This window comes from Brachyhypopomus gauderio, chromosome 4, assembly GCF_052324685.1.
Source record: "Brachyhypopomus gauderio isolate BG-103 chromosome 4, BGAUD_0.2, whole genome shotgun sequence".
In the NCBI taxonomy this organism is placed as follows: Eukaryota; Metazoa; Chordata; class Actinopteri; order Gymnotiformes; family Hypopomidae; genus Brachyhypopomus; species Brachyhypopomus gauderio.
Window position 1 is genome coordinate 24,103,600 of NC_135214.1, and position 72,089 is coordinate 24,175,688.

The 72,089-nt window shown below is 42.1% G+C and overlaps 2 protein-coding genes and 1 long non-coding RNA gene across 5 annotated transcripts; 1 reads left to right on the forward strand and 2 right to left on the reverse strand.

Annotated features, from left to right (window-relative positions):
• Positions 1-10,962: 10,962 nt before the first annotated feature.
• On the reverse strand, positions 10,963-21,205 carry LOC143512637 (uncharacterized). 2 transcript variants are annotated; one of them, XR_013130501.1, is made up of 3 exons: positions 20,714-21,205; positions 19,963-20,623; positions 10,963-11,078 (listed from the first exon to the last, which is right to left on the reverse strand). It is a non-coding gene; the product is annotated as an uncharacterized LOC143512637 (long non-coding RNA). The 2 variants fall into 2 exon arrangements; XR_013130502.1 differs by having other exon boundaries at positions 19,963-20,040; positions 20,259-21,205.
• A 429-nt stretch (positions 21,206-21,634) lies between these two features.
• On the forward strand, positions 21,635-41,493 carry LOC143512635 (rhamnose-binding lectin-like). Of its 2 annotated transcripts, none has more exons than XM_077003205.1 (15): positions 21,635-21,756; positions 27,471-27,506; positions 30,080-30,124; positions 30,421-30,556; positions 31,206-31,315; positions 32,817-32,861; positions 33,151-33,286; positions 33,943-34,052; positions 36,708-36,752; positions 37,041-37,176; positions 37,827-37,936; positions 39,442-39,486; positions 39,775-39,910; positions 40,385-40,494; positions 41,089-41,493. In XM_077003205.1, coding segments are annotated over exons 1-15 (1,233 nt in total). In that variant the 5' UTR covers positions 21,635-21,725; the 3' UTR covers positions 41,091-41,493. The 2 variants fall into 2 exon arrangements, with proteins under 2 accessions (XP_076859320.1, XP_076859319.1); XM_077003204.1 differs by lacking the exon at positions 21,635-21,756 and adding an exon at positions 26,990-27,088.
• Positions 41,494-46,405: 4,912 nt separating this feature from the next.
• Positions 46,406-60,033, reverse strand: LOC143512638 (rhamnose-binding lectin-like). The gene is made up of 15 exons (XM_077003208.1): positions 59,963-60,033; positions 59,833-59,868; positions 59,475-59,519; positions 58,110-58,239; positions 57,353-57,462; positions 57,077-57,121; positions 52,903-53,038; positions 52,675-52,796; positions 52,398-52,442; positions 51,970-52,105; positions 51,628-51,737; positions 48,532-48,576; positions 48,104-48,239; positions 47,635-47,744; positions 46,406-46,692 (listed from the first exon to the last, which is right to left on the reverse strand). Coding segments are annotated over exons 1-15 (1,239 nt in total). The 5' UTR covers positions 59,994-60,033; the 3' UTR covers positions 46,406-46,690.
• Positions 60,034-72,089: the final 12,056 nt, after the last annotated feature.

Below are 72,089 nucleotides of genomic sequence, written 5' to 3' on the forward strand. Positions count from 1 at the left end.
AAAGTGCACTTGAAAGAGGTGGGTCTTCAGTCGGCGTCTGAAGACAGCAAGTGACTCCGATGTTCGGACACACAAGGGAAGTTCATTCCACCACCTTGGAGCCAGGACAGAGAAAAGTCTGGATGCTTGTCTCCCATGTGTCCTGGATGATGGAGGGTCAAGACGAGACATACTTGAGGCGCGGAGGGCTCTAGGTATGCATCTGGGTTTTACCATGGCCATCAAGTAAGGAGGAGCTGGACCATTCTTTGCTTTGTAGGCCAGCACCAGGGTTTTATATTTGATGCGGGCAGCTACCGGAAGCCAGTGGAGGGAGGACAGCAAGGGAGTGACATGGCTGAACTTGGGAAGGTTGAAGACCAACCGAGCTGCAGCGTTCTGGATCAGTTGCAGGGGTTTGATGGCATGCATAGGAAGACCAGCCAGTAGGGAGTTGCAGTAGTCCAGTCTTGAGATAACAAGGGACTGGACAAGGACCTGAGTGGCCTCCCTAGAGAGAAATGGCCGAATCCTCCGAATGTTGTGAAGGGCGAATCTGCATGATCGTGTTGTGTTAGCAACGTGGGCCGTGAAGGAGAGCTGATTGTCGACAACTACACCAAGGCTACGCGCTTCCATGGATGGAGTGATCACGGTGTTCTCGAATGAGATAGAAAGATCACGATGAGGACTGGCTCTTGCAGGGATGTACAGCATCTCTGTCTTGCTTGGGTTAAGCTTTAGGTGGTGAGCTGCCATCCAAGAGGCAATGTCTTTCAGACATGCAGAGATTCGAGCTGAAACCTGTGTGTCAGAGGGTGGGAAGGAAAAGAAGAGCTGGGTGTCATCCGCATAACAGTGATAAGAGAAGCCATGTGCAGATATTGACTCACCCAGAGAGCGGGTATAAAGGGAAAAAAGAAGTGGACCCAGCACTGAGCCTTGTGGAACACCGGTGGAGAGTTTGCATGGCGTGGATGTTGATCCTCCCCATGTTACTTGGTAGGAACGACCCTCCAGGTAGGATGCAAACCATGTCCATGCATTGCCAGTGATACCAAGGCCTGAGAGGATGGACAGGAGGATCTCATGATTGACTGTGTCAAAGGCAGCCGAAAGACTAGCAGAATCAAGCTGAAAGTAATGTAATCCAAGGCCTACCTTAAAACCAGAAGACAATCCCAAGAAAAACACAGCACAACTAATTCCAATCAGAAATGCCACTTATTTAAGCAGCAGTCAATATGTGGTCCCGCCTCCTCAGTTATTCACACTTCCTAACCCGAAACTAAGACAGCTGATTTCACTAATGACAACAATAGATACCAAGTAGACTACAGACTAGCAGAATCAAGCTGAAAGTAATGTAATCCAAGGCCTACCTTAAAACCAGAAGACAATCCCAAGAAAAACACAGCACAACTAATTCCAATCAGAAATGCCACTTATTTAAGCAGCAGTCAATATGTGGTCCCGCCTCCTCAGTTATTCACACTTCCTAACCCGAAACTAAGACAGCTGATTTCACTAATGACAACAATAGATACCAAGTAGACTACAGACTAGCAGAATCAAGCTGAAAGTAATGTAATCCAAGGCCTACCTTAAAACCAGAAGACAATCCCAAGAAAAACACAGCACAACTAATTCCAATCAGAAATGCCACTTATTTAAGCAGCAGTCAATATGTGGTCCCGCCTCCTCAGTTATTCACACTTCCTAACCCGAAACTAAGACAGCTGATTTCACTAATGACAACAATAGATACCAAGTAGACTACAGACTAGCAGAATCAAGCTGAAAGTAATGTAATCCAAGGCCTACCTTAAAACCAGAAGACAATCCCAAGAAAAACACAGCACAACTAATTCCAATCAGAAATGCCACTTATTTAAGCAGCAGTCAATATGTGGTCCCGCCTCCTCAGTTATTCACACTTCCTAACCCGAAACTAAGACAGCTGATTTCACTAATGACAACAATAGATACCAAGTAGACTACAGACTAGCAGAATCAAGCTGAAAGTAATGTAATCCAAGGCCTACCTTAAAACCAGAAGACAATCCCAAGAAAAACACAGCACAACTAATTCCAATCAGAAATGCCACTTATTTAAGCAGCAGTCAATATGTGGTCCCGCCTCTTCAGTTATTCACACTTCCTAACCCGAAACTAAGACAGCTGATTTCACTAATGACAACAATAGATACCAAGTAGACTACAGACTAGCAGAATCAAGCTGAAAGTAATGTAATCCAAGGCCTACCTTAAAACCAGAAGACAATCCCAAGAAAAACACAGCACAACTAATTCCAATCAGAAATGCCACTTATTTAAGCAGCAGTCAATATGTGGTCCCGCCTCCTCAGTTATTCACACTTCCTAACCCGAAACTAAGACAGCTGATTTCACTAATGACAACAATAGATACCAAGTAGACTACAGACTAGCAGAATCAAGCTGAAAGTAATGTAATCCAAGGCCTACCTTAAAACCAGAAGACAATCCCAAGAAAAACACAGCACAACTAATTCCAATCAGAAATGCCACTTATTTAAGCAGCAGTCAATATGTGGTCCCGCCTCCTCAGTTATTCACACTTCCTAACCCGAAACTAAGACAGCTGATTTCACTAATGACAACAATAGATACCAAGTAGACTACAGACTAGCAGAATCAAGCTGAAAGTAATGTAATCCAAGGCCTACCTTAAAACCAGAAGACAATCCCAAGAAAAACACAGCACAACTAATTCCAATCAGAAATGCCACTTATTTAAGCAGCAGTCAATATGTGGTCCCGCCTCCTCAGTTATTCACACTTCCTAACCCGAAACTAAGACAGCTGATTTCACTAATGACAACAATAGATACCAAGTAGACTACAGACTAGCAGAATCAAGCTGAAAGTAATGTAATCCAAGGCCTACCTTAAAACCAGAAGACAATCCCAAGAAAAACACAGCACAACTAATTCCAATCAGAAATGCCACTTATTTAAGCAGCAGTCAATATGTGGTCCCGCCTCCTCAGTTATTCACACTTCCTAACCCGAAACTAAGACAGCTGATTTCACTAATGACAACAATAGATACCAAGTAGACTACAGACTAGCAGAATCAAGCTGAAAGTAATGTAATCCAAGGCCTACCTTAAAACCAGAAGACAATCCCAAGAAAAACACAGCACAACATTATGTCAGGACTGGAAACAGGAACGTAGGCCAGTTTTTAATAGGATTATGGTGTGGGGTTGATTTTCAGGAGCTGGGCTTGGCCCCTTAGTTCCAGTGAAAGGAATTCTGAATGTTTCAGCACACCAAGACATTTTGGAGAATTCTGTGCTCCCAGCTTTGTGGGAAAAGTTTAGATCTGGCCCCTTCCTCTTCCAACATGACTGTGCACCATTACACAAAGCAAGCACCATTACAATAATATGATCTAATAATAGCACCATTACACAAAGCAAGGTACATAAAGACATGGATGGCAGAGTCTGGTGTGGATGAAGTTGACTGACCTGCACAGAGTCCTGACCTCAACCTGATAAACACCTTCAGGATGAATTAGAGCAGAGACTGAGACACAGGCCTTCTCGTCCAACATTAGTATATGACCTATGCTTCTGAAAGAATGGTCAAAAATCCCTGTAAACACACTCCTAAACCTTGTGGACAGCCTTCCCAGAAGAGTTGAAGCTGTTCTAGCTGCAAAGGGTGGACCAACGTCGTATTGAACTCTATGTAAGTAACATAATACAGGAAGATGATAAAATCCTGCACCTAACATCCGGAGTCATGCAATAGGCTTGGCTAGGATGTATTAACCAACCAACGACTATGATCTAATAATACCTACTACTATGCCCATGACCCATCGTCTCAACTACCCAATACTACTAAGAAGACAAGATAGATTTCACACACCCTATGCACACACTAGTTACTTGAACAGAACACAGCAGCAGCTACAATCTGATACTGGCTCGACAAGGATCCAGAAGCACAGCGCACTATGTTCATGGTCCATTGCCTCAACTGCCAAGTACTCAGACCACCACACAAACCTGGACTGACCTTCAGAACAAGTGACATGGACACACACAATATCTTGCAAGCTTTTCCTTGGGGTCATCAGGAAGGCACCTTCCTTCGTTGGTGTTTTGATGAATTGAGCCCCCAACACCTCCAGAAGGCTCATCAGTGGAGTCTGGCGTCCCAGACCCACCCCCCTCCAAGCTCACAATGTAGCCCATCACAAAATTTACTAACAACCCTGCTACCCGACGGCTATGGATTAAGAATGGGATGTCACTTAAGCTCATATATGAGTCAAGGAAGGTGAGTGAATACTTTTGGCAATATAGTGTATTTGTTCCATATGTAACGGGCAGGGCTTTGAGGATGGAGACTACATCAGCTTTCCTGTTTGGAAGTCACCTGGAAGGAATTTGGTTGTTAAAAGGAGTGCCTAGATACATGTAACTGAATTTAATTATAACCTATGATTAGGTTAGGTTAGGTGCAATGTCTATTTACAGTGGTGACTCAAGTTGTGTGGACATTTAATGTGACAGGACTATTAAACTGATCTAAATTATTTCAAAAAAATTCATAACGAATAGATTCAATGGCTTTGGTAATTAAATGACTATAGTTATTATGAACTTCAGCACAGTGAATAATGATCACTCACTCCTTTCTTTGGGCTAATGTATTTATTTTTTGTGTTTTTTTCTCTGTGTATTCAGGGAGGGTGCTTCATGAATTTGAATTTGGGTGTTTGAATTCATTTGAAAATGAATTCACGAATTTTTTTCTTTTCTTGTCCATCCATCCATCCATCCATCCATCCATTTTCATCTGCTTATTCGGGTCACGGAGCCAGTAGCCTAAGCATAGAGGCCCAGGTTTCCGTCTCCCCAGCCACCTCTTCTAGCTCTTCTGGGGGGGTGATACCATGGTATCAGTTTTAAAGGTGCTAATTCTCATCCCAGCCATCTCGCATACTACAAAACTGATCCAAAACTGATCCAGAGAGAGCTGTAAATCTCGGGCCTGATGATGCCAACAGTATCACATCATCCGCAAAAATGAGATGCGGAATTCTGAGGCAACCAAACTGATCCCCGTCCGCCACTTGGCTACGCAGAGAAATTATGTCCATAAAAGTTATGAACAGAATCAGTGCCAAAGGGCAGCTCTGGCGGAGTCCAACTCCCACTGGTAACCAGTCTGACTTACTGCCAGCCATGCGAACCAATTTCCTGCTCTGTTTGTACAGGGACTGGATAGCCCATAGCAGCAGGCCCCATACCCTATACTCCTGGAGCACCCCCCAGAGGAATTGGTCAAAAGCCTTCTCCAAATCCACAAAGCACATGTGTACTGGTTGAGCGAACTCCCATACACCCTCTAAGACCCTCGCAAGGGTGTAAAGCTGGTCCAGTGTTCCACGACCAGGACAAAACCCATTGTTCCTCTAGTAACTGAGATTCGACTATCGACGGGACTCTCTTCTCCAGAACCCCTGCATAGACCTTACCCTCCAGTCCCCTTTCTTAAAAAGGGGAACCACCACCCATGTTTGCCAGTCAGTCCAGAGGCATTGCCCCCGATGTACAGACGATGTTGCAAAGATGTGTCAGCCAACAGTTCCACAACATCCAGAGCCTTAAGTTACTCAGGACGGATCTCATTCACCCCAAGAGACTTGCCGCCAAGGAGTTTCACAACTACCCTGGTCACCTCAGCATGAGTGATGGGCAAACCCCTGTCCGATTCCTCCAGTTCTACTTCCTCTGTGGAAGGCATGATGATGGGATGGAGAAGATCCTCAAAGTATTCCTTCCACCGCCTAATGACATCCCCACTTGAGGTCAGCAGATCCCCAGCCCCACTGTATAATGTAGTGTTGGTCGGGAACTGCTTTCCCCTCTTGAGTTGCCTGAGGGTTTTCCAGAATTTTCTCGGCGCCAATTGTAAGTCACTTTCTATGGTCTCACCAAACTCTTCCCACACAGAGTTTTTGCTTCTGTGACAATCAGGGCCGCAATCCGCTTGGCCCTTCTGTACCTGTCTGCTGCCTCCAGAGTCCCACAAGCCCACCAGGCCCGATAGGACTCTTTCTTCAGCATGACGGCTTCCCTTACCCAAAGTGTCCACTACCGAGTTTGGGGATTGCCACCACGACAGGCACAAACAACCTTGCGGCCACAACTCTAGTTTGGCGCAATGACAATGGAGGCACGGAACAAAGCACACTCAGACTCAATGTCTCTGGCCTCCCTCGAGATGCAGTCAAAGCTCTGCCGGATGTGGGAGTTAAAGACCTTTCTTCCTCTGCCAGATGTTCCCAGCAAACCCTCATGATACGTTTGGGTCTGCTAGGTCTGTCTGGCATCCTCGGCTTCCATCTGATGGGTGGTGATTGGTTGACAGCTCCTCTCTTTACCCAAGTGTCCAAATTGCAAAGTCACAAGTCCCACGACACAATTACAAAATTGATCATCGAACTGCGACCAAGGGTGCCTGGTGCCATGTACTTATGGACACCTCTGTGCTCAAACATGGTGCTCGTTATGGACAGACTGTGACAACCTTCCCAACCAGAGAGTTTACGTTCCATGTCCCAAGAGCTTCAGTAACCAAGGATTGGTATGCCAAGGCCCCCGCCTTCAACCACCGCCTAATCCACAATGGACCGAACCCCTAGTACTACCTCTAGCACAGGTGGTGGGCCCATGGAACAGTATACTCATGTGTCTCCTTCAAGCTGTGCCGTCCACCGGGCGCTCGCCAAGGAGCCCCTCTCCCAGCCCTGGCTCCAGGGTGAGGCCCCGGTAACCCTGATCTGGGCAAGGGTATCTGGGTCCTGTTATTTTTAAATTCCATAGGGGTTTTTGGATCACTCTTTGGCCAATCACCTAGGACCAATTTGCCTTGGGAGACCCTACCAGGGGCATTACGCCCAACAACCTAGCTCTGAGGATCATGTAGGCATGCAAACCCCTCCACCACGATAAGGTGGTGATCCATTATTTTCTTGTGTTTCCCCTTTTCACTTTATTTACTTAGCTGGACTGCTTCTATTGGGTGAGCTGTGTGATGTCATAGTCTCACTGGCTGGGAAAGAAAATTGAGAAACAAGGTTCCGTCACAGTTCTATCCAATAAATTGCTGTGGATGTAGCATATCGTATCATATCTTTATACATTTAACTGAATACTGTAATTAAGTATTGGTTTGGAATGATTGCAGATTACTATTAATAAAATTTAATAATTGTATTTCCAAAAAATATTTCGAACATACAGTGTTCATTGTTAATCTGTGAGTTTTTTTCAATTTATTTAATCTTAACAAATTCAGATCAGTAATGAATATTCAGTAATCAAGATCCAGTGGTCAACGGTGTAGTGACTGTGACGTTGGATGCGTGGGCAGAGACAAGGCACGGAGTCCTATTTCCTCAGCACGAACATAACTTAATGAACACAAAAAAGTGCAGACAGCACATTTGGAACACATACAACATTCGAACGACTGACAAAGACGAGCATGGGACACTGCGCGAACGCACATTAAATAGACAAACCACATAAAACCCAAGTGATCACGAGACGAGCCACCGGTGAGACAGATGAACATGCTCAGACACAACCACACCCACGAAGATTCACAGATGCAGACGACTAGACGTAGACAACATAAACATACGCCCAAAGGGGAGAGGTCAGGGGCTGTAACGTGACAGAGCCCCCCACCAAGGGCACTACCCATCCCAGGGTGCCAGCAGAGATGAATGCCCCGAACACACACATATGGGTGGGTCCTGTGTCTGGGAGATGACTGCCCTCGGTGGAGAATCCGCCACGAACAGCCTAGAACACTCTCCCTGGGAAGACGTTAGACAGAGGCACAAAAAGGAAAAGGGGATTCGGGAGAAACAAAGGGATGGACACAAACACTGGCACAAACAGAGCCAGGCTTTGCGCCTGTAGGAGGGCTGTCAGAGGGGAAAACCCTCCCGGAGCTGCAGGTGCTGCAGTGTGCGGTCCTCCTCCATTCCTTGCTGCAAACCCTATGCTTGCAGCCCTCTCAGTGTGCACGCTACCAGTCGGGGGGCACACCACAGGGTATGCCTGCCAATGCTCACTATCCTCCGTCTGAGGACCCCACCAAGGAACTCCACCTCATCGTGGCGAGCGCTCCCCTGGTCCGGCAGTGTCTTCTATCTCCATCTCCTCCTCACCGCCTGAGCTCCATCTCATGGGCTCTACCGGGGTCTTGCACCGGGAGTAGTCCATTGTGCTCCCCTCGGAGGGATAGGGAAAAACGCCCTCCCTCGGGCCTCTCTTCCCCCTCACAGGTTCACCAGAGTACTCAGAGGGAGGTGGGCTAACGTCCTCACCCTCTGTGCATGGCTCACCATCCTCCTCTTCGGTGCATGGCTAACCGTCCGAGTACTCAGACGGAGGCTGGCTGCCTTCCACACCCTCACGCTCTGTGAAGTCTGAGTACTCGGATGGAGGGGGACTCACCTCCTCCCTGTAGCACTCAGTGGGAGCAGAGTACAGGGACAGAGGAGGGCTGGCATCTTCCTCACCCTCGCTATAATACTTGGTGGGGGCCGAGTATACGGACAGAGGGAAGCTTTCCTCCTCTTCCTCACCCTCGCTGTAATACTTGGTGGGGGCCGAGTATACTGACGGAGGGGAACTCTCTACTCTTCTGACCCCTCCTCCTCAAATTCACTCTCTGGGGTCTTTGCGTCCTCTCCGCTGTAAAGCTCAACGGAGCCAACTCTCAGAGGCAAGGAGTCTGTGGTGGAAGGGAGGTGTCTCTCGCCAAATCCTTCGCGCATCTTGGCGTAACTGCACTGTCAGTGACTCCTCCTGGGTTGCCTGAGCCTGACGCAGCAGGAACACAACCACAGGATCCTGCTGCATCTCGTCGTTTATTTATTATTGTAAATAAATAAAATTACAAATGAAAGATTCTGTTAACTCATATCCCTCTATTAAAAACAATAGAAGATGATCTCACACGTTGGAATGCTTTACCTATATCACTCATGGGGAGAATCGCTACCATTAAAATGGTGGTTTTACCAAAAATCAACTATTTATTCTCACTAATTCCAAATAAACCTTCTGTTGCTTGGTTTAAGTCCTTAGATTCAAACATCTCAAAATGTCTATGGAAGAACAAGCCATCAAGAATAAGTCTGAAAACTTTACAAAAGCCAAAACTCAATGGTGGCTTAGAACTACCAAATTTTTATCATTATTTCTTAGCCAATAGATTACAGTACATTTTAAAATGGATCAAATATGACTTAATAGACAGTACGTGGTTGGACCTAGAATAAGCATTCTGTAGGAAAATGTAGAAAACTCAGACCTACTTTACATTCGCTCTAATATTAAGCGTCATGACTGTTAAAAGCCTGAGGGGGGAAGAGGGTTCTGAAGCTGAAGGAGAGGAGGCAGAGCAGGAAGGTGGAGGTTAGTTGGTACGTTGAATGTGGGCTCTATGACAGGTAAAGGGAGAGAGCTAGCTGATGCGATGGAGAGGAGGAAGATAGATATACTATGTGTACAGGAGACCATGTAACGTGGTGAGTACAGAGACGTACACACCGCGTAAGAAACAGAGAAGGGAGGACCCAAGTGCCGGTTAGTAAAAAAATGCAGAGCGTAAAAAACGAGCGATAACGCGCGCACACACACACCTGAGCAATAAACAATACTAGAGAAAATTAAACACGACGCGCAAAACCGAAAAGGAAACTAAACCGTGCGAGCACGGTAGAAATACAAACAGAAAACAACACAGAATTATCAACGTGTAAGCAGACAAGATAATGTCGTGGAATAATACGGTAAAAACTATAAACAGAAAACACGTGGAATCCTCAACACCTGAAAACCGAAACTAAGGACATCAGGGAAAGACTGACAGCAGGCAAACGCCGCAACATAAAGACAACCTTCCCAAAACAATAAACAATGGATAGGAAGAGAAAACAGATTGGGGAAAACTTGAGAGGGGCCAGATAGCGGCGCAGGAGGTAGATACTCGAATAAGTAACAGCGGAACGAGAGAGAGAGAGAGCGGTGGCGAGACACCTTGAAACGTAACAATATCACAGAGAGAGAGACGGGCTGAAAGCGCAACGGCAAGAGACCAAAACGATTCAGCAGTGATTCGTCTCCACAAGCTTCCTTAAGAAGCCTATAAAACAGCTGAGACGAATCACTGCTGATTATGCCGATTTAGTCTGGGACTGACTCGGGTGCCCCGTGCGGAGGTAGAGGGCGTGGCATCCGAGCCAGCCCTGACAGACCAAGTGGAAGGGGAGCAAGGCCAGGAGCATTGGTGGTGGCTTCAAACTATTCTATCATGGTGTAGACAGGAAGAGAAATGGAGTAGGGGTAATCCTGAAGGATGAGTTTAGTAAGAGTGTAGTGGAGGTAAAGTGAGTAAGTGACAGGGTGATCTGTGTAAAGTTAGAGATTGATGGGGTGATGATGAATGTCATCAGTGCTTATGCTCCTCAAGTAGGTTGTTATGTGAAGGAGAAAGAAGAATTCTGAAGAGAGTTAGATGAAGTTGTTTTGCAGGTTCCTAAAGAAGAGAGAGTGGTTATTGGAGCAGATTTAAATGGACATGTTGGTAGAGGGAACAGTGGTGATGAGGAGGTGTTGGGTAGATATGGTGTTAAAAAAAGGAATACGGAAGGACAAATGGTGGTAGATTTTGCTAAAACGATAAAGATGGCTGTAGTTAACACTAAGAAAAAGGAAGAGCACAGGGTAACATATAAGAGTGGGGGAAGATGCACACAGGTCGACTATATTCTCTGTAGGAGATGAAACCTGAAAGAGGTTGTTACGTATGAAGGACACGGAGAGGGATCCTTGCACAAAAGCTCAAGACTTTTATTATGAAAACTCTGTACAACAGTAGCGTATGAAGAAGCTAGGCTGTTATGAGGGATAGCTCTTGACGTTACGTAGAAGTGGTCAATCCGGTCCAAGGTCGTAATGGGTAGGTAGAGTCCATTAGGTATCCGAGGGTTAGGCAGGAGACGTGGTCTAGGGAACAAGCAGAGGTCGGCACACAATAAACTCAACACCAGGGTATAACGCTCAGTTCGCAACATTGGTGGCAATACTTCGAAAGCAGTGAGGGATGTGGCTAGGAAGGTACTTGTTGTGACCTCAGGACAGAGGAAGATAGACAAGGAGTCGTGGTGGTGGAATGAGGAAGTTCAGGAAAGTTTGAGAGGAAAGCTGTTGGCTAAAAAGAATTGGGATTTTCAGCGAGATAAAGAAAGTAGACAGAGGTACAAGGAGAGGTGTCGTAAGGCAAAGAGAGCAGTGGCAGAAGCTAAAGAGAAGGCATATAGTAAGCTTTATGAGAAGTTGGACACTAAAGAAGAGGAAAAGGATCTGATTGGCCAGACAGAGAAACCGTGATGGACAGGATGTGCAGCAGGTTAGGATGATAAAGGATAAAGATGGAGGTGAGGAGTGTCTTGGGAAGGTGGAAGGAGTATTTTGAGGAACTGATGAATCAAGAGAATGAAAGGGAAAGAAGGTTAGAAGAGGTAGAGGTTGTGAATCAGGAAGTGCCCCAGGTGAGCAAGGAGGAAGTAAGGGCTGCAATTCGGAGAATGAAGTGTGGTAAGGCAGTTGGACCGGATGATATTCCAGTGGAGGCATGGAAATATTTGGGAGAGACAGCAGTTGAGTTTTTGACTGGGTTATTTAACAGAATCTTGGAAGGTCAGAAGATGCCTGAGGAGTGGAGATGAAGCATAATGGTGCCAATTTTCAAGAATAAGGGCGACGTTCAGAGCTGTAGTATATACAGGGGAATAGAGTTGATCAGTCACAGCCTGAAAATCTGGGAAAGAGTAGTGGAAGCTAGGCTTAGAGGAGAGGTAAAGATCTGTGAGCAGCAGTATGGTTTCATGCCAGCTAAGTGCACCACAGATGCTATGTTTGCTTTGAGATTGTTAATGGAGAAGTATAGGGAAGGACAGAAGGAGTTACATTGTGTGTTTTTTGACTTAGAGAAAGCTTATGATAGAGTACCGAGACAGGAGCTGTGGAAGTCAGGAGTAGCAGAAAGGTATGTGAGGGTGGTGCAGGATATGTATGAGTGACTCCTCTGCTACGCTCTCTCCACTGGCTTCCAGTAGTGGCACGCATCAGATATAAAACCTTGATGCTTGCTTACAAAGCCAAAAATGGACTGGCCACTCCCTACATGATGTCCATGGTAAAAAGCCGATCTGTACAGCGAACACTCAGAACCTCAAGCTTGGCTCGACTTGAAACTCCATGCTTAAAGTCTCATGGAAGACAAAGCTCCAGACTATTCTCCGTCCTGGCTCCAAGATGGTGGAACGATCTTCCATTAGCTGCTAGGACTGCAGAGTCTATTGCTATCTTCAAGTGTAAACTGAAGACTCACCTGTTTGTTGAGTTCTTACCAGAACACTAACTCAGCTGATACCACTTGCCGTTGTTCTTAAATTGTATGTCTGTCTATGGTTATTTGTGCTTCTTGGCAAACGTCTAACTTGCAAAACACTAGGTAATGACATTGACTCCTGTAGTTTAGTAGTAGTCTGACTCAATGGTATCTTGAATTCTGGCTTATCTGTACTATTACCTAGGATGTATTCTGTGATCAGAAGCAAAGCACTTTGTAAGTCGCTCTGGATAAAAGCGTCTGCTAAATGCTGTAAATGTAAATGTAAATGTATGAGAAAAGTGTGACAGCAGTGAGATGTGCGGTAGGAATGACAGACAGGTTTAAAGTGGGGGTAGGACTATATCAGGAATCAGTCCTGAGTCCCTTCCTGTTTGCAATTATCATGGACAGACTGACGGATGAGGTTAGGCAGGAGTCCCCTTGGAATATGATGTTTGCTGATGACATTGTGATCTGTAGTGAGAGTAGGGAGCAGGTGGAGGTGAGCTTGGAAAGATGGAGATATGCTTTAGAGAGCAGTGGAATGAAAGTGAGCAGGAGTAAAACAGAGTACATGTGTGTGAATGAGAGGGCAGATGGTGGACAGAAGAGAGTACAGGGAGGGTGGTGTGGATGGCGTAAAGTGTCTGGGATGATCTGTGATAGAAGGGTGTCAGCCAGAATGAAAGGAAATATCTATAGGACAGTAGTGAGACCTGCTATGCTGTATGGACTGGAGAGAGTGGCACTGAAAAAGAGACAGGTGAGGGAGATGGAGGTGTCTGAGATGAAGATGTTGAGATTCTCATTTGGAGTGACGAGGAAGGATAGGATCAGAAATGAGTTTATTAGAGGATCAGCACATGTATCATGTTTTGGAGATAAAGTCAGAGAGGTTTGGACATGTACAGAGGAGGGAGGAGAGGTATATTGGTAGGAGGGTTTAGAGCAGGGATGGGCAACTGGCAGTCCTCACTCAGTGCGGCCCATAAATAGATCAATATTAATTTAATAATTGAAAGAAAAAAAATGATAGAGCAGGACTTTTTTGTTCTTGTCACGTAGGGCTATGCCCCCCTCTCCCGTGTCGGTGTTGTTCCTTGCCCGGTTATCCTGCCCTGCGTGTCTGTTGCCCTGGTTTCCCTCTGTCTGCCACGCCCGTGTCGTCATTGTGTTCAGTTTAGTCCTGTGTACTTGTATCTCTGTGTTTCGCCTGTTGTCGGTTATTTGTGGTTTGTTCGGTTTTGTGGATTATCTGTCATCACTGTTCTGGTATTTTCCGTCTCCGTTGTGTTTCTCCATTGTGAATGGCTCTCCTGTTACGACTCCTGCCTGTCCTGTTGACCACTTGGACGGCTCTCCCGTTTTGACCGTGCCTGTACAAACGATGTCACATCCAGCCCCTCCCTCCTCCCTGGTCCCGCCTAGCTCCCGCTCCCATTCGTCCCTCCTTCTGTCTGTCACGCCCTCGTCGTTAGTCTCGCACACCTGAGTCTTGTTTCACCGTCTTGTCTCTGTGTATAAAAACCCCCTAGTGTTGTTCTCCCTTGTCGGTCATTCCCTGCACGGTAATCCCTTGCTTCTCTCCTGTCTCGTCTCTCCTTAAAGACCTGTTCCTCCCGCTACTCGTGTTCTCCCTTTGATTTCGCTCCCCGCCTCTGTTTGTTACTGAACTATTACTATCTGAGCCTCACCCCAAGCATTTCAATGTATGTTATGTCCCAACATGATGTGCAAATGACAAATAAACTTGAAACTTGAACTTGAAACTTGTTAGTTTTTTCCTGGTGTCTAGCGCTCGTGTTCTGTGTGTATGTTCCCCATCGTTAGTGTTTCACTTATGGTTCTATCTCACTGTCTGTTTGGTTAGTTATACTGTTGTGCTTTAGGTTTTCTTGTGTCTCGTTGCCCCGATACTCATTACTGCTTGTGTGTTTATGGTTTGTTAGTTTGTGTGTTCTCATGTATGCATGTTCCTAGTTGTTTAGCGTACCCATTTAGTTAATGTTCCTCTCCCCGGTAGTTTGCATAGCTCCCTCTGTCTTCTGTGTCTTTATCGTGTCTGTTAACCCCTCTTATTAAAATATCCAAATCCTCTGCACTTGCGTCATGCCTGCCCGTCGCAAACGTAACAAACAACTTCGCCTATGGAATTCCTCTTATTAAATCTCACTCTTCTCAGCGTTTGTGTCCACCTCCTCCTAGATGTATGTTGGTGCAATAAACATACAGATCTGAATTCATTTAAAATGTGTTCTTATTGAGAATAATTTGTAGTGTCTTTCATATCCGAATATTTTAAGTGCGTGGTCATGTGGCCCTCCAATAATAGTGCTGAAAACATTTTGGCCCTCTTTATCATGGAAGTTGCCCATCTCTGGTTTACACTAGAAGCGCCGCGCCTCATTTACATACTTATACCTAGAAGCGCGGAGGGCCGGTCATCTGACCGATTTCACCACCTCCTACTAGCGCCGTGTTGTTTTCACCTACTTAAAGCGCGCCTCGGGCGGTCAAAAGACCGCTGAGTCTTTACACAGGGGAGCTGGTACTGACACATAATTAACGCTAGATGGCGTTTTGCACAAAAGGAAGAATGAGCCGCCCAAACAAAATATTCGTAATGGTGACATTTGCACGTAACGTCAATATGTTAACAAATTAATGTGACTAAACCTTTTAGAATCAGTGCCTTGTGACCTTGTTCTCAGTAGCTTTCCCATTGTCAGTTTTGTTTAGTTTCATATTGCATTTCCTGGTTTGTGCGAAAACGTAAATGCAAAATATAGTTTCAGTTTTGTTTCTTGGTTAGTGTAATAGTTTGCTTGGTTAGTGTAATAGTTTGCTTATTTGTCTGTGTGTTATTCTGTTGGCATATATGTCACTATATTATCATGTACGTTCGCCACACCACTAACCCACTGGCCCGCACCCCCACTGTGAAGCGTTCACGTCTTTTGTCTTGCTAATGCTACAGACTGCGCTGCAGCCTTCCACCCCCACATCCACAAAAAGCTTGTTCGATACTCAGAGTAGCAAAGTGAAGCCCGTAGACCGAGCTAAAGCAAGTTTGTTTGTATACTCAATGTTACGCCATTTCAAGTTTTAATGTCTAAAAGTTGTGTATGTTAGTGAATTGTAGGCTATGGTGAACATAACAAATCTACAAATAAATGTCTATAATGTTTTGTGTTAGACAAAGAACAAAAAGCATAAATAGGCAAAATAATTACAAAAATATCATTATAAAAGGTAGGCTATGTACCTTTGCGTAACAAAACGCAAAATTATTAAAATGATACGGATGGCTTCACGAATATAGTTGCCTCTGTCCTCTCTAATGTTCACTTTTTTATCTTGCCGTATTGTGTTGCCGTTTCAAATGAGGTGTTTGATCGGTGAATAGCCGATGTGTGATCCCACGTCCTAACGACCGTGTTATCACCGAGCGTTATCACCATTCGGTGATTTACATGTATCGTATATTCCATAAGTTTCGTTCCCCACCTCAAATTAAGTTCCATTTATGTAGTGAATTGTGAACTTGAGAATAAACCTCCGCCGCTGTGGTTAATGTTCATGCACTGTTTGAACAATATTTATTAATTACAGCCAGGTTTTGGAGGTTGTAGAACACAGCTACAGGCCAACAACGGGTGCATCCCGTCTCTCTTTAGCGTATATTGCATAAGTTTCGTTCACCACCTCAAATTAAGTTCCATTTATGTAGTGAATTGTGAACTTGAGAATAAACCTCCACCGCTGTGGTTAATGTTCATGCACTGTTTGAACAATATTTATTAATTACAGCCAGGTTTTGGAGGTTGTAGAACACAGCTACAGGCCAACAACGGGTGCATCCCGTCTCTCTTTAGCGTATATTGCATAAGTTTCGTTCACCACCTCAAATTAAGTTCCATTTATGTAGTGAATTGTGAACTTGAGAATAAACCTCCACCGCTGTGGTTAATGTTCATGCACTGTTTGAACAATATTTATTAATTACAGCCAGGTTTTGGAGGTTGTAGAACACAGCTACAGGCCAACAACGGGTGCATCCCGTCTCTCTTTAGCGTAGAGATCATAGCAAATTTATCAGTCGCAAGGCGGGCAGCCCTTGTGCTCTTGTCATCAAAGCGCAGATAGCGCATGATATCTCTGAATGTCTGTCTAGACATTGTCTCTTTGAAAATGGGATTTCCTAAGTCAGCAGACCAGTATTCATCAAGTTTCATGCTTTTACCGGCTGTTATACCTCTCAAATAAACGAGACCCACAAATGCTTTCAGTTCGTCAGCTGTTAGTTTGAACTGAGCATTATTTCGTTCAGCCTCTGCCTCTGTGTATTTCAGAATTGCGCCCCACATTTCTGTGTCAATCAAACACAGTAAGCTGGTCAGTGGACTTTTAATTTTGTCCTTGGCATAACACGTAGGCCCTGGGGTTTCTCTCACAATATTGCACTCTTGTGCTCTACCCCGAGGTTTGCCAGCAGTTTCAAACCACACCGTACCGTCTTTGGCCTGAAATGAGTCATCACCACACTCAGTTTCAGAGTCCGATTCTGAATCAGATTCAAGATTCAGATCCATTTCACTTTCGCCCTCTCCATCCGACACCTCACATTGTTCGCCCTCCGATTCCATCTCATCAATATTGCACAGCATGTCCAGCACTTGCTTTGGGGTGTACATGATTCTCTGTGCCATTTTTATAATGCACTATGCAACCTTTCAAACGCCCAAACCGAGGAGTCACGCAAACTGTGTTGCTGTTCGATCACCCAAACCGAGCTTTCAAGCAAACTGTGTTGCTGTTCAATCACCCAAACCGAGCTTTCAAGCAAACTGTGTTGCTGTTCAAACGCCCAAACCGAGGAGTCACGCAAACTATGTTGCTGTTCAAACGCCAAAACCGAGCTTTCAAGCAAACTGTGTTGCTGTTCGATCGCCCAAACCGAGCTTTCAAGCAAACTGTGTTGCTGTTCAAACGCCCAAACCGAGGAGTCACGCAAACTATGTTGCTGTTCAAACGCCAAAACCGAGCTTTCAAGCAAACTGTGTTGCTGTTCGATCGCCCAAGCAGAGTTTTCACTCAAACTGTGTAGCCGCGTCCCGACGAATTTATAGCTCACGTTGCCTCATGAATGCTATTGTGAATAAAGTGTTCATAACAGCACCGCCCATGCCATCATCTCAGTTTCGCTCGCAAAGGTATGCATTTACATACGTAACTTGCATTCTGCTTAATACTTTTGTAATGCCAGTGTGTCAAAAGCAGCCATACATAATGTATGTATCTAACAGCTAGCCCTGGCGAAGAGGGATTATACCCGAGAGATCATTTCTTTGAGATATTGACTTGATAAGTAGGCTAATTACCATTCGCAGAATTCCTGCAAACTACTAAAGCATTTATTAGGCAAAGCAAGACGCTCTCACGGTTTGAAAACCATTGATGTAAACTTATATATAGTATATATTAAATAATATTAATAAATAAAGTATATATTTTAAGACTTTGGAAAGTGAAACACTTTCACTTTCGTTCAACGGACGAATTCCGTTTTGTCTTTACACAATAATCAGTTTGAACTTTGAATAATTTAGTTTTGAAAACTATTGATCTTTATTTAGTTATACTAAATATTAAATGACATACGAATCTTTGCGACACCCGCTGGCAGAAAAGAGAATCACAGTCTTGAAGTGTAGGCGACGACGACAATATTACAGAGATACGAGCGAAATCGATTGAAACTAGCATGTGCAGGGTTTCTTTTAACAATGTAAAAATACTAGTTTATTAAAAGGACAATTCTGGGAAAAGTCATGAAAGGAGGGTTCTGAAATTGGATCCAGTGCAAAGATATTATTATTTTTTGTGCTACTGCGGTCAAGTGACCGGTGCTCGGCGCTTCTAGGTATAATTAGGTCGACCAGAGGCGGCGCTTCTAGTAGACGTCACAGCGGTCAAATGACCGGAGCTTTGGCGCTTCTAGTGTTTAGAGGATGAAACTTCCAGGCAAGAGGAGGAGAGGTAGACCTAAGAGGAGGTTTATGGATGCAGTGGTAGAGGATATGAGAGTGGCTGGTGTGTCAGTGGAGGTCACTCAGGACAGGGCCAGATGGAGGAGTTTGATCCGCTGTGGTGACCCCTAAATGGGAATTGCCGAAAGAAGAAGAAGAAGAAGAAGAAGAAGCAAGATTCTAGTAGCAGACTGAATTAACAAAATACTAGTGGTTAAGAAATCCAAATGGTCATACAATGAACAGCTACTCACACATCACCATAGCTGAAGTCAGTATCGGGCCGTTTTTGAAAAAGATAATTAAAAATATATACATGGGCACCTAAAGTGGAGCATTATGATCAATGTAATTTAAATGATTATCACTGTGTGCTCTACAAAAGCGTTTTCCATATACACAGTTACAAGAATTAAGGAAGAAAAGCAGGGCAAGCAAAGTATGTGTTTACATGTTTTAAATATGTGGAAGTTCAAAAACAAAGGTTTAGGAAGATAAAATGTTTATAATCAGAATCAGAATCAGAATCACTTTATTTCGCCAAGTATGCTGCACATACAAGGAATTTGTCTTGGTGTTGGCCCACAAGAAAGACTTGACACATACTAGACGACAGGACAACACACAGACTATACAAGAGATATATACAGAATAGATATGTAATAAATATGCTATAAACAGTTGTACAGTTGTATTAACAGTAATAAAGAGTAAAATGCCAAGGTGTGGTATAATGTATTGCACAAATGCTGCTTGACAGAAAATGTTATCATGTCCATTGAGGTAGGTGGAGAAGAAAGTGAGTGTGGTAAGTGGCATAAAGGGTTTAAGGTTTAAGGGTTTAAATAAATGTTTTATTATCGCTTTATTAAATAGTCAATCAAACAAAAATAGTCTGAGTAAATAGATGTTTACCTAAAAAGTTTTTGCTGGAGGAAGTGTAATGTTAAGATTTCAAAGATACAATTACATTAAAAAACTGGTAGAGTTTTGTTTTACTGAAGTTGTTTGTTTGTTCAACTTCAAAATACATTTATAAATACACACACACACACACACACACACACACACACACACACACACACACACACACACACACACACACACACACACACACAGCTTCAAAAGACAATGGAGGGGTAAATGTTTTAGGAGCTCCTCATAAATATCTAAACTAATTAAAATTAGGGCCGCTCTCTCAGGATGTACCTGTGGCAATAAAGTGGCGGATGAGGGGGTGGGGCAATAAAGTTTTATTGGGGGTCATAGATCTAGTTTTGGACAAGCAAACCCCATCTTATATTATATATCACATGGATAGATAGATATATCACATGGTAGAGCTGTGAGGGATATGTATGTTAACACTTACTTTGGTTAATGCAATATTTTGTATGCATTTATTCATTAACACACTATATTCTTAACACAAAACACTTTTTTGAAAGAAATGTTTATTTCTTACAGTTGGCCTTTCTGAACAGGCAGACACTGTGTCCTCATCCTCCTGTACCATCCTGGATGGTCCGGCAATCTCCCCCTGCTAACAACAAATTAGACATGTAAATGTTAACGGTCCTCAGGGTTCAGCTATAAGAAATAGGCTGGTTTATGTTACTCACATCATTGTCAAATGCAGGAGGCTCCAAAAGATTTCGCACATTCCCCACCACTGTAATATTTTAATCATCAAGTATACAATAATACTATGATGTAGCCTGTAAGAACAAAATGTAAAGTTTGAGAAACAACTGAACCTACCTTTAACATAAGGCTGTGTATCACGGGGACAGACAGGATCAGATGATGTTTCTCCTTCAATTCTCACAATGATGATATGTTTACATTCACTTATACGCCCTTAGATCAAATTTATAGAACAGAACACAATGGCAGAATGATCTCCATTAATCTCCAGAGGATTTTCCCTTTTGGAGAAATGCTTCCAGATTACAGAATATAAATACTGAGTGGATTCAACACTTGGAGATTCACCTGCATCTCTGACACCACCAGCCCAGAATTCCCACAATGATGGGGCGTCCGCTGTTTTGCTCTAAAGCAAGGTCTTCTGCAGGAGTGAGGCCCACCAGCAGTAGCAGCAGTAGCAATTTTCTTTCTGGTTGCTAAAATATTTTATACAGTTATTTAATTTATTTAATATGGTGTTTTACATTTTTCTGAACATTAGACTAATCAACTGGAACTGCACTTACCATTCTGGAGTATATTTTTATATTTCACCTTGACCTGCTGCCACGTTCTCTTCAATCCACTCATGACTGCCGATTACAAAAGCCTGGCTTGAATTAGCGGGAAGAGGTTGCATCTGGATTTTGTTTGTGGGACGGAACTAGACGGAAGTGAACTGTTTGGTTAACTCAAGCGAGGCTCACTCAAATAATTGTCACTTTCGAAAGCTTGTTTCATGACATATGTTGCACTCTAGTCTTCTCCTGCGCAGTGTGGTCGTTGATACAAAAGAAAATAATAACCAGTACCAGTCTTATGTCTTTTAACCTTTTATAAAAAGATTCTGCTCTGCGATGGAATCGCCCTCTGTCTGAAAAACTGTCTGCCTATTTCTCTAAAAATACTGCCTGTCTGTCATTCTGCACCGAGGAAACTCGCCCTGACCTTTTCAGAGTTTCCTCTTCCTCTCTGATACAGGGTATCCTCCAGCTCACAGATGCTACTTTTTGAGTTCCTGTTTTTCTATAACCCCACCTCTGCATGTCCCATAATATGCTCAGTAACTTTGTTATCTCTGAGGAATTTTAATGCAAAGCAATTGATTAGTAATGCAATTGATTAGTAATGTAATACTAGTAAAATAATGCTAGTAAAATGTAATGCCGTTAAAATATAATTTTCCACAAAGCAAGTAACTTGGATGGAAGAACAAAACTTCATAAAGAGGTGAAAAAGAAAATTGATAACATGAAAACACAAAAGTTAGTCAACGTTCTAGATTCTTTTATCTATTTATTTATTATTTCATTTTTTTTTTTTTGGTATGTGTACATTCACTTATACTCCCTTAGATCAAATTCACAGAAAAGAACACAATGGCAGAACTATATTCATATATCTCCAGGGGATTTTCCCATTTGGAGAAATGCTTCCTGATTATGATTACAGCATATAAATACTGAGCAGCTCCAGTGGATTCAACAATTGGAGATTCACTTGCATCTCTGACACCACCGACACCACCAGCCCAGAACAATGTTCGTCCTGAAGCTCACTCTACTCACTTGTAAGTTCTATCCATGTTTTTGAAGCTCAGCCTTATCTCTTTCATCTCAACAAGGGAAACGGTAATCAAAAACAAGCTGTAGAAAATTTATTTGAACATTTTAGTGAAGATCATCTTTCAGCAAACAACGCTGGACTCCTTATGTATGAAATGTTTATATTAGTCCAAGCAAAACACTGACTTGCAATAAATGCTACCAAAGGAAAATTTCTTTCCTAAACTGATTTACATTCAGTTTAGGCTATTGCAGAGGTTTACAGACTGATTTGTAGAGGTTTCAGGACTGCCTGTTCATGTCTATTTCTCTTTTGTCAGTGCTGATGATGGCTCCTGACTTTCAATTTCAATTTCAATGTTTATTTCAAATATGGAAAACTAAAAACAAAACAAATGATAAAACAGATAACAAAACAATTTTACATATTTGAAAAGGAATGGGAAGAAGTATAAAACTTAAGCTTGCTCGTTTATGCAGGTAAAAATATTATTCACCAATGTACCATCAACTCCAGACAACATTTTCAGGGCAATTATTTATTACTTTCATCTCCGTTTGTTTCTTCAATTACTGTTTTTCATTGTATACTTTATTTGCATCAATGAATTTTTCAGAGTAGAGTGCACGTATGTGCATATTGTATATTACTACTGCTTAAAAAACTAAACAAAAACTGTCATGGAAGGGTTCAGATTATCTTAAAAGTAAAACTATTAATGTAACTGTGAGGCGAGAGGTGGACAGTACGCCCTGATGAGCCGTCACTTTTAATAAAGCCCCCTGCACACAGCGAGCAACTAGCTGAGCAAACTAGCTGAGTCACACCGATCCATCTACCAGTAAATGTAAAAATGATGTTTTATATACCCAAAGTGAATTTTTTAAAAGATGTTTTCTTTAATTTTTCTAGGCCTGCCAAAATTGCTTTACTTCTATTTACAATAGTCATGGGCAATCATGGTCTTGTGGTAGGGAACTGGTCTTGTGACCGGAGGGTCGTGGGTTTGATTCCCAGGCCTGAGGCCATGACTGAGGTGCTTTTGAGCAAGGCAACTAACCCCAACTGCTCCCCGGGCGCCGGGCTAGGGCTGCCCACCGCTCTGGGCATGTGTGCCCCACAGCCCCCTAGTAATCACTAGTGTGTGTGTGTGTGTGTGTGTTCTGACTGCACAGATGGGTAAATGCAGAGGACAAATTTCAATTGGGGTGTAAATGCACAATTGACAAATATGATTCATTTCATTTCAAAGTCTAAACAGAGTAGAAAACCACCAGTTAGACTGCCACAGTAAGTCTGTATTCACACTACAGTGCCTTCTTTTCAGTTAGTACCACACATTGCAGTAATCACAGCCAGGAACACTTCATCTGATGTTCATGCACTTTCATGTGTTTTCATGCACTTCCCGATTGGTTCTGTTTAGAAACAATGTGAAGTTGAACATTCAAAGTGCCAGTATTGGGGGGGGGGTTGATGTTGGGGGTGTGGCATGTAATACATTTAGTTACGCCAGTAAAAAGAACTAAATAAAAATCTTAGCAAAGTCCTTTATGTGTAACAAATTCATACATATGTATACTGTATATAGGCCTATTGTGCAAAAAAACCTAGCCAGGCCCGTAGCCAGCATTGTGATGGGGGGGATCTTTTCCCCCAAAAGTGGACTTCATTTGGCTCTCTACTCCATTGCCCCCTAAATACACGAGCACGCTTTAAACCTTTTAATTTAAACGTATTTTATATTATTATAGGCAGGGTTGGCAACTTTTCAAAATCACTAGGAGTGAGATTTGATTTGGGGGCGGAGGGCGGGCGTGTGTCAAACGTTTCCTCTATGCTGCGCCTAAAGCGACCGATCGCCAGTGGTTGGCGCCAGAGCGAACTAGTAACTCATTTAATCATAGATGTAGATCGGAGATAAATAAACTAGATTTTTTTTTCAGCATGAGAAATTGGATGTATGGTGTGAGAGCATGTGAAGACAGCCAAATGCGTGTTTCTCAGGCTCAATGCGTGAGAGTTGGCAACACTGTTATAAGTTTGTTGTGAGTCTGTTGTTGCTGTCCTTATTTGTTCGTCTGTATATTCACCGGAGATTAACAATTCACTCATTCACACACACACACACACACACACACACACACACACACACACACACACACACACACACACACACACACACACACACACACACACACACACACAGCTTCAAAAGACAATGGAGGGGTAAATGTTTTAGGAGCTCCTCATAAATATCTAAACTAATTAAAATTAGGGCCGCTCTCTCAGGATGTACCTGTGGCAATAAAGTGGCGGATGAGGGGGTGGGGCAATAAAGTTTTATTGGGGGTCATAGATCTAGTTTTGGACAAGCAAACCCCATCTTATATTATATATCACATGGATAGATAGATATATCACATGGTAGAGCTGTGAGGGATATGTATGTTAACACTTACTTTGGTTAATGCAATATTTTGTATGCATTTATTCATTAACACACTATATTCTTAACACAAAACACTTTTTTGAAAGAAATGTTTATTGATTGTCTTGATGAGCCTGTGGACAGAAGAAACTTCTGTTCAAGCATATTAAAATGGGACGACTCATATCTTTCTCCATTTTCATTACTTCAAGCTCCAACTTCTGTTTTTGAGCTTTTGTATTGCATATCTGCTTTTTTACATTCTATTTCTTGGAGCAAGTACCTCTTATAGATCTCCTGAATCTCAGATTCCTTCAAGACAGAAGTATTGTCAAGATTGAGAAGTATTTATTCATGTTGAACTGCATAACTACTACTCACTTGTTCTCTTGCAGAGGTGTGAACTCTGGACGTGGAGGCCTGAAGGTCTTCTCTCTGTTCTTCCATTTCCTTTATACACAAATTATGAGATCACACAACACATTAAAGACAGATACTCAGACACACACTCCTTACAGCTGGCCTTTCTGAACAGGCAGACACTGTGTCCTCATCCTCCTGTACCATCCTGGATGGTCCGGCAATCTCCCCCTGCTAACAACAAATTAGACACGTAAATGTTAACGGTCCTCAGGGTTCAGCTATAAGAACTAGGCTGGTTTATGGTAATTACATCATTGTCAAATGCAGGAGGCAAAAGAGTCAGCACACCCCCCACCACTGTAATATTTTAATCATCAAGTATACAATAATACTACAATGTAGCCTGTAAGAACAAACATGTAAATTTTGAGAAACAACTGAACCTACCTTTAACACAAGGTTGTGTATCATGTGGACAGACAGGATCAGATGATCCACCTTTAATTCTCACAATGATGTTTACATTCACTTATACACCCTTAGATCATCAAAGCAGCGCCTACTGCCCCCCCCTAACAAAACTCAAAACCAAAGGTGACAGAGCCTTTGCAGCAGCTGCCCCTAGACTCTGGAATAAACTGCCCGGGCACATTCGATCTGCAGGTTCTCTTGAGATTTTTTAATCTTTAAAAACACATTTATTCTCCGTGGCTTTTAATTATAGTTAAGTGGACTCTTTGCTGATAACTCTGATTTGTTTTATATTTTATTTTTTCTAATATGCTTTATTTATTTGTATTTTTATTTATTATATTTTCTATGTCATTGCACTGGTTTTGTTTATTGATTATAATTGTTTGGAACTGTGACATTATCGGATTTACTTTTATTCCTAATGCAGCTTTTCATCCTATACAGCACTTTGGTCAACCTCGGTTGTTTTGAAATGTGCTCTATAAATAAAGCTTGAGTTGAGTTGAGTTGAGATCAAATTCATAGAACAGAACACAATGATGATCTCCATTAACACAGAATGATCTCCATTAATCTCCAGGGGATTTTCCCTTTTGGAGAAATGCTTCCTGATTACAGAATATAAATACTGAGTGGATTCAACACTTGGAGATTCACCTGCATCTCTGACACCACCAGCCCAGAATTCCCACAATGATGGCGCGTCTGCTGTTTTGCTCTAAAGCAAGGTCTTCTGCAGGAGTGAGGCCCACCAGCAGTAGCAGCAGTAGCAATTTTCTTTCTGGTTGCTAAAATATTTTATACAGTTATTTAATTTATTTAATATGGTGTTTTACATTTTTCTGCACATTAGACTAATCAACTGGAGCTGCACTTACCATTCTGGAGTATATTTTTATATTTCACCTTGACCTGCTGCCACGTTCTCTTCAATCCACTCATGACTGCCGATTACAAAAGCCTGGCTTGAATTAGCGGGAAGAGGTTGCATCTGGATTTTGTTTGTGGGACGGAACTAGACGGAAGTGAACTGTTTGGTTAACTCAAGCGAGGCTCACTCAAATAATTGTCACTTTCGAAAGCTTGTTTCATGACATATGTTGCACTCTAGTCTTCTCCTGCGCAGTGTGGTCGTTGATACAAAAGAAAATAATAACCAGTACCTGTCTTATGTCTTTTAACCTTTTATAAAAAACCAAGTTAAAATACAGAGATCTCTGGAGAGTACGCAACAAAAGCATAAACTACTCTACTCTGTGGTATTCGTGTGGATTTGTGTGTAGGTATGAAGAACAAGCTACTTTCACCTCTTCTTTATAGTTGATCTGAGAATGGCCCCCCACCCTTTCTGCTCTGCGAAGGAATCGCCCTCTGTCTGAAAAACTGTCTGCCTATTTCTCTAAAAATACTGCCTGTCTGTCATTCTGCACCGAGGAAACTCGCCCTGACCTTTTCAGAGTTTCCTCTTCCTCTCTGATACAGGGTATCCTCCAGCTCACAGATGCTACTTTTTGAGTTCCTGTTTTTCTATAACCCCATCTCTGCATGTCCCATAATATGCTCAGTAACTTTGTTATCTCTGAGGAATTTTAATGCAAAGCAATTGATTAGTAATGCAATTGATTAGTAATTTAATACTACTAAAATGTAATGCCATTAAAATATAATTTTCCACAAATAGCACCCTGGTCTCTATTCTTGTTCCCAGCACTTTTCAAAGCAAGTAACGGAAGAACAAAACTTCATAAAGAAAATGAAAATTGATAACATGAAAACACAAAAGTTAGTCAACGCTCTAGATTCTTTAATTAATTAATTAATTTACTGGGGGGGGGGTTACATTTGGTATGTGTACATTCACTTATATTCCCTTAGATCAAATTCATAGAACAGAACACAATGGCAGAACAATCTTCATATATCTCCTGGGGATTTTCCCTTTTGGAGAAATGCTTCCTGATTACAGCATATAAATACTGAGCAGCTCCAGTGGATTCAACACTTCACCTGCTTCTCTGACACCACCAGACCAGAACAATGTTCGTCCTGAAGCTCACTCTACTCACTTGTAAGTTCTATCCATGTTTTTGAAGCTCAGCCTTATCTCTTTCATCTCAACAAGGGAAACGGTAATCAAAACCAAGGTGTAGAAAATTTATTTGAACATTTTAGTGAAGATCATCTTTCAGCAAACAACATTGGACTCTTTTAAGTATGAAATAATCATATTAGTCTAAGCAGAACACTGACTTGCAATAAATGCTACCAAAGGACAATTTCTTTCCTAAACTGATTTACATTCAGTTTAGGCTATTGCAGAGGTTTACAGAATGATTTGTAGAGGTTTACAGACTGATTTGTAGAGGTTTAAGGACTGATTTGTAGAGGTTTAAGGACTGATTTGTAAAGGTTTAAGGACTGCCTGTTTATGTCTCTTTCTCTTTTGTCAGTGCTGATGATAGCTCCTGGCTTGCTCGTTTATGCAGGTAAAATATTATTCACCAATGTACCATCAACTCCAGACAACATTTTCAGGGAACTTATTTATTACTTTAATCTCCGTTTGTTTCATCAATTACTGTTTTTCATTGTATACTTTATTTGCATCAATGCATTTCTCAGAGTAGACTGTGCATGTTGTATATTACTACTGCTTAAAAAACTAAACAGAAACTGTCATGGAAGGGTTCAGATCATCTTAAAAGTTCTAACTATTAATGTAACTGTGAGGCGAGAGGTGGGCAGTACGCCGCCCTGACGAGCCGTCACTTTTAATACTAAAGCCCCCCGCACACAGCGAGCAACTAGCTGTGCAAACGGTCCGTGAACTTGGTGAACAGGTGAGGCGAAAACAACAATGAACTACTATATAACATCTGCCTAATATGCATCTTAGACAACCTGTGTAACGCTTTATAACTTTGAGATAGATGCAAATACTGGAGAGAGCTTAATTTATTATCAGAAACACTCAGATCCTCCTGGAGGTTAACCGCGCTGACCCGTATGACTCGGGCACGACGAGGCATATTCACGAAGGACAACTCCTATATAACATATATATATAACTATATATGAGTAATTTCATGACTTGGAGCGTCCTAGAGGCTAACCGTGCCGACCCATGACTTAACGTAAAACAAAACAAATGAGAAAAAACCATGCACGAATACTACAGAAACCAGGATATTAGAAAATCTGAGCAGGCAACGAAATTTACACAAAAGAAAGGCAACGATAACTAATTGACCCTAACGAAACAAACAAGCGTCAAGACAGAAATAAACCAAAATTATGCACCAATTGAAATGAAAGGCTACGGATACAAAACGCACTGAATACATTAACCCAATTCAACTAGCAAGCAGAGGGTTGCGAGGGGCAGATGATTACAGGCAAACGCAAACCAACAACTAAGAAAAAGTAGCAAACACAATACCAACAACCAGACAGTTATTTAACTAACCTAATTTAACTATAGGAAAAAGCGGAACAAGGACATGGTAAACAGACAGGTAGACTTACGTCGAAGGATTCAACACAAAGGTAATATAACCCAACTAAATAAAACCAGCAACAGCAAGTGACTTCAGTGGGTGAGTTACGGCAGAGGGCGTGACCAAGAGAAAACTACAATGAGGGTGAAACTAGAGCAGGGATGGGCAACTTCCATGACAAAGAGGGCCAAAATTTTTTCAGCACTATTATTGGAGGGCCACATGACCACGCACTTCAAATTATTCTCAATAAGAACACACTGAAAAAAATAAAGCATTGGCTCAATGTAATAAAATTGAATTAATCAATCACACGATTTTTTTTTCATTGACTCAATCAAAAAAACTAAATTCATGACTAAATGTAAATTTTTGTGATTGATTAATTCAATTTTATTACATTGAGCCAATGCTTTATTTTTTTCAGTGCACATTTTAAATGAATTCAGATCTGTATGTTTATTGCACCAACATATATCTATTTTCTGCATATAAATGCATTAACATGTCCTTAATAAGCAACAAAGACAAAACATTTGCTTAATAAAAAAGTGCAAAAAGGAATTTGAACTCCTTCATATCAAAGAACTGTAACGCGTAGCGCGCTGCGGAGTGAGGAGGCGGACACAAACGCTGAGAAGAACGTTTGTACAGGCAAGGGTCAAAACGGGAGAGCCGTCCAAGTGGTCACCAGGACAGGCAGGAGTCGTAACAGGAGAGCCATTCACAACGGAGAAACACAACGGAGACGGAAAAAATACCAGAACAGCGATGACAGATAATCCACAAAACCGAACAAACCACAAATAACCGACAACGGGCGAAACACAGAGATACAAGTACACCGGACTAAACTAGACACAACTGAACACAATGACGACACGTGCGTGTCAGACAGAGGGAAACCAGGACAACAGACACGCAGGGCGGGATAACCGGGCAAGGAACAACACCGACACGGGAGAGGGGGGCGTAGCCCTACGTGACAAGAACAAAAAAGTCCTGCTCTATCGTTTTTTTCTTTTAATTAATAAATTATTATTAATATATTTGCGGGCCGCACTGAGTGAGGTCGAGGGCCGTGTTGCCCATCCCTGGTTTAAACCAATTCATAAATCTTAAATGCATTATGTATGCGCACTGTACTTGAGCTATATGGGTTGACATATGTAGTCAAGTCAATTATTCATAAATCACTTTTTACAACCTGCTAAATGAGAGTGATGGAGTGCTGTGCTGGATGATTTAGCATCAATCATCTGACCTAAACCCAATTGAGACAGTTTGGGATGAGTTGGACCACAGATCATCCAGTTAAACTGACCATCTGTCAAATATCTATGGAGCTTTTTCATTGTTACCAGAACCTGATCATGAAACCATTGTTTCTTAAACCATAAAGTCTGTGAAATTCAGTCAGGTTTCCAAAATGTCAAGTTAAAATTTAGGTTCGGGTCGAAATTCAGGTTCAGGTTTGAATTCAGGTGTATTGTTTTGCTCCAGGTTGTTGTTGTTTCCCCTTCTGCTGTGCTGACTTCAGCTGTGATTTCTGTGTCCCGCAGACACCAGTGTTACCTGTGAGGGTAATGATGCTGAGCTGATATGTGGTTTGTACAGCTTCCTTTTAACATGTTGTATTCCTAATCATTTTTAACAGATATATTCTAGAGATTATAGAATGTAAAAAGCTTTATTATTCCTGCTTGCATTCAACTTTCAACTTTCTGTAGATCACTTTGTGTTAAAATGTTATTTTCATATTATTATTATTATTTCCTCTTGAAACTTGAGTGATGATAGTTTCCAATCATATCCAGGATTCTTTCAATGTAGTCTTGATCTTTGCTAGTTGGTTTGTAGACATAGTAACCTGTTTTGTTATGCTAAATTCCTTCAATTGTAGAGGCGGGTGTTTTAAATATCCTCAGCGCTAACTATGGCCGAACGGATAACACCACCTGTTCTGCTGGACGACCCAGCAACCAAACCACTAAAACCGACTGTTATGGAACCAACCCATTGTTTGAAGTTACAAACAGGTGAGTACAATTAGTCAAATGTCAAAACAATGTTTATACTAATTTTATATTAATTTATAAAGGGCCAATGAAGTAAAAAAGTCATAAAATAAAATGTCAAAACAGTCTACAAATTCTGGAAAATACAGATCTTATTTAATAGAAAATCTGCACAAAATTGGCACACATTTCTAAACATTTTAGTCCAGTTTTTAATCGATGATTATCAGTGCGGTCCTGTCACGATAACCCTCTCTCAGATGTGTCTGTGTTTGTGTTTATGTTTGTCTTTGTCCACATGCCCCTGTGTTTATGTGACGTGTGTTTGTTTATCATCATCATCATTCCGAACACCTGTTCCTTGTCCTGTAATGTGAATTGTTGCACTTGTGTCTTGTTTATGTTCTTGTTACTGTGCGTCTTGTCTAGTGTCTCTGTCACTTCTTGTTATGAGTCACATTCCGTTACGTTGTTTAAGTGTGATAACCGTATTGTGCCTAATTAACGTCCACCATAAACCTGCTCTCGTCCCGCCATCTCACCTTCACTCACTATCCTCACAAATACACCTGAGAGAAGAACAAAGATCACGGAGAATATCAACCATCCAACATGCAGATCCTCATTCAGGTTTTTCTCATTATATTTACACACTTTTCTCCTTCCACAGGTGTGAAGGCAAGAGCAGCTGTGTGGTACCTGTCACAAACTCTGTCTTCTCAGACCCCTGTTTCGGGACCTACAAGTACCTGAGCATTAAGTATTCCTGCGTGGTTCACTGTGAGTTTCCCTGTTGTCATCACCCATTCATACAATTCACTGTTCTCAACTTATCAGCACAGTGACTTAGATCTCATTTACACTAAAATTTAAACCACATGCATTTACAATTTGCAGTTAAATGCCTCTCTGATTAGCTAGACTGAAATTTGATTGGCATATATCATGAAAATACAAAGCTACCCATACCTTGCAGAAGTGCTTTGCAGTTTCATATGCACATGGAAGAATATGACAATGATCAGGCCCTGTCTAGAGGGGAAAGGAATAACTCAGTATTTTTTGTGTATATTAAAATTCTAAGTGACTTAGTGAACAGATGAGGCAAAGACAGCCAGTGTTCATGAACTACTGTATAACATCTGCCTAAAATGCATCTCAGACAACCTGCTAAAGTGGATTACCAATACCTGATTGTTTAAACCAATACATGCAAATTTGAAATGCATAATGTATGTGCACTGTACTTGAGCTATATGGGTTGCCATAGACAGTCAAGTCAATTTTTCATATATCACTTCTTACAACTTGTTGTCATATGTGATATATAGACATCAAAACAGTGAATTAATACATATGGTATTATATAGTAAACAATACAGTGTTAAATGAGAGTGATGGAGTGCTTTGCTGGATGATTTAGCATCTACAATCATCTGACCTAAACCCAATTGAGACATTTTGGGATGAGTTGGACCACAGAGTGAAGGTAAAACAACCAAGTGCTCAGCATCTCTAGGCCAAGAGTGTGCAGAGATGTCTTCAAAGCAAAATGTGAGTATTTTGAAGAAAGAGAAATCTAAAGTATTAAACCATTCTGGCTTGTTTGTCATGTCCTCAGCTTGTAGTACATTTTCCAACATCCATCACTCAATCAAGCTCCTCCAATAGTTGCACCCTTTCCAGATTTTCCTCTCCTGATTATTGACTCATTTTGCTTGTCCCTCATTTCTCTCCTCTAATTCTGTTTGTTCTCATTCCTGCTTTGTGATGTACTGCCATAAGCACTACATTCATACTGAGCATTATTCCTGTTTGTTTCTGTGGTTATCAACCCATTTTGCTACCTGGTTCTTGTTGGTTCATTCAGAGCTGAATCATCTGGCTTGTCTGTTTTGTTGGACTGATATTTGGCTCTGTAGTTCTTGGACTCATCATTGTTGACCCCTTCACCTGCCCCTTGGGTTCTGGTTCACTCCTCTCTGGTTGTGGTCATCTGTGTGGCTGACGACTCTCAATCTGGATCATCCAGTTAATCTGACCATCTGTCAAATATCTATGGAGCTTTTTCATTGTCACCAGAACCTGAACCTGAAATAATTATTTCTTAAAATATAAAGCCTGTGAAATTCAGTCAGGTTTCCAAAATGTCAAGTTAAAATTCAGGTTCGGGTCAAAATTCAGGTTCAGGTTTAAATTCAGGTGTATTTTTTGCCCCTGGTACTTTTGCTGTTTCCCCTTCTGCTGTGCTGACTTCTGCTGTGATTTCTGTGTCCTGCAGACACCAGTGTTACCTGTGAGGGTAATGATGCTGAGCTGACATGTGGTTTGTACAGCTTCCTTTTAAAATGTTGTATTCTTAAATCATTTTTGACAGATATATTCTTGAGATCATAGAATGTAATAAGTTTATTATTCCTCTATGCATTCAACTTTCTGTAGATCACTTTGTGATAAAATGTTATTTTCATATTATTATTATTACCTCTTTAAGAAACTTGAGTGATGATAGTTTCCAAACATACACAGGATTCTTTCAATGTAGTCTTGATCTTTGCTAGTTGGTTTGTAGACATAGTAAGCTGTTTTGTTATGCTAAATTCCTTCAATTGTAGAGGCGGGTGTTTTAAATATCCTCAGCGCTAACTATGGCCGAACGGATAACACCACCTGTTCTGCTGGACGACCCATCAGCCAAACCACTAAAACCGACTGTTATGGTACCAACATATTGTTTGAAGTTACAAACAGGTGAGTACAATTAGTCAAATGTCAAAACAATGTTTATGCAAATTTTATATTAATCCATACAGGGCCAATGAAGTAAAAAATAGTCATACACTAGAATGTCAAAACAGTCTGCAAATTCTGGAATATACAAATCTTATTTCATAGAAAATTTGCATAAAAGAGAGGCACACATTTCAAAACATTTTAGTCCAGTTTTTAATCGATGATTATCAGTGCGGTCCTGTCACGGTAACCCTCTCTCAGATGTGTCTGTGTTTGTGTTTACGTTTGTCTTTGTCCACATGCCCCTGTGTTTATGTGACGTGTGTTTGTTTGTCATCATCATTCCAAACACCTGTTCCTTGTCCCGTAATGTGAATTGTTACACTTGTGTCTTGTTTATGTTCTTGTTACTGTGCGTCTTGCCTAGTGTCTGTCACTTCTTGTTATGAGTCACATTCCGTTACGTTGTTTAAGTGTGATAACCGTATTGTGCCTAATTAACGTCTGCCATAAACCTGCTCTTGTCCCGTCATCCCGCCATCCCGCCTTCATTCACTATCCTCACAAATACACCTGAGAGAAGAACAAAGATCAAGGAGAATATCAACCATCCAACATGCAGATCCACATTCAGGTTTTTCTCATTATATTTACACACTTTTCTCCTTCTACAGGTGTGAAGGCAAGAGCAGTTGTGTGGTACCTGCCACAAACACTGTCTTCTCAGACCCCTGTTTCGGGACCTACAAGTACCTGAGCATTAAGTATTCCTGCGTGGTTCAACGTGAGTTTTTCTGTTGTCATCACCCATTCATACAATTCACTGTTCTCAACTTTTCAGCACCGTGACTTAGATCTCATTTACACTAAATTTTAAACCACATGCGTTTGCAATTTGCAATTAAATGCATCTCTGATTAGACAGACTGAAATCTGCTTGGCATATATCATGAAAATACAAAGCTATCCATACCTTGCTGAGGTGCGTTGCAGTTTCATATGCACATGGGAGAATATGACAATGATCAGGCCCTGTCTAGAGTGGAAAGGAATAACTCAGTATTTTTTGTGTATATTAAAATTCTAAGTGACTTAGTGAACAGATGAGGCAAAGACAGCCAGTGTCCATGAACTACTGTATAACATCTGCCTAAAATGCATCTCAGACAACCTGCTAAAGTGGATTACCAATACCTGATTATTTAAACCAATCCAAACAAATTTTAAATGCATAATGTATGTGCACTGTACTTGAGCTATATGGGTTGCCATAGACAGTCAAGTCAATTATTCATATATCACTTTTTACAACCTGTTGTTATATGTGATATATAGACATCAAAACAATGAAGTAATAGGGGTGACCGGGTATGGTTGTAACATGAGGAGAGTTGTAACACCATCAGTTCCACCAATCACGGATAAGATAGGAGTCATATGATCATTCCAGTATTTTCCCAATTCCTCCCTGATCACACATGGTGAATATCGAGGCTGTAAACAGGCACATGCAGATTCCATAGAGAAAAAACTGATTTTGAGGTGAGAAAGTAAAATTCTGAATCAAGACTATATTTTTTTAGTACTTATATTATTGCAGATAAAACCATATGAATTATATTACATTAAACTTTAGTTTCACGGGTAAATTGTGATGCATTTTTCCCCTGTTAATTTCAAATCACCTTGCTAATACAGCTAGATAAACAATGGCTGACAGGGGTGGGGTGGATTGTAACACAGCTTTAAAAAGTGTTACAACCATCGCCTTACATACAAGTAAGAAAACTTTCATGATTTTTAATAATTTTAAAGAAAGACTGACAGAGGTAGAGGTGTGCCTGCAAATGCTTTTAAAAGAAGCATCTGATGAGGTCTCAAAGAAGGGCAAGTCAGTCAGATCAGTTGCAAAGGCACATGGTATCTGCCATGTAACACACACACATATACACACACACACACACACACACACACACACACACACACACACACACACACACACAGACGTTGTTTATTATTTGACCTACATGTTCTTTACACAGGTACATTGTATTAGTGTTCATTAAGCATACATATTGTTAAATAAGTTTGTTCTAGTACACTAATTTACACACCCACACACTTCTGAGTGAATCAGAAAGTGGATATGAGTTACGGTCAGTCACATAGAGAGACACATTAATCTGGATTGTTATTTTATTTTAAATATATATTTTTGAAGCATTTTGCATGGTGTGGCCTCTGTTTTTGCTTCTTTTGTCTAATTGTTACAACTTACCCCAGCATGTGTTACAACCTACCCTGCTAGTGGGGTAGGTTGTAACAAGGGAACACCTTGTATTTGACATCAACTCACGAGGGCTGTGATATTTCAATTTAAGTTTGAATTGGTGTCATTTGTAGTAAACAAATGTTTGTACTTTGTATAAAAGTTTGAGAAGTCTAGCTAAAAAATTCAGTGAGTTACAGGTGCTGAAGCAAAAAGTGTTACAACCATACCGGGTCTCCCCTACATATGGTATTACGTAGTAAACAATACAGTGTTAAATGAGAGTGATGGAGTGCTTTGCTGGATGATTTAGCATATACAATCATCTGACCTAAACCCAATTGAGACATTTTGGGATGAGTTGGACCACAGAGTGAAGGTAAAACAACCAAGTGCTCAGCACCTCTAGGCCAAGAGTGTGCAGAGATGTCATCAAAGCAAAATGTGACTACTTTGAAGAAAGAGAAATCTAAAGTATTAAACCATTCTGGCTTGTTTGTCATGTCCTCAGCTTGTAGTACATTTTCCAGCATCCATCACTCAATCAAGCTCCTCCAATAGTTGCACCCTTTCCAGATTTTCCTCTCCTGATTATTGACTCATTTTGCTTGTCCCTCATTTCTCTCCTCTAATTCAGTTTGTTCTGATTCCTGCTTTGTGATGTACTGCCATAAGCACTACATGCATACTGAGCATTATTCCTGTTTGTTTCTGTGGTTATCAACCCATTTTGCTATCTGGTTCTTGTTGGTTCATTCAGAGCTGAATCATCTGGCTTGTCTGTTTTGTTGGACTGATATTTGGCTCTGTAGTTCTTGGACTCATCATTGTTGACCCCTTCACCTGCCCCTTGGGTTCTGGTTCCCTCCTCTCTGGTTGTGGTCATCTGTGTGGCTGACGACTCTCAATCTGGATCATCCAGTTAAACTGACCATCTGTCAAATATATTTAGAGCTTTTTCATTGTCACCAGAACCTGAACCTGAAATAATTATTTCTTAAAATATAAATCCTGTGAAATTCAGTCAGGTTTCCAAAATGTCAAGTTAAAATTCAGGTACGGATCGAAATTCAGGTTCAGGTTTGAATTCAGGTGTATTGTTTTGCTCCAGGTTGTTGTTGTTTCCCCTTCTGCTGTGCTGACTTCTGCTGTGATTTCTGTGTCCCGCAGACACCAGTGTTACCTGTGAGGGTAATGATGCTGAGCTGACATGTGGTTTGTACAGCTTCCTTTTAAAATGTTGTATTCTTAAATCATTTTTGACAGATATATTCTTGAGATCGTAGAATGTAATAAGCTTTATTATTCCTCTATGCATTCAACTTTCTGTAGATAGCTGTGTTTAAATGTTGTTTTCGTATTATTATTATTACCTCTTTAAGAAACTTGAGTGATGATAGTTTCCAAACATACACAGGATTCTTTCAATGTAGTCTTGATCTTTGCTAGTTGGTTTGTCAACATAGTAACCTGTTTTGTTATGCTAAATTCCTTCAATTGTAGAGGCGGGTGTTTTAAATATCCTCAGCACTAACTATGGCCGAACGGATAACACCACCTGTTCTGCTGGACGACCCAGCAACCAAACCACTAAAACCGACTGTTATGGAACCAACATAGGGTTTGAAGTTACAAACAGGTGAGTACAATTAGTCAAATGTCAAAACAATGTTTATGCAAATTTTATATTAATTCATACAAGGCCAATGAAGTAAAAAATAGTCATACACTAGAATGTCAAAATAGTCTACAAATTCTGGAAAATACAAATCTTATTTCATAGAAAATCTGCATAAAAGAGGCACACATTTCGAAACATTTTAGTCCAGTTTTTAATCGATGATTATCAGTGCGGTCCTGTCACGGTAACCCTCTCTCAGATGTGTCTGTGTTTGTGTTTACGTTTGTCTTTGTCCACATGCGCCTGTGTTTATGTGATGTGTGTTTTTGTATGTCATCACCATTCCAAACACCTGTTCCTTGTCCCGTAATGTGAATTGTTACACTTGTGTCTTGTTTATGTTCTTGTTACTGTGCGTCTTGTCTAGTGTCTCTGTCACTTCTTGTTATGAGTCACATTCCGTTACGTTGTTTAAGTGTGATAACCGTATTGTGCCTAATTAACGTCCGCCATAAACCTGCTCTCGTCCCGTCATCTCACCTTCACTCACTATCCTCACAAATACACCTGAGAGAAGAACAAAGATCAAGGAGAATATCAACCATCCAACATGCAGATCCACATTCAGGTTTTTCTCATTATATTTACACACTTTTCTCCTTCTACAGGTGTGAAGGCAAGAGCAGCTGTGTGGTACCTGTCACAAACTCTGTCTTCTCAGACCCCTGTTTCGGGACCTACAAGTACCTGAGCATTACGTATTCCTGCGTGGTTCACTGTGAGTTTCCCTGTTGTCATCACCCATTCATACAATTCACTGTTCTCAACTTATCAGCACAGTGACTTAGATCTCATTTACACTAAAATTTAAACCATATGCATTTACAATTTGCAGTTAAATGCCTCTTTGATTAGCTAGACTGAAATTTGATTGGCATATATCATGAAAATACAAAGCTACCCATACCTTGCAGAAGTGCTTTGCAGTTTCATATGCACATGGGAGAATATGACAATGATCAGGCCCTGTCTAGAGTGGAAAGGAATAACTCAGTAATTTTTGTGTATATTTAAATTCTTAGTGACTTAGTGAACAGATGAGGCAAAGACAGCCAGTGTTCATGAACTACTGTATAACATCTCCCTAAAATGCATCTCAGACAACCTGCTAAAGTTGATTACCAATACCTGATTGTTTAAACCAATACATGCAAATTTGAAATGCATAATGTATGTGCACTGTACTTGAGCTATATGGGTTGCCATAGACAGTCAAGTCAATTATTCATATATCACTTTTTACAACTTGTTGTCATATGTGATATATAGACATTAAAAAACAATAAAGTAATACACATGGTATTACGTAGTAAACAATACAGTGTTAAATGAGAGTGATGGAGTGCTTTGCTGGATGATTTAGCATCTACAATCATCTGACCTAAACCCAATTGAGACATTTTGGGATGTATTGGACCACAGAGTGAAGGTAAAACAACCAAGTGCTCAGCACCTCTAGGCCAAGAGTGTGCAGAGATGTCTTCAAAGCAAAATGTGACTACTTTGAAGAAAGAGAAATCTAAAGTATTAAACCATTCTGGCTTGTTTGTCATGTCCTCAGCTTGTAGTACATTTTCCAGCATCCATCACTCAATCAAGATCCTCCAATAGTTGCACCCTTTCCAGATTTTCCTCTCCTGATTATTGACTCATTTTGCTTGTCCCTCATTTCTCTCCTCTAATTCAGTTTGTTCTGATTCCTGCTTTGTGATGTACTGCCATAAGCACTACATGCATACTGAGCATTATTCCTGTTTGTTTCTGTGGTTATCAACCCATTTTGCTATCTGGTTCTTGTTGGTTCATTCAGAGCTGAATCATCTGGCTTGTCTGTTTTGTTGGACTGATATTTGGCTCTGTAGTTCTTGGACTCATCATTGTTGACCCCTTCACCTGCCCCTTGGGTTCTGGTTCCCTCCTCTCTGGTTGTGGTCTTCTGTGTGGCTGACGACTCTCAATCTGGATCATCCAGTTAAACTGACCATCTGTCAAATATCTATGGAGCTTTTTCATTGTCACCAGAACCTGAACCTGAAATCATTATTTCTTAAAATATAAAGCCTGTGAAATTCGGTCAGGTATCCAAAATGTCAAGTTAAAATTCAGGTTCGGGTCAAAATTCAGGTTCAGGTTTAAATTCAGGTGTATTTTTTGGCCCTGGTACTTTTGCTGTGTTTCCCCTTCTGCTGTGCTGACTTCTGCTGTGATTTCTGTGCCCTGCAGACACCAGTGTGACCTGTGAGGGTAATAATGCCGTGCTGACGTGTGGTTTGTACAGCTTCCTTTTAACATGTTGTATTCTTAAATAATTTTTGACAGATATATTCTTGAGATCATAGAATGTAATATGTTTTATTATTCCTCTATGCATTCAACTTTCTGTAGATAACTGTGTTTAAATGTTGTTTTCGTATTATTATTATTACCTCTTTAAGAAACTTGAGTGATGATAGTTTCCAAACATACACAGGATTCTTTCAATGTAGTCTTGATCTTTGCTAGTTAGTTTGTAGACATAGTAACCTGTTTTGTTATGCTAAATTCCTTCAATTGTAGAGGCGGGTGTTTTAAATATCCTCCGTGCTAACTATGGCAGAACTGATTCCACCACCTGTTCTGCTGGACGACCCAGCAACCAAACCACTAATACCAACTGTTATGGATCCAAGACAATGTTTGAAGTTACAAACAGGTGAGTACAATTAGTCAAATGTCAAAACAATGTTTATACTAATTTTATATTAATCCATACATGGCCAATGAAGTAAAAAATTGTCATACACTAGAATGTCAAAACAGTCTACACATTCTGGAAAATACAAATCTTATTTAATAGAAAATCTGCATAAAAGCAACACACATTTCAAAACAATTTAGTCCAATTTCTAATCGATGATTATCAGTGCAGTCCTGTCACGGTAACCCTCTCTCAGATGTGTCTGTGTTTGTGTTAACATTTGTCTTTGTCCACATGCGCCTGTGTTTATGTGATGTGTTTTTGTTTGTCATCATCATTCCGAACACCTGTTCCTTGTCCCATAATTTACTCACTATCCTCACAAGTACACCTGAGAGAAGAACAAAGATCAAGGAGAATATCAACCATCCAACATGCAGATCCTCATTCAGGTTTTTCTCATATTTACACACATTTCTACATCCACAGGTGTGGAGGCAAGAGCAGGTGTGTGGTACCTGCCACTATCTCTGTCTTCTCTGACCCCTGCTATGGCACCTACAAGTACCTGAGCATTAAGTATTCCTGCGTGGTTCACTGTGAGTTTCTCTGTTGCCATCACCCATTCATACAATTCACTGCTCTCAACTTATCAGCACGGTGGGGGTTGTCTCTGTGGTTATCGACCCATTTTGCTGCCTGGTTATTGTCAGTTCATTCAGAGCTGAGTCATCTGGCTTGTCTGTTTTGTTGGACTGATATTTGGCTCTGTAGTTCTTGGACTCATCATTGTTGACCCCTTCACCTGCCCCTTGGGTTCTGGTTGCCTCCTCTGGTTTTGGTCATCTGTCTGACTGACAAAACTTTTAAACTTTTTTGTTTACTACATAATTCCATAAGTGTTCCTTCAGTTTTGATGTATTCAATATTGAAATACTGTTTTCTGTTTTTTAACAGAAAATACTAAATATAAAGAAAAGCAACTGAATGAGAAAGTGTTTCCAAACTTTTGACTCTTACTGTATATATTTTATCTTTCATCAATATGCTTTCTTCCTAGTTGTTACTGCTTACTTAGGCACAGTTTACACAGTATTAATGACATTTTAGGCACTTAGTGCAGTAAGGATATTGTTTAAGAACTTAATATAGTCTTACTCTATTGCTATTGACTGCTCTTCTTTTTCTTACAGAATAACCCAATGAATTCCATCTTCTTCCTTGGTGTCCTCTTTTATCTGCAAAGGATTCAGATCAAGTTAAAATATGTAACCCTGCATCATCCAATCCTACAGAGGCACGCTGCACACTAAATGAAATCATTGCATTGATTGTACTTTTAGACTTCAGGGCTGTATTATACCTACATGTTCCCAAGTGCTAATGAATATATTAGAGGTTCACCTGGCACTACATGACTAGAACCCTCTTTAACATTTATTTGCTAGGATAATTTACCGAGAGCAAGTTTGTTGTTTTTTTATTTTTTGGGGGGGGGGGTGCAACATTGGGGTGTTTTTCTGCTTATAATTCTGTTCTCTGGGATTTCCTGGGCCTTTGGAAAGTGAAGATGCATATTATTAAAGAGCACAGCATTACTCCATTGTGTCTGCCTCTTGCTTTGTCCAATGAAAAAAAAAAAATTTTTATCTAACACTCTTTACAACAGTTGTCACAAAGCAGCATTTCAAGTGTCTGTATCCAAGACCTCAGTGAACAAACCAAGGGTGACGGTGGCAAGGAAAAACTCCCTAAGAGCAAAACTCAGTGGGGAAGCCATCCTCTTCTGGCCAACACTGGTTACTATGACAACAAGTAATTAAAGCGATGCATAAACAAAGAAGTGATGGGAATGATAAATGTTTCTTATTTTGTGTGTGAGCGAGTGTGTGAGCAGTGGTGGACTTAGCAATTTGGGGGCTCAAGGCGAATTTAGCTAGGGGGCCCATCAACATTAATATGCGAGAAATAAGTTCAGGTTCACACTACACAATTTTAGGCTGGTTTTTCAGTCGCCGACTGTTTTTGTAGATCGCCGATAGAAACTGTGGTCGGAGGCAAATCGGGGATCACTCGGCGCTCGCTCAGTCGTGTAGTGTGAACTGCTAAAAGACGCTCGCCGAGCCGTCGCCGAGTGGTCGCCAACTCATCGCAGACGACCGGCAGATATCTAGCATGTTTAATATCTAGCAGTCGGCGACTGTGAGTCAACAGCAGCGTCTAGCTTCATACAACTTTACTACAACACTGTGTTTAAGTTATTGTGACAGCACTGGAGAAATAGTGCGATTGACTATATCTATGTTCACTGCAACGGAGAGATGAAATAATTCTGGAAATTTGGGACTATGGAGTGGTTAAACGGTAAAAAAAATAATAATAACGAAAATGTGGAGTACATATACATTGTTTTTTTTTCTTCTACGTGGTGTTGCTGGTTCTCGCGAGTGTTTCGTTTTCGTGGTCTCGTGTTTTTGGACGGCAGCCAGATGAGTCGGCGATTCCCCAGTCGTGTAATTCGTGAGCCTGCGTCACCGATCAGTTATGTAGTGTGAAAGCCACAACAACTGAAAGACTCGCGATTACAGCACAACCAGTCGTGTAGTGCGAACGGCGCAAAAACCTGACGACTGAAAAGTCATGTAGTGTGAACCTGGCTTTAGCTAGACAAGGGGGCCCTACAGTGGGAGGGGCCCAAGGCAATTGCCTAGCAACGCCTCTATGCAAAGACCGCCTCTGTGTGTGAGTGTGCCGTGGTGTGTGTGTTTCGCTGGTGGTGTTTGTGTGTGTGTATGTAGACGGGTCCACCGATGCGTGCTGCGCGCTAGAACGCGTGAGACGCAAATCTCTCTGCTCCTTTCGCCTCGCTCACCCGATATCCCGCGGTGACGGGGGTGAGCGACTGCGAGTCAGAGAGACGCGTCGCTGTGGGCGTGGCGCGCCAGCCGCTCGCGCATAGCTCTCTCTCTCCAAAGATCTACGGATCCCGTGGTGAAAACGGTGAGAGAGAGAGCTGGAGTGGGCGCGTCGGTGGGTCCTGTCCGTTTGTTTGTGTTCTGTCTTTGCGTGTTCGTTTTGTCCTAGAGTGTAGCGTGCTTTGTTTTATGTAATTCCTCTCTTGCACCCCTCTTCACTGTGTGTGGGGAGGGGCCCATTTGAGGTCCCGTGCCACCTCCTGTGACGAGGAGCTTTTATGTGTTTTGTGTTTCAGCTCAGGACGGCAGGGAACGGGTCCCTGTCTTGTCCCCGCCCTCCCACCCCTTTGTTGTGTTTTGTGTGCTGCCGCTGTAAGCCGCACATCCGGAGGGGAGTGCGGCGCTTGGTGGGGGGGTCTGTCACGTTGTGGGGGGGCCCCTGCCGGTCGCCCCGTTTACAGCGGCAAATGTCCTGTTTTTGGTCACGTGATGTTCGTCCTTCAGGTGGGCGGGACCCGTGATCCGTCTCACCTGAGGGTCGTTTGTTCGTCTATATACGTCTTGTCTTTGTACCAGTTGACTGCTGGGTATTATTTCCTTAATCTGGATCTATGTCACAGGTATTTGGTTTGCGCACTTTCTATTAAACCATCCTCTTTCCCTGAGACTTGGCGTGATTGCTTCCTTTTTTTTGTTGCTCACACTGCCCGTCACACTACTACACAGACCAATAGATGAGTGCAGAAAACTTTTCAGAACACTGGAAATTCTGACCAAAAATGTTGTTTAATTTTGGGAGTTTTGCTCAGATTATTAGAAGAATAAAAAAAATTGAAGTTAATCAGAAGATGTTTTTTAATACCATTTTAGATGGTAGACTTTTTCTTTAATTTCCCAGGCCTCTGCCACAGGCATCTCCATAGTGCCTAGAAGTGGTCTTCTGCATGCTCAAATGACTGGATCTTCCATTCATCATCTATAATATGAGCTGTCACACCAAGATAATTCTTGTTGCTAACAGAGGTCCAGTGATCCCCAGTCAGAGCCACATTTGTGGCGCTCTTCACAATAACCTGTTTTACTTCCCTTTCCTCATCATACAGCTGCTGGATTTTCTTTGACATTGTCTTTCTGCATGGCAGTTCGTAACTTGAATCAGCTGACGCAATTTGCAGCGCTTTGTCTGACGTGGACTTTGACATTTTGTTTCTTAATTTGAACCCCGACATGTGGTCGAGTGTTGACTGGCGACACTGCTCGTACTAGGAATACATTTAGCAGCTAAGTTATCATTACTGACCTGCGCGCTAGCACCAACCTGTTTTGCGTTGAGGTGGTAACGAAGGGTGGAAGTGCTCCTGTGATAAACGAACTCCTTCCTACATAAAGTGCAAATAACACTATTTTTGTTTGTACTTCCATCTGGAAGTTTCTTATTTTATAAATTCCCCATCCACCAGCGTAGCCTCTTCAGTCATCTCCATCATGATCTTATTGTGCGTCCATATAATCTGTATGTCTGGAACTCGCGCACTGAGAAACATTCCACGGTGCAAAAGTGTCTTAATGCGTTAATTTTTTTTGTTCATTATTTTCCCTGTAATTAATTAATCGAAATTAATGTGTTAAAGTCCCACCCCTAATATATGGACTTGTGCTAACGGGCTGCCCAATGGAGGATGGGTTCCCTTTTGAGTCTTGGTCCTCCCGAGGTTTCTTCCTAATCCCCACCATCATAGGAAGTTTTTCCTTGCCACTGTCACCTTTGGCTTGCTCATTAGGGATCTGGACCCATACGATTGTAAAGTTGCTTTGTGACAACATGTGTTGTGAAAAGCGCAATATAAATACATTTGACTTTGGACTTTGACTTTTGCTCCCTCAGGAGCCTGGTGCACATTCACCTACATCCTTAGAATGTAGGTAAGAGATTGAGGAAATGCCTTTGCGCCCTATGGGACTCAGAACAAATATGGGTTGTGGTGAGGCCACAAAGATTGGATTTATAAAGAAATCAATGAGAAATAAGAGCAAAACATTAATAATAACATATATATGGTATTACTGCTGAAACAGGGGAATGTGTTCTATCACATCTTTTGTTACTAGATTGAAGAAAGCAAGTGTTTTTATTTGAAAGGGGACATGTGGAATAATCTGTTATTATTTGTAGTATTGTTTAGTAAATCTGCATAGAGGCAGCAGGGGGTGGCCTTGTGTAACTGCAAGGGAGAATGTGTGACGGGGGGGTGAGCAACGAAAAGGAAGCGATCATGCCAAGTCTCAGGGAAAAAGGATGGTTTAATAGAAAGTGTGCAAACCTAAAACCCGTGCATCTCCAAATTAAGGATATAATGACCAGCGGTCAACTGGTACAAAGACAAGACATATATAGGCAATCAAACGACCCTCAGGTGAGACGGATCACGGGCTCCGCCCACCTGAGGGACGCACATGACGTCACCAAACAACAACAACAACAGCCGCTGTGGACAGAGGCGGCCGGTAGGGGGCCGCCTCACCGTGACAGAATGGAGTTAGAGAAGAAGTGTATGCACGTAATGTGTTGAACTGAACAAATAAAGATCTGGAGTTCTATGACTCACTCATTTATAGAAAATATGACCAGGGACTGCAGGGAGGTTGCAACCAGAAGCAGGCACTGAATCATTAGGAATATACAGAACCAGTTTATATTTCACAAGAGGAAAGGGTAGCTGAAAGGTTAAATACTGGAGGTAGCAGGTGTACTCAATATTCCAGTGATGATGAGCGTGGGAGTAGTGATTTATTTGTGGACAGAAAATTCTGGGGAATGTAGTCCCTCGTAGAATTTAACGATGTGACACCCCTAGGATTATTGCTACTCTCGGTCTACCCTGTCGCACTCCAGATTTGTTGACAAATTTATTGTCACAAAGAGTTTGTAGTATATGGTTGATCACACCCAGTTCCCAGTGTAGTCTTACTTGGGAGGACAACAAAAGTTGTTTAAGGAGGGGTAAGTGGGAGATGAAGGTGTTGAGGAAGAGGAGTTTAAGGAGGGGTCAATGTGGGATGAAGGTGAGAGCATTTGGAGAATCAACATTAGGTGGAATGGTTGATAGTCATTGCCTTAGGGTTAAGATTTTAAAAGATTATACAAACAAAGGAGGGAGGTATTGGCCATACAAAGTTAGGTAACCATCAATCCTTCTCAGGGACAACAGACATTACATTACATTACAGACAACAGATGAAGAGTAAACTCCATAGTGACAAAGAGGTGAGATGTGAAAAAAGCACATTTTCTCTCAGTGGAGTTAATTATCATACAATAGTTTAAAGGTTAATTTTGTCCACTTGATGGACTTGCCTGTTTCATCACTGAATTATGGCAGAATCATTTCATTCTGACACCCATGTGGTATCTGGTGGACAAAGCAAGAGGCATACGCAATGGAGTAATGCTGTGCTCTTTAATGACATGCATCTCCACTTTCAAAAGGCTACTGAGCTAAGAAATCCCACAGAACAGAAGGATAAGCAGAGAAACTTGTCATCGTCCCCGCCCCCCACCCCAAATAAATAAATAAAGCAAATAAATGATTTTGATGTTTGTTATTTAGCATGTTTTTGTATCTACGTAATTCATGTATAAATATTTCATTGTACTAGTCATGTAGTGCCAGGTAGACCTCTAATATATTCATTAGCACTTGGTCACATGTAGGTATAATACAGCCCCGAAGTCTAAAAGTACAACCATTGGAATTATTTCATTTAGTGTGCAGCATGCCTCTGTAGGATAGGATAATGCAGAGTTACATATTTTAACTTGATCTGGATCTTTTGCAGATAAAAGAGGACACCAAGGAAGAAGATGGAATTCATTGGGTTGTTCTGTAAGAAAATGAAGAGCAGTCAATAGCAATAAAATGTCGTGTCAGTAGCCTATAAGTAGCCTTTTGAGTTTGGAAATTTTTTATAAAGTTTGTTTATACATAGTAGATCAATATTGAATATGTAGTGGAGAAAGAATTTTTTTATAGGATGAAGTGCCTACTCTGCCTCCCTAAATATTGGTCTTCAAAAATTCACCTTGAAACTTGAAGAAACATCAAGGTAAGTTACAAATATAACACACAGAAGACACGCCAGCTTGAGCTATCAGAAAGCACCAACTATGTTAGCTATTTTAGCTAGCTAGCTAATTAACCTAATTAAAGGAAAATAATGAGGGAGAAATGAGTCAATAATCAGGAGAGGTAAATCTGGAAAGTGTGCAACTATTGGAGGAGCTACGGGGAAAGGAGATCAGACGGGTGTGACTCTTTGTGCCTGGCAACCTGGACAGTTGGTGCCAGTTCCTATCACCGTCCCTGTTTGTGCCTAATGTGTTTCCCTTCATGAATATGCTCCATTGTGTTACAGTGTTCATGCCTATGATTATTGTTGTCCCAGTGTTTCTGCTTATTCTACTTCCCTTTGTGCCCCCAGGTAGGGTGGTCTAGGCTGTGGCATTAGCGGTGTCGTGCCAGCACTAAACACTGTCAGTGAGTGTGCTATGTGTCTTGGCATCCGTCTCTCACTGCTGACGTCACATGATGTTTCTTCAAGACAATTGAAATGTATGAGCAGTATTGCATTTTCATGCTATATACCAATCAGATTTCAGTCTGGTTAATCAGAGAGGCATTTGACTGCATAGTGTAAATGTAGGTTAAAATTTAGTGTGAAAAACTACACACGATCTGTATACGATATATATGATATCTGTATCAGCCACTGTGCTGTGGTGAGCAGTGAATTGTATAAATAGGTGATGATGATGGAGAAACTCACAGTGATCCACGCAGGAATACTTAATGCTCAGGTATTTGTAGGTGAGATAACAGGGATCTGAAAAAACTTCGTTTGTGGCAGGGACCACACAGCTACTGTGGCCTCCACACCTGTGGAAGGAGAAAAGTGTGTAAATATAATGAGAAAAAAACTTAATGAGGAACTGCATGGTGGATGGTTGCATTTGTTAAAATGGTTGATTTGCCCCTCTATTTCCATGGTTACACACCACCACATAAACACAGGCACATGTGAACACAGACGAACATAAACATGCACACAGACATGCCTGAGGGAGCAGTCAGGGGCTGTACTGTGACAGTACTCCACTGATGATCATGGACTAAAATGTTTATAAGATCTGTATTGTCCAGAATTTTGGGGGTTTTTTTTATACTTCATTAAGATTGGCCTACTTAATATAAAAGTAGGATAGACATTCTTTTGACATTTGACTAATTGTACTCACCTCTTCATAACTTCAGACAATGTCTTGACTCCAGAGCAGTCGGTTTTAGTGGTTTGGCTGATGGGTCGTCCAGCAGAACAGGTGGTGGAATCAGTTCGGCCATAGTTAGCACCAAGGATATTTAAAACACCCGCCTCTACAATTGAAGGAGTTTAGCAAAACAAAAACAGGTTACTATGTCTACAAACCAACTATCAAAGATCAAGACTACATTGAAAGAATCCTGGATATGTTTGGAAACTATCATCACTCAAGTTTCTTAAAGAGGTAATAATAATAATAATATGAAAATAAAATTTTAACACAGTTGTCTACAGAAAGTTGAATGCATACAGGAATAATACAGCTTTTTACATTCTATGATCTCAAGAATACATCTGTCAAAAATGATTTAAGAATACAACATGTTAAAAGGAAGCTGTACAAACCACACGTCAGCACAGCATCATTACCCTCACAGGTAACACTGGTGTCTGCGGGACACAGAAATCACAGCAGAAGTAGTTTCCACGATGCTTGTTAAATGTGAGCAACCAAAACAAAGTTCCATTAAACCCAGTTTACTTTTAGACATAGCTCAAAACACTTAAAACCTTCGTACTTTTGCGAAAGATACTTGATAATTCATCAATTGTAAGTAAGTAAGTAAACTTTATTTACATAGCACCTTTCTCAGGCACAGGCCACAACGTGCTTTACAAAAAAGATAAAACATAAAAGCAAGAAAAGATAAGGTAGTCACTAAACGAGTACAGCACATTAACACAACATATACACGAAACAGCCCAGACTACTGACTAGCCCATTTGCCTAAATGTTTGTTTGAAATGGTAAATCTTAAGATGTTTCTTAAAAGAGTCCACAGAGTCTGCCGATCTTAAAAGAGGACGCAATGAGTTCCACAGTTTAGGAGCAACAACCCGGAATGCTGGATCTCCCCGGGTCTTTAGCCGAGTGCGAAGAACAGACAGCAAGTTCAAGTTGTTAGAGCAGAGAGAAGGGGCTGATTCGTGAGGGTGGAGCGTATCAGCCACATATGTAGGAGTCTGACTGTGTAATGCTCTCTAAGTAAGAGTTAACAATTTAAACTGAATCCTGTAATCAACATGAAAGCCAGTGCAGGGATATTAAAAGAGGGGTTATGTGAGACCATCTGTTAGATTTTGTCAGCAATCTTGCAGCAGCATTTTGAATCAACTATAACCGGCCACAAGCAGACTTGCTTTGAGGGGGAAAAAGGGCATTACAGTAGTCTATACGATGTGAGATAAACGCATCTCTAGTTCTGTGTTTGAAACTATAGACCTCAGTTTACTGATATTCCTCAAGTGGAAAAAACAAAATCTTGACAGCTGTTTAACATGCTTGTCAAACATCAAACTCTGGTCAAACATAACACCCAGATTATGTAGACTAGAATGGACAGCAGATGAAAGAAACCCCATGTTTTGATTGACTTGAGATACAATGCTTTCTGGAGCAATGATTAGGACTTCATTTAGCTGTAGAAAGTTAGTTGAAGTCCATTATTTGATAGACTGAAGACAATCTATGAGCCTACACAAACTATGCACTTCGCTAGGCTTAAATGAGAAATAGAGTTGAATATCATCTGCAAAAATATGATAATCAATATTAAAATGGTTTATAATTTGCTTTAGAGGAAGTATATACAGAGAAAACATGTCAGGGCTGGCTCAGAACACTCCTCCTACCACCACTAGAGGCGCCCGAGTCAGTCCAGAGGCCCGTCCGAAACCGAGTACTACACTACTATATAGTACGCGAGAAGCAGTATGCGAGCAACCTAGTACGTCCCAAACCACAGTATGCATTATACCAGTACGCGAAACGTACCCGGATGACGTACTGCATCGGCAGCCATTTTTAAGTATGTGATTGCAGCACACTGTCCTATCCCATGATTCAACTGGAGCAGCGGAGGAGTTCAAAGTTAGAAAAATAAAATGGCGGAAAGCGGCGAGCCAGCAATTTACAAGTGTAAGTAGATACAAACACAAAATAAAACATTTAAAAAATATGATGTGCAAACCAAGTGCAACCCAAGTACCATTACAAGTAGTGTCACTGAGAATGAAAAATACAATTTGTTAGATTACATATATATAGTTTTTACATTTTTTATTAACGTAGCTAGTGAGTCCAAGCTGAGGTAATCTTGTTAGCTCGCTAGTTAACCCGTCAAGCTAATACCGATTAACTCATATATCCGATAACGCGAAAAATGTGCGGTATTAATGACGGAGCATGAGAGGCGTGGATACGTCATTTAACAAGGTACATCCCCCACTGTCTTGACATAGAGGACACTGCCTGTGATCTTGATGAGATCTTGTAGCAAGACTCAAAAGCGTTTTTGTTATCCATATGTTTACAGTGCATACACAGCATGTGTTGCTGTAATGTTCGTGCAAAACAAAAAAACCTTCCCCTTGTAATTGCATTGCACTTTATGGTGTAAATGTACTGAATATGCAGTATCTATATTTGTGCATATACATGTATATGTGAGTACTCTTACAGGCCTTTATAGCAGACTAAAAACTGAACAAACACATGGTAGTGTTTTCCATTTGTCACATCAGTGTGTAGTTGTCATATGGGAAAGGCTAATCATCTGATATTTGTGTGTAGTTTGGATGCAATAATATGGTTTTGGCGAGTGTTGTAAGAGTTTTGTTTGAAGTGTATGCTTTTTCCAAGTTTGAGATGTTTTGCCTGTGTATGTGTGTGGCATTTGCTGTTTTGACAAAAAGATATACTTTCAGACATTGGGTCTTAGCGTCTGCAAAACCCAGTAATACATATCCTTGGTCAGAGGCCATGATTTATATATTGTGGTTATGTACCTTTTGTGCTTGAGTGTTTGTTGATGTTAGTTTTGCCTTTCAATCTCTGGTTATTGTTCTTTGTGTCTCTGACAATTTTGTTTGCTGGAGTGAAAGAAAATTCTTATAGGATGAAGTACTTACTCTGCCTCCCTAAAGAGTGTGAAATATTGGCATTCAAAAATTTACCTAATTAAAGGAAAATAATGAGGGAGAAATGAGTCAATAATCAGGAGAGGTAAATCTGGAAAGTGTGCAACTATTGGAGGAGCTACCAGTGTTTCTGCTTATTCTACTTCCCTTTGTGCCCCCAGGTAGGGTGGTCTAGGCTGTGGCGTTAGTGGTGTCGTGCCAGCACTAAACACTGGTCTTTGTTAATGTCAGTGAGTGTGCTATGTGTCTTGACATCTGTCTCTCACCGCTGATGTCACATGATGTTTCTTCAAGACAATTGAAATGTATGAGTAGCATTGCATTTTCATGCTATATACCAATCAGATTTCAGTCTGGTTAATCAGAGAGGCATTTGACTGCATAGTGTAAATGTAGGTTAAAATTTAGTGTGAAAAACTACACACAATCTGTATAACCGAACTGGGGTAAATTAGATCTAAGCCACTGTGCTGTGGTGAGCAGTGAATTGTATAAATGTGTGATGATGATGGAGAAACTCACAGAGATCCACGCAGGAATACTTAATGCTCAGGTATTTGTATGTGAGATCACAGGGATCTGAAAAAACTCCATTTGTGGCAGGGACCACACAGCTACTGTGGCCTTTACACCTGTGGAAGGAGAAAAGTGTGTAAATATAATGAGAAAAGAAAAAAAACTTAATGAGGAACTGCATGGTGGATGGCTGCATTTGTGAAAATGTTTGCTTTGCCCCTCTATTTCCATGGTTACACACCACCACATAAAAACAGGTACATGTTTTTATACTTCATTAAGATTGGCCTTTTATGAATTAATATAAACATAGTACAGACATTCTTTTGACATTTAACTAGTTCCCACCTCCTTGTAACTTCAGACAATGTGTTGTTCCCATAACAGTTGGTATTAGTGGTTTGGTTGCTGGGTCGTCCAGCAGAACAGGTGGTGTTATCCGTCCGGCCATAGTTAGCACTGAGGATTTTTAAAACACCCGCCACTACAATTGAAGGAGTTTAGCATAACAAAACAGGTTACTATGTCTACAAACCAACTGGCAAAGATCAAGACTACATTGAAAGAATCCTGTGTATGTTTGGAAACTATCATCACTCAAGTTTCTTAAAGAGGTAATAATAATAATAATATGAAAACAACATTTTATCTACAGAAAGTTGACTGCATACAGGAATAATAAAGCTTATTACATTCTATTACATTCTATGATCTCAAGAATATATCTGTCAAAAAAGATTTAAGAATACAACATGTTAAAAGGAAGCTGTACAAACCACAGGTCAGCATGGCATTATTACCCTCACAGGTCACACTGGTGTCTGCAGGACACAAAAATCACAGCAGAAGTTGTGCTTGTTAAATGGAGAAACCAAGACAAAAGTTCAATTTTTTTTAGACATATTTCAACACACTAACACACCTTGGTATATGATTTTTGCCAAAGCTAGTTGATCATTCATTACATGTAATGAAGTAGATTTTAGTATGGATAGAATAGGATAGAGTATCTGAAAGGAAGGTTAATTACTGCTTGGAGGAATAATTACTTACAAATAGGACGCAAAGGTGGGAGGCAACGATAGGAGACAGTGAGGTACTTGGAAGTCCCAATACATGGATCATTAAAGATGGTGTATGAAGCACGTACAGTACAACTGTTCTTCCCATTACACCTGTGAGGTAAAGTGAGATGTTACTTAGAGCTCTTAAGGGTGCTTACTGAGGAGCAACACTGCCTCTGCTTTTTCTTGTAAAAATACAAAAAATACAAAAATGTACCTTGTAGCCACAATAGAGAGTGTGTTGGAAGCATAGCAGTTAGTGTTAGCCAGAATGAAACTGGGGAGCCCTTTGGAGCAGGTTGTAGAATCTGTGCGCCCGTAGTTAGCATTGATGATGTCAATCACATCATTCCCTGTGCAGAGACACAGTGAACAGTTTGAAACGTTGTGCTTCCACAATAATGAATTCTCAGAACACTCAAAAGTAAAATATGGTGTCCTCGTATGCTACCACTGGGCATACTAATCATTCGTAGGCAGTGCTTAATTTGTAAATCAAACGATGCCGGAACGCAAACAGCGGCATGAGACAAGGGGCAGTGGCGCAAAAAGGGGGTATGCAGCGTATGCGACGCATAGGGGCGGTGCACTAGAGGGGGCACCAAATCAATGAGATATAATACTTAATTTGTGTCCATCTTACGCAATAGCGCACGGAGAACAATACACATAAACAGCAACGTGCAGACTTAGACAACGACGAGCACAAGACACTGCGCGAATGCACATTAAATAGACAGACCACATCAACCCCAAGTGATGACGAGACGAGCCACAGGTGAGACGGATAATGACAAGACGCACCCGCACCCATGGAGATACACTGACACAGACTAATAGACGCAGACAACGTTAACACATGCCCCAAAGGAAGGGTTCGGGGACCGTAATGTGACAGCAACATTACAATTGGTCAGGTAAATGCCATAAATGTAAATGTTAATGTTTCTTCCCCTGTTGTTGAGGGGTGTTTCTTTGTACTACCACATATCATTTCGGAGAACACTGCAAAGAATGTGACGTGCACAAGGTGGGCGGAGTCGCGCTACGGTCACTCACGAAAGTATAACTAGCTTTATAGGGGAGACATTTAGGAAGTCTGAATGTGGATCTTGTGTTTAATAATGTATTTTATAGAATTGATTGTTCAATTAATTGGTTCAACGCAGACAGAATTTCATAACTTATAATTAGTAGGCTTGAAAGTTACCGGATCGAGGCAGACAGTTCCCGGAACACACCCTTGTTCCGGCAGGATCCGGCTCAAATTAAGCCCTGGCCTGTTCATAGGCATTAGTATTAGCTTCCATTGGTCCACCCTTTGTAACTATAACAGCTTCAACTCTTCTGGGAAGTCTGTTTAATACATACTGATGTTGGCAGAGAAGGCCTGACTCTCAGTCTCTGCTCTAATTCATCCCAGAGTTATTCAAACGGGTTGAGGTACGAACTCTGTGCAGGCTGGTCAAGTTCATCCACACCAGACTCTGCCATCCATGCCTTTATGGACCTTGCTTTATGCACTGTTGCACAGTCATGTTGGAAGAAGAAGGGGCCAGCTCCAAACTGTTCCCACAAAGATGGCAGCATTTAATTGTCCAAAATGTCTTGGTATACTGAAGCAAACAGAGTTCCTTTCACTGGAACTAAGGGGCCAAGCACAGCTCCTGAAAAACAACCCCACACCTTAATCCCCCCTCCACCAAACTTTACACTTAGCACAATGCAGTCAGACAAGTACCATTCTTTTAGCAATCACCAAACCCATCAGATTGCCAGATGGAGAAGCACAATTCGTCATTCCAGAAAACGCGCCTCCACTGCTCTAGAGGTCAGTAGCGGCGTGCTTTACACCACTCTCGTAATGAACTGCTTAACCATGCAAACCCATTCCATGGAACTCTATGCACAATATTCTTGAGCTAATCTGAAGGCTACGTGAAGTTTGGATGTCTGTAGTGATTGAGTCTGCAGAAAGTTGGCGACCTCTTCGCACTGTGCGCTTTCAGTATCCGCTGACCCCGCTATGTCAGTTTACGTGGCCTACCACTTCATGGCTGAGTTAATGTTCCCAAGCATTTCCATTTATTGCCCCTCCCTCGCCACCGTGACAATATGGTTTTAATAAAGTTACATTTTACTAAAATTCATTCGTTTTAGTGGGCATATATGCGGCTAAAACAGTTAGCATAGTGCATCTGATTTTTTTAACATTGACATTTTAAAATAACATTACAGTCATTATGGCTTTTAGAAAAATGTATCTGGGGGAGATGGGGTAGTGCCGTATAGACCCCTGTGATGCGGCTTACGTTTTTGTGCTTAATGGCATTTCCCCCCTTACACTACTTTTACTTTTATATTTTAAGTAGTTTTGAAACCAGTACTTTTACACTTTTACTTGAGTAAAATTATTGAGTTGATACTTCAACTTCTACAGAAGTATTTTTAAACCCCATTATCTATACTTCTACCCAAGTAATGAATGAATACTTTTGACACCTTTGGAAAGGTGAGGGGTTTGAAGGTGAGGGGTTAAGTGGAAGCCTGTGAGCCTGTGTCTCCCCCTATCAGGACTGTGATGCCCGCTGTTCGTTTACAGAGGGACTGGCAGTTATAATTCAGTGCAATACTAGTTTCAAATGACAGTAAAATTGACCAATCATATCTTCCCTCTTAGTGGGCGGGCTTAACTGTATGATAATTTCCGCCCACTGTGGCGACGCTAGCTGTCATTAGCGTACCACCGCTAGCTAGTTTTGATTCAGTCCTTTGATGCCCTTGTGCGCGTTGTTTACATATTCCACTTACGAGGAACACGGAGCTGTGAACCTTATTTTTTTGGATCCTTATTTTGCTTAAGTTATCTAGTATAGATATTGATTATTGTGTTTCTAAAGCTGTACTGTCGTCTCAATTATTTATTTATTGATTATTATTATTTTCTTTATTGCAGTTAATTACGAGGGGGGGGGTGGTAGTAGGCTCAGGTTTAATGGTCACGGTTCGCTACTGACGCACAATAAGATGAGCATGATGGAGATGACTGAAGAGGCTACGCTGGTGGGTGGGAAATTTATAAAATAAGAAACTTCCAGATGGAAGTACAAACACAAATAATGTTATTTGCACTTTATGTAGGAAGGAGTTCGCTTATCACAGGAGCACTTCCACCCTTAGTTACCACCTTAACGCAAAACATGTTGGGGCTAAGGCGCAGGTCAATAATGATAACTTAGCTGCTAAATGTATTCCTAGTACAAGCAAACAGTGTCGCCAGTCAACACTCAACCACATGTTGGGGTTCAAATTAGGAAACAAAATGTCAAAGTCCACGTCAGGCAAATTGACCAATGGCGAGATGGATTGCTGAGGACTGTAGACCGCTCTCTGTGGTCGAAGGCTTAAGTAAGATGCGGCAAGTTTAAACGCTTCCTCCGTTCGCGGAGGTTCGCGCGAGATGGGCGGAGTCGCGCGCTACGGTCACTAGTGAAAGTATAAACCAGGCTTTACAAGAAGCGCTGCAAATTGCGTCAGCTGGTGCAAGTTACGAACTGCCGTCCAGAAAGACAATGTAGAAGAAAATCCAGCAGCTGTATGATGAGGAAAGGGAAGTAAAACAGGTTATTGTGAAGAGCGCCACAAATGTGGCTCTGATTGGGGATCACTGGACCTCTATTAGCAACAAGAATTATCTTGGTGTGACAGCTCATATTATAGATGATGAATGGAAGATCCAGTAATTTGCTTTGAGCATGCAGAAGACCACTTCAAGGCACTATGGAGATGACTGTGGCAGAGGCCTGGGAAATTAAAGAAAGTCTACCATCTAAAATGGTATTAAAAAACATCTTCTGATTTACTTCAGTTCTTATTCTTCCAATATCCTGAGCAAAACTCCCAAAATTAAACAACATTTTTGGTCAGAATTTCCAGTGTTCTGAAAACTATTTGCTCTGTTTTCTGCACTCATCTATTGGTCTGTGTAGTAGACTGGTGGAAAAATTAACAAGATGTTGAAGTTTATGATTATGTTAATTGATTCATTCATCATTCAAACTTAAATGAATATTTCTCATGTTAAATACTGAAATGCGATTAATTTCAATTAATTACAAAGCTTCTAATTAATTTGATTAGTTTTTTTAAATCGCGCACGAGGGCGGACGGGTTGGCGCGCGTGATAGGTGTCATGTGTTGTTATTATAATTATTAATTTGACTAATATTGTTAAACAATGAAATTGTGATTATGTGGAATTTGCTTGTTTTCACATTTAATAATTGTTCATTTGTATAAAAAAAACGCATGCACACGACAGGCGGCACCTCTAGCATTTGCCTATATTGCCTTATGGACAATAAGGCAATGATGAAGGGTGTTGTTCTCACCACAGTCCAGTGTGCTGTAGCCATCCTCACATATTACATTGACACCTGGTGGAAAGAGATAAAACAATATGCATTAGGACCTGGACGTCTACCATCCTGCAGAACTCCTGGATTAAGAGGTCACTCTAATAAGTATGGTTAAGGACAATTAATAATTAATAATATGTATCAGGTGTATAATAGTCAGAAATTTGCAGCGCTGCAGGTGTTTAAAGGTTTACAACAATACGGTAGATGTCAAACTCTAGCAGACTTTATCCTGTATGTTATACTTACGGCCTTCTGTACAGGTGTAAGTTGTGTTGTAGTACTTGAACGTTCCAATACACGGGTCCGGGCTGCCAAGCGTATCAGTCTTAAACTCACACTGTCTATACCCATTGCACCTGTTTATAACAAAGGATATTAAGTGACAGATGTGTTTGCAGAGGTGTCAATTCCAGGTTCAGAAAGTAAAAGTCCTCACCAGGATTTTGCTCAAGCTTGCTAGATTTTCAAATTAGTGCAATCCAGGTAAAATTAGTGGAATCAACACAATCCAGGAAGCCTGAGCAAAATCCTGGTGAGGACTTTTACTTTCTGAACCTGGAATTGACACCTTTGTGTGTTTGTTGTGTTTATGAAAAATAAGTAGTTCTTATATAGAATAGAAATAGAAGCAGATCACAAGCTGTCCACTAGAGAAAATTGCTCTTGTTCTTGAATCCATTAAAAAAACAAGCCTTGTCCATCTCAATGGCTCTGCATGACAGCACACCAGGTAGTGAAATCACATCAATTACACAGTGTGACTGTGTTAGCATATTCTGAATCAAAACCGTTTTGACAGATTGATTTCCATTATTTTGATTCAGTTTTGGCTGAAGAGGGTATAAAATTATTAGTCTGATCTTTCCAGTATTTACTGGAGTCTTTAAAACCAACATTCCATATTGTTTATTTGGTCATTTCTTTTATGGACCAATCCTATTCAGGGTCATAAGAGATATAGAAAAATAAAATACTTATTATATGCTATGTATGTTTGTTGTACCTAGCAGAGATGATGGGAATATTCAAGGTACATGCGGTGTTCTGGGTTTCAGAAGCAGGACGACCAACACTACAAATGCTTTTGTCTGTCCGGCCATATATTGCAGATGTCACATTTATTAGTCCAGTGTCTGAAAGCATGAAAGTGTGGATACAAATATGTTTATTCTCTGCAATGCTGAGAAAGTATTCAAACTGTTAAAGGATTAGGTCAAATACTATGGCACAGTATGTAAATAATAATTTCATAAAAAATTTTCATTGCACTGACAAGTTATGGCTTCAACATTCTTAAATTATAGTTTACATTTACCACTGTAGTAAGAGTGTCACGGTGAGCAGGTCCCAGCCCTCTGGGGAGATGCCCACACTCCTGGTCTCCCTCCTACTGACACGCCTTCCTCATCTGCTTTCATGGTTAGCCCCTCCCCCAACTGTCAGTCATGCATGTTTTGTTATGTTAACCATGTGCGTGTTCTAGTTCCTCCTCATGGTTTGTAACCCGGACCCCTCGTTATTGGATTCATGTGTTGCTTGTTGAGTCTGGTCTATTTATATCCTAAGTTTGGTGTTGTATGTTGCTGGTCCTTGTTTTGCATACAGCCTGTTATGGTGATAATGCTTTGTCGTATTGCTCTGTGTCTTGGTTTCTAGTTTATCTTTATGTTCGTTATGTCTCTGCGTCTAGGCCAGCGTTTCTCAAAGTGTGGGGCGCATGGGTATTGCAGGTGCGGCGCAAGCAATTGGAAGAAATGAACCTTTTTAAGCCTGTCGTTTTAATGCCTGTTCGTTTTGCATAAGGCCCGGATGTTTAAAATGTTGAGAACCACTGGTCTAGGCTATGTTTCATTTTTCGACTCCCTCTCTTGTATAACCCAAGCCTGCCTGTTCGACCCCGAGTATGGGATGCCCTTCGATAAATCTAGCTCTTCTCAGCGTTTTTGTCCGCCTTTTCAATCCTTGACACCCCCAGCATTACACCTGCATCTCATTTTATGCCATAATTCACCTCCCTATTTAAGCCCACAGCTTTACAGTGCATGACATTTAAGACCATCTTGAGTTATTCCAACTAAGAGAGAGAGACGGCAAAGTCTATGGCATTGTATTCTACTGAGCACCTTGCGCTATCATTTGTTAGCACGCTAAGAGACTTTTATTTCAGTGTGCGGGTCTGTTGCTGTATAATCTGCAACAGGACAGTAGAACAGAAAGATATACCTCCTTTCCTGATGCCCTGGAGTTACCAGAGCCTTTACTGTTTTCCTTTTTGAAATTATTATAGAATGTGACTTTGAATTACCTACAATAATAATGTATTTTTATATTACACTTGTGATATTGAGAATAAGTTATTTAAACTTACCACAGCTGAGGTGCTGGACACTACCATAACAGGTGATTTCATTTTCTGAAAGAACCAACACTCATAGATGAGTACATTTAATAAAACTGTTAGAATTGTAAAGACAATCTGAAACCCTGCCATGACAGTATATGTTTTATTTTTTAAATCAAGTGTTGACATTTTTAAGCAGTAGTAATATACAATATGCACATAGACACACTCTATTCTGATAATATACAGAAATCTATTGATAGAAATAAAGTATAAAATGAAAAACATTAATTAAAGAAAAAGGGGGATATGAAAGTAATAAGTGCTCTGACAATGTTAGGACGATGTAAGGAGTTGATGGTACATTGTTGCATAAAATACCTACCTGCAATAACGAGCAAGCCAGGAGCTATCATCAGCACTGACAAAAGAGAAAGAAACAGGCAGTCCTGAAATCTAACCTTGTTAAGATGCAAGAGTTAAGGCTGAGCTTCAAAAACATGGATAGAACTTACAAGTGAGTAGATTGAGCTTCAGGATGAACATTGTTCTGGGCTGGTGGTGTCAGAGATGCAGCTGAGTGTCCAAGTGTCAAATCCACTTGAGCTGATCAGTATTTATATGCTGGAACCAGGAAGCATTTCTCCAACAGAGTAATTCCCCTGGAGATTAATGAAGATTGTTCTGCCGTTCTTTGTTCTATGAATTTGATCTAAGGGTGTTTAAGTGAATGTACACACACCAAACATAACAACCCCCCCCCCCCCCCCCCCCAAAAAAAAAAAAGTGCAGAGTGTTGACTCACTTTTGTGTTTTTATGTAATCTAACTAGTTTAATCAAAAACATGCTATTAATTCACTCTTTACACCTTTTTTCTTTATGAAGTTTTGTTTTTTCCATCCAAGTTACTTGGTTTGAAAAGTGCTGGGAACAAGAATAGAGACCAGGTGTTGCACTCAATTCAGATGCTCCACCAAGTCCTTGGACAAGCATGTTCACTGGAAATAAATCAGTACTGGGTTTAATGGAAGCCTTTGTCCAGTCTATCACTGCAAACCTGAGAAGAACTACACCAGGAGAAGTAAATAAAGTGAAAAGGGGAAACACAAGAAAAAAAATTAACAAAGCACCCTCCCTGAATCAATATACACAGAAAAAACACAAAAAATAAATACATAAACCCAAAGTAACAAGCCTAGTGGTCGTTATTCACTGGGAGGAAGTTCGTAATGACTGTAGTCATTTAATTACCAAAGCCATTGAATCTTATCATGAATAAATATGCTTGAAATAGTTTTTCTTTAACACTAGACCTGTAGCTTAATTTAACAGTCCTGTCACACAAAGTGTCCACACAAATTGAGTCACCTCTCTTCAAACAAAGAAAACAGACACTGCACCTAACCTTGGAGTTTACTATAAAATTCAGGTACATTTATCTAGACACTCCTTTTAACAACCTCATGAGACCATTCTTCCTTCCAGGTGACTCCCAAACAGGTAAGTTGAGGTTGTCTCCATCTTCAAGGTATTAAAGTCCTGCCCATTACATCTGAAACAAATCTTTTGAGCTTGACTGCAACTGGACTTCTTTTTAAAGAAGGAAAACCCTTCTTATCAGATTCACCAGCCAGTATTCACCAGCACCTAGTATGAGGAATTATGGCTTTCACCAAGGAAGAGGGCCTCATTTATGGCCTCCTCTGTTTACCTAAGCACATAAGATTAAGCAGTAGCGGCTGGTGCAAAAAAAAAAAAAAAAAATGAGGGGGGCATAAACAAATTAAAAACAAATAAAACTTATTTTATCTTATCTTATTGCCCTTTATTTATTTGAACATGAATTTTGCCCTAGCGTTCTTCAAGTGAACGCTTTGTGAAAGGATTTTTTTGTAAAGATAAAACTGAATGTTCTCTCATGTTCTAAGAGCTGCTGCTCCAGCCTGCTGATATTCAACATGAACCGAGTTATGTTGGAGGTTCGCGCAAGGTGGGCGGAGTCTTGCGAACAAAAAGTTGCCAAAAGTTTATGCATCTACATGTAATCTCATTAGACCGGCGCCCCGCACACAGGAAGTGTGCACAGTGTAAGCAATTAATTACAATTATGTGTTTACTCTTTTAATAAATTCAAACATGGCTATTAGACACACAGTGTGACTAAATTATTTCCTCCCCGTTTATAATGAACTCATTGCGGTGGTTTTGCAACACAGCACTATTGAATCTGGACCGCTGCCAGAGAACTGTTCGGCGCAGGCAGCTGAACTAGTGGCTCTGACTGAGGCATGCTGAGTGGTTCTAGGTGAAGCCGTGGCGATTCGCACGGTCAACAGATATGCCTTTGCTCTCTGGACGGCCTCGGCTGAGGCCTAATCTGATGTTCCTCTGGTGTTCCTAAACTGACCTCGCTGGAGGCGCCTAATCTCTACTTGGAAGGGACTACGGCAACACTCAGTCTGTCACGCCATCACAAGGATGCTGAGCGTGGAGGGGGTATGCGTCATATGCATCTGTCAAATCAGTGTTAATTATTTCATGTATTGTCCAATCACATTTGGTTGATCACCTCATGTTCACCTCGTGGACACCGTGTGTATTGATGATTAAAAGTATAAAAGATGAGAGTTCGGAATGGGGAATTAGCTCTCTCTTGCAGACCCCTTGTGTGTATGTAACTGAGATCTCTGGATTAATCCATACCTTGGTAAATAAATCATTGTTTTCTATTATCTTACCCAACTGCTTCTGACTTTTATTGTGCTCACCATTTAAGGGTTTCAGAATTTCTAACACATTTTGGCACCCCAGATGCAGGCCCGTATTCAGCATTGTGATGGGGGGGGATTTTTTTCCCCCAAAAGTGGACTTCATTTGGCTCTCTACTCCATTGCCCCCTAAATACACGAGCACACTTCAAACCTTTTAATTTAAACATATTTTATATTATTATAGGCAAGGTTGCCAACTTTTCAAAATCACTAGGAGTGAGATTTGATTTGGGGGGGGGATGTGTGTCAAACGTTGAGGGGGGGGGGGGGTTATGTCTTATATGTTTCCTCTATGCTGCGCCTAATGCCCGGTTCACACTACACGATTTTAGGCTGGTTTTTCAGTCGCCGACTGTTTTTTGTAGATAGCCGACAGAAACGGTGGTCGGAGGCAAATCGGCGATCACTCGTCGCTAGCTCAGTCGTGTAGTGTGAACTGCTGAAAGATGCTCGCCGAGCCGTCGCCGAGTGGTCGCCGACTCATCGCAGACGACCGGCAGATATCTAGCATGTTTAATATCTAGCATGTTTAATATCTAGCCCAGTCGGCGACTGAGAGTCTTCGTGAGCCCGCATCGCCGATCAGTCATGTGGTGTGAAAGCCTCGCGATTACAGCACAACAGTCGTGTAGTGCGAACGGCACAAAAACCTGACGACTGAAAAGTCGTGTAGTGTGAACCTGGCTTAAAGTGATAAATAAACTAGATTTTTTTTCCAGCGTGAGAAATCGGAAGTATGAGGTGTGAGCATGTGAAAACGGTCAAATGCGTGTGTCTTACGCTCATTGCGTGAGAGTTGGCAACACTGTTATAAGTTTGTTGTGAGTCTGTTGTTGCTGTCCTTATTTGTTTGTCTGTATATTCACCGGAGATTAACAATTCATTCATTGAATAGCCTATCTATCTTGAGGGGCACGTGTGTACGGAGGGAAGGTGCGGGGGCGGGGGGGGATCGAACGATCCCTTCGATCCCCCCTGGCTACGGGCCTGAGATGGGACTCCACGACTGAGGACAGCACACCTAAGGGGGAGACTAAGCGCTTAGTTCCTGAAGGCCTTACTTCAGTCAGCCAACGACAAATTCCGTTGAGCGGGACTCGCAGGTGTGTGTGCCTCCTCGGCGTCGGAGTTTTTCCCGGAAACAGACGAACAGTTAAAGTAACTAAACCCCGGTGAGTACAAACTACAAAGATAAACTTATTGCAGAGGTTGTGACTTCTCTCCTGGTGCGTGTATACATGGTAGTGGTTATCAGGCAGGGTAACTGAGCGATTGAGTGTTTCACCCTCGGCTGGGAGTTGAGAACCAGAGTATCAGGGAGAGTGAGAGTCAGATTCTGCGTAAGTGTGTGTGTTGTGTGGGGGAGTGTTGTAATTTTTCTCCAGAAGCAGCAAAATGGGTGGATGTAACAGTAGCCATACTGACGGTGGGGTCAGCGAGATCCTAGAGTAAGGTACATGAAAGAATGGTATGGGTCCGAAAGTTTAAAACAATTTCACATGTGGGAAAAAAATGTGATTTTCCAGAGGGAGGGAGTTTTAACATGAACCGAATTGCAGCATTAGAACGAAGTTTGATAAAGGAACAATATGATGGGTTTAAGGTAAACTGGGAAGCTTTTGACTTGTGGGAGAGGGAGGCGAAATGGCGGGATTATAGATTGCAAACAGAAACTAAATATGAGGTTCGACAGGAACTTCAGAATCTCCAGTCTGTTAAGTGTGTTGCAGATCCAGACCTGGACGGACGTTCCAGGCGACCCCCAACTGCCCCGATGGCCCCACCCAACCCCACCGACGTCAAGCCCCAGAAACCAGTCAGACGAAACAAGCCTCCTCTAGCACGTCCAATCAGTCCAGTGGCTCTGCACATGAGATCGCGAGACAGGCAAGTTGCAACAGTCGGACCAAGCCAAGGACGGATGGTCCACGTCAGCCACCTCCGGAAACAACCAACGATCAGGAGATGTGCCCAATGGTGGAAGTGGCGGGTCAGGATGGGCCTAAGCTTGTTATGAGACCATGGACTTTTGCAGATCTACAGGAAGTCGTAAAGCAGCTCAAGCACCCTAGCGACATTGGGGGGGCTTTGGACATGTTTTGCCGTGAGTTCAGGCCGACGTCACATGAGCTGCACCGACTCCTGGGCCTGAAGCTGGGAGTAGAGGTTGCAAGGATCCAGATGGTCTGGTCAGTCAAAAACATTCAGCTGGTCAACAGTGAGTGGTCACATGAAGGTAACGAACCGTATCGGACAATGTTACATGACTTGTGTTCAGCAATACGGGATGCCTTTCCCCTTGTTATGGATTTAACCAAAATAGCTAACTGCGAGCAGGATGACAGAGAGACTGTGCAGGAGTACCTGTATCGGCTCACCCAGGTGCATGACACTCACTGCGGCATGGACAATCCCGATAGGATGGACGACGGGCCGATCACACCCTATGAAGCTCATTTGCGGAATGCTTTCATCAATGGTCTGAAGCCGGAGATATCCGAGAAGCTAAAGGACACTTGCATCACGTGGGAGACAGTCAAGATGGAGGTGATTGTGCAACATGCTATCCATGCGGAAAAGCGACGGAAGAAGGTGAGTGCCTGGAAGCAAGACAAAGAACCGCGGCAAACACAACTTTTTTGGTGGTGAGGGGCGATAAAAAAGGTAACTGTGCAGGAGGCAAAAGCTGGAAAGGGCAGAAGAGGACTAAAAAGGTGAAGAACCGCAGGAGATGATGACGACAACGCTTGTTACATCTGTGGAGAAGAAGGACACTGGTCAATGGAGTGTCCACAAAGACAGGATAAGCAGGAGAAGCAAGGTCAGCAAAGTCATGGTGGGGACTGATGGCCTGAGGGGTCGACTGGTGATGTTCTGGAAGGGTCAGGTAAGACACAAACTTTTCCTATGCTTTGCAATGAAGAAATGCTTCTGCTAACACATACTGATGCTGTTTTTACTTTATTATCTTTAAAAAAAGCCTTGCAATGAAGACATGCTTTTGCCTTTAAACGTTATGGTACTGAGTTCTTACAAAGCTATGCTGATGACAGTGATAAAGTAATTACTTTTGCTACTGGGTTTATGCAAAATAATTTTGAACTGTCATGTGGGGGACATGCTGTTTATGAGACAAATGTTGCTGCTGATTGGTTCAGGGAGCGTGTGCAGGGTGAAATGCTGGTCTTAAAACGGATGTTTTGGGGTCAACACACAGGCGCGGTGGAGGTTAATTTGAGCGGAGCAGACTATGTTTCAAATGGTAAACAGTGTGGCACATGTTTCTTTGGCCAGACCCACTGATTGGCAATGGGATGATTTGGGGGTGTGGCTGGAGCAAGTGTTGTGTGTGCATGACTGGGAGAGTGGGTGTGATGGTGTGGGGTACAGTCCGTCAATGGACGCTTTTTCTAAAACCACTGATTGGGTAGTCAGGGTAGGGAGAGGAATAGAGCTGTGTCTAGTGTGGCTAGTTGTCAACATTCCATTGTCCAAAGATAGAGGGTGTGTGTGTGGGACTGGAGGGAGTCCCGCAGACTCTGTGGTCCAAGGGAAAGTGTGACGTAGGCTTAATCAGGGATTGTGAGCCGGTGTGAATCACACCTAAGTCTGACTTCTGGCCTTGTAAACCACAGTATCCCTTGAGGCAGTCAAGGGGATACGACCAGTCTTTGAGACATTGTTGGGGGGTAATTGTTCCTTGTGCTAATTCACCAGTGAGATTTCCAATTTTTCCTGAGAGAAAATTTAGGGGGCCTGGTGTACCGGAGGAGAGGAGATTGGTAAAAGGTCTCCAGGTGGTAAATTTAGCTATGGTAGCGAGAGCCCCGTTGGTACCAAATCCCTATACAATTCTGTCACAAGTCCCACCTGACAGTAAGTGGTTTTCAGTTGTTGATTTGGCTAATGCCTTGTTTTCTGTACCAGCACATGCAGACTCACAAGTTGGGTTGCTTTTAAGTTCGATGGTCGACCATACACTTTCACTCGCTTATGCCAAGGCTATTAGCAGACCTTTAATGCATTAAATACATTGGGCTCGCCTAACTCTGTACTTCCGTTTGTCCAAACAGCAAATGAGAAGCGGTGACTGAGATCTGTTCCCCAAGGCCAGACCTGAGGGAGATCTGGAGCTATTTGTGGATGGATCGGCATCACGTAACCCAGCAACAGAGAAAAACTGTGTAGGTTGTGCAACACAGCACTGTTGAATCTGGACCGCTGCCACAGCACTGTTCGGCGCAGGCAGCTGAATTGGTGGCTCTGACTGAGGCATGCTGAGTGGTTCTAGGTGAAGCCGTGGCGATTTGCACGGTCAACAGATATGCCTTTGAAGTAGTGCACGACTTCGGGGCTATCTGGACACACAGGGGGGTTCTCACTTCCTCGGGGAAGTTGATCACACATTGTAAATTAATTGCTGAACTTCGTGATGCCATCCTCCTCCCGAAACAAATAGCCGTATGTAAATGTAATGTGCATACTATCAATGAAGATCATGTTTTTTCTGGGTAATGAACGGGCAGGTGTGGCTGCAAAGCATGCGGCTGAGCAGTCATTTAAACAGAATTTGGACACCATGTACACTCTGTGTGCTGATAACATCATTGTTTCCCCAACAGCTGAGATTAGCAAGCTCCAGGAGACAGCAGCCACCTCTGAGTTGTCTGCGTGGCAGCGGGCGGGTGCGGTGGAACGGGGGGTTCTTCCTAGGAGCATGTTTCCTGTGTATGCACAATTGACACACGGTAGAGATCATGTTATGAGATCATGGTATGAGATCTTATTTGGCAGGCCGCTAAATACAGGCATCAGGAGAGAACAACCCTCTGCACACACCACGAGTGAGTGCAATGATGAATTATTGTGCAAACCTGTCCTCTGTCCTGTCGCAAGTTCGCAGGGCTGTGAAAGGTCCACAGCACAACCTGGAACGTGGATTCACGCCGGCCACTGCAAGAAGGTCCCAGTGACTGAACAGACAAAGGGCAGCCCTGATGACGGAGTGGAGGATCGCCCCGTCCACTAGAGATATTGTGCACTGTCCCATAATCTATCTGGAGACGGGTAGAGCGCACAGGCCATCACGGGTAGAGCTAGACGGGATACTACATTTGTTGGTGTGTGTGTGCTCCCCAGGGGACAGGATAATTCGGATAAAGAAGTGTAGAGAACTGCCAGTGGCCCACATTTCTGTATACTCACTAAACACCACTGGTAGACGACCGGTGGTTGAAGGTTGTGCATTTTGGGACAGGACTCTGAAAAACAGGGGTAGAGTGCATGGAATAGGTTGCATCCCATTGCGTATAGGGTAAAAGGAGGGTGTTCGGGAGCCTCAGGTGAGTGGGTGGTAGTGCAGATTGGGCGTGCCCGCACTCCAAGCACAACAGCTGTCAAGAAAGGTAAACTATCACCCACCATGAACCCTATGCTTTTGCCCAGGAGGGAAGAGCAGGTAAGCAAGACTCCGTAGATTTGTGGGAGGGGGCGAATATCAAATTCAGATGCTCAATTTCAGAAACTCCAAACCTGAAAAACTATCAATATAAAGGCTATAATTTTTATTTCTGCAGGGATCCATATAATTCATGGGGCTTGGTAAAAGGGAATATAGGGGGTAGTGTTGAATATGGACATCATGGGGTTCGGGTGCGTAGAGTGGGAAACTCTCTCAGTCTGGACATTGAGTGGACGCAGGGAAGTATTGGTGTTGTGTGGCGCAGAAGGGGGGAGATCACTGTTCAGAGATTTGGATACAAGTGTTCTCTTCCACAGAAGCTGTGGAAAACACACTGAAGGCCACAGATGATAAGGACGAAGTCAGTATGCTGGAGGCACAACAAACAGATATCTCCATGGTAACGGGGCCTCTCGCAGAAGTACACGGAGCTAACACTCACTGTCAAGGTAATGTGGCCTGTGCACTTGCCATACTCCAAAAGCAGATCTTGGAGATCGAGGGCCCCTGCTGGATATGTCAAGCTTTCTCTCGGAGATGGAGCCCCATGCCGCTGACGTACCCCATGATAGTAAATGTCACAGGCCCATACCCACTGCCTGTAGGCATACGAAACCTATTTGCCTATGGGCATCAGTTAAGGTCCCGACAACAACCTGCTGATGTGGCAAAAGGCACCCAGACAAGTTATCACAATTTAGGCAAAATGGACATACCACAACGGCGGGGAGACAAGTACCTGGATGGTATTGTTTTGGGTAGTTCATAGTGTCAGACTATGCTAATGTTAGGCAATGGTTTCAGGAAATGTAATGTAATACAGGACAATGTAACAACTGTTACCGTGTAACAACTGTTTCCGTGCAATGTGTCCTTAGAGACCTCAGCCGGTTACATGTGGGCATGCGGATGGCATGCCTACCATTATCTTCCACAGAAGTGGAATGGGTGCTGTTACCCAGCGATGGTCGCACCCACGTTTCATCTGTTGGGGGACCAGCCACCGGGGCACATAAACCATACACACCGGAGACACACAAGGTCAACGTTTGTGAGTCACTCACAAATGCCGGCCTGGTATCGGGGATACCATCTCTGGGACCCATTGACGGATCCATGGAGAGGGACTGGCATGTCCTTTGGGGCTCCGGTGGGGGTGGCCGCACTAGTTAACAAGGTCAACGGACTGGCATGGCAGGTACTCTCTTTAGCGAACGAGACTGAATTGGCTCTGCAGCTGATGAATAGTGAGTTAACGGCACTCCGGACATCTGTGATCCAGCATCAGATGGGTCTAGACATTCTTCTGGTGGAGAGGGGAGGGTTGTGTAAAGTACTAGATGTGTCGTTTTGCTTCTACATACCGGATTTACATGATAACATCTCTGATATCATTGATCACATGAAACTAGCGGTTTCCACCCCACCTGTGGCAGACGGGCTGGGGAAGATCTGGGAGGACATAGTAACGAACTGGGGAACTTGGCTGGCGACTGTGTGTACCCCAGTGATTGTGGTGTTACTATTGATTTTATTCTGTGTACCTTGTTTGCTGTCTCTCCTGAGGAGGTGTGTCTTGCTGGCTGCAGACACGGTGCTTAAACCTAAGGACCTCACGATGATGACAGATGTCAAGGTCACCATTCTACCACCTGATGTTGATGCATTCACTGCCTCTGAGGATGATGATGATGATTCAGTTTAAGTAAATTTATTGAACAATGTTGTAGTCTGTAATCAGGTGTAAGTTGTTTGACCATCCATGTACTTCCTGGAAGTGACACTGCGATCGAAAGCCTGTACGGGAGTGTAGCCATTGTAATTTGTCCATAAAGGACAAAAAGGAGAGAAATGTGATGGAAATTTGATGATTTCCATTTATGTCAGGCTTTCTTAGTATACATTAAACACATTTGAGGTAGGGTTTTACATATACGTGTGTTAATCATGGCACTGAAGCCATTCTCGTGACTTCAGTAGGCCTCAGATGTTTACATTTACATTTATGGCATTTGGCAGACGCCCTTATCCAGAGCGACTTACTTTTTTTTTATCTCATTCTCGTGACTTCAGTAGGCCTCAGATGTGTGTGTGTGTGCTCTCTGGACGGCCTCGGTTGAGGCCTAATCTGATGTTCCTCTGATGTTCCTAAACTGAGCTTGTTGGAGGCGCCTAATCTCTACTTGGAAAGGACTACGGCGACACTCAGTCTGTCACGCCATCACGAGGATGCTGAGTGTGGAGGGGGCATGCATCATATGCATCTGTCAAATCAGTGTTAATTATTTTATGTATTGTCCAATCACATTTGGTTGATCACCTCATGTTCACCTCGTGGACACCGTGTGTATTGATGATTAAAAGTATAAAAGATAAGAGTTCAGAATGGGGAATTAGCTCTCTCTTGCAGACGCCTTGTGTGTATGTAACCGAGATCTCTGGATTAATCCATACCTTGGTAAATAAATCATTATCTTACCCAACTGCTTCTGACTTTTATTGTTCTCACCATTTAAGGGTTTCAGAATTTCTAACACAAGAGAGAGGCCAGTTGCACACTGACACTGCTGAGGGTCTAACTCAATAAGTAGTGCGCATGCGCGAAAGTGCGTGCAGCCTTTACAGTAGCGCCCGTTTAGGTATTCGTCTTTTTCTTTTTACTACAGTCTTTATTTAATAATATTTATTTATTTTGTACAAGGTAACTGGTGAAACTGTTCCTTCTCTAATCATGCTAGTATTGAGAGTTTTGGTCAGTTTTTTTTCGCTGTGAAAGTTCTACTTTCACTCTCATGGTGTACCGCGGCGCAGCAGCATGGTGCCTTTGTTTACTCCCAGGAACAGCTGATCGCGCTGAAGCCGGCTAGCATGGAGACCAGGACTGCTAACATCCCCGAGGAGCTTTGGAGACGGACGCACAGGGGATGCAGAGGAGGAACTAATCAGCGCACGGGGAAATCGAGGGCGAAAAGACGGAGGCTTATGGAGAAAAAGGCATATAAGCCGCGACTTCCCACTGTTGTTACGGGCAACAGAAGATCTCTGGCGAATAAAATGGACGAGCTAACAGCGTTAGCCATGAGTCAGAAGGAGTACAAACAGTGTAGTTTAATGTGCTTCTCAGAGACATGGCTGCACCGGGAGATTCCAGATGACAACATTTCAATCGCTGGCTTTCAGACGGTTCGAGCCGACCGGGTTCGCGCCGGGAGCGGTATGCGTAAAGGAGGAGGACTGGCGGTGTTGGTTAATAACCGCTGGTGCTCCCCTGGTCACATTACCATCAAGGAGCGTATTTGTTGTCTGGACATTGAACTGTTGGCTGTCGGACTCAGGCCATATTATTTGCTACGGGAGTTTTCCCATGTTGTTGTCATGACCATATACATCCTCCCCTCTGCCAACCCGTCGTCGGTGTGTGACGTCATTCATTCCACCCGACTGCCTTCATTGCAATATCAGCAGACTTTAACCATGTCACTATGGCCAGGACACTACCAAACTTCACACAATATGTGGACTGTCCCACCAGACAGGACAGAACACTGGACCTGCTATATGCCAATGCTAAGGAGGCATGCAACTGCTCCCCCCTCCCCCCTCTGGGGGGATCTGATCATAACTTGGTCAACATCAGCTCAAAGTATGTGCCCCAGGTGAAGAGTCAGCCTGCGACCATGAGGACAGTGAGGAGATGGTCAGAGGAGACTTCTGAAGTGCTGCAGGACTGCTTTGAGACTACAGACCTGACAGCACTATATGAGCCTCATGGAGGAGATATTGATGGGCTCACAGAGTGCATCGCAGACTACATAAATTTCTGTGTGGACTTCATTGTCCCAACCAGGACCATTAAATGTTACTCAAATAACAAGCCATGGGTATCAAAAGACATTAAAGCCCTCCTCAAGAAGAAGAAGAAGAAGGTTTTCAGAGCTGGTGACCGGGAGGAGGTGAGAATGATTCAGAGACTCCACACGAACAAGGCTGCAGGCCCTGATGGTGTGTGTGTCCCCCCCCCCCCCAGGGTGCTTAAAGCCTGTGCCACCCAACTTTGTGGAATCCTGCAGTATGTCTTCAACATGAGCTTGAGTCTCCAGAAGGTCCCTGTGATGTGGAAGACGTACTGCATTGTTCCTGTGCCAAAGACTCCAAGGCCCAGTGACATCAAGGACTACAGGCCAGTGGCATTGACATCCCACATCATGAAGACCATGGAGAGACTTGTCCTGGAGCAGCTCCGGCCCTGAAGCATGATCCAACCTCTTCTAGACCCCCTTCAGTTCGCCTATCAGCCTCGTCTGGGAGTTGAGGATGCCATCATCTACCTGCTCAACCGAGTCTATGCCCACCTAGATAAGCCAGGCAGCACTGTGAGGGTCATGTTTTTTTACTTTTCCAGTGCATTT

Bases quoted from the DNA above. Each gene is read 5' to 3' on its own strand.
- LOC143512638 (XM_077003208.1), bottom strand. From the start codon at position 59,993: ATGTTCATCCTGAAGCTCAATCTACTCACTT. The intron at 51,738-51,969 runs GTGGGAACTAGT...CTCCTTCCACAG, and splicing joins TTGTCTGAAGTTACAAGGAG to GTGTAAAGGCCACAGTAGCT. The intron at 47,745-48,103 runs GTGAGTACAATT...CTCCTTCCACAG, and splicing joins TTGTCTGAAGTTATGAAGAG to GTGTGGAGGCCACAGTAGCT.
- LOC143512635 (XM_077003205.1), top strand. From the start codon at position 21,726: ATGTTCGTCCTGAAGCTCACTCTACTCACTT. The intron at 37,177-37,826 runs GTGAGTACAATT...CTCCTTCTACAG, and splicing joins GGGTTTGAAGTTACAAACAG to GTGTGAAGGCAAGAGCAGCT. The intron at 39,911-40,384 runs GTGAGTACAATT...CTACATCCACAG, and splicing joins ATGTTTGAAGTTACAAACAG to GTGTGGAGGCAAGAGCAGGT.